Genomic DNA, 62,549 nt, shown 5'->3' with positions numbered 1-62,549 from the left:
TAAACACGTTCTAACTTGATTGTTGGAGGCGAAGCTCCCACCAACCGGAGTTTCCGTTGTTTTGCAGGTACAGGCGCACAAATCCAGTCCTGGAATTGTAACTCTCCCACAGGACATAAAAAAAAAACCCCGAAACATTTTGGCGTCGTCTGTGGGGAGAGTACTTTCGAGATGGCATCACATTCTGTACCAATTCTAAGTGAGAAGCGTCCCATGGACGACCCCCAGGTCTACTCGGACCAGGATACTGACAACAAAACTGAGGTCGAGACTCGCACGGCCCCTGACGGGTCCCTCAGAGCTCGACGCACCCGTCCCACCGAAAGGAGGGAACAGGAGGACTGCTCGGGTGGATCCAGTAAACCAGCCGGCCCGCCGCTTGATCATCAACAGGGGGCCAAGGGATCTGCCCCCATCACCAGAAACGAACTCATGACCTTCATGAATAGTTTCAAATGGGAGATCTAGGTACTTATCAACAAAAGGGCGACTGTTCCACCAAAGGAACAGTCGCCCAGAAGACCCTCCCAATCTTGGAGGACGAAGCCTGTAAAGGATCGGGAGGCGACTCCTTACCTTAGACCTAGGGAGAGGGAGGCTCCAGTGATCGACCTAGCTAAGTACCGCTTCCCCTCACTAGGGAAGAGGAAGCCCATCCGTCATGTTCAGCCGGACGGGTCCAAGAAAACATACTCCGATGCTCGAATGGTGCTCGAGCAGAAGATGAATGACCGACTGTCAGAGTCGGCCTCCACATCTGATTTTCAAGACAGTCCACATAATACTTCCATGAGGTATTCAAAATCGAACTATGAGAGCCAGACGGGCGGCACCTCCTCTCGTTCTGGTTCCCAGAAGCATCATGCGGTGCCGTATGTGCCTCCCCAGCCATACATTCCGCAATCTCAATATTTCATGCAGCCTACTCCCTTTGGAGGACAGGCGGCAAGGAATGTCCAACCCTTGGACTGGCAGCTTCGGCTGCTCAAGCTGGGAGAACAACCATCCGCTTTTTCCAAGGAAATAACAGAGGTCGCCCAGCCGATCAAAGTAAAGAATGTGTTGGTAGGGGCCTATGATGGCACTACCAACCCAGAAGACCACTTGATGGCATACACCAACCTTATGTACCTCCAAGGGTTGGATGATGCCACATGGTGTAGGTGTTTCCCGACCACATTGAAGGGCATTGCCCAGCAGTGGTTTGGCAACTTGCCGACCGGGTGTATTAATATATAATTTCAAGACCCTAGCCTACTTGTTCACGTCAAATTTTTCAATGAACATCCTTGCTAAAAAGACCACCCTTGACTTAGGGGCCATACAGCCGGGAGAGAAGAAGGGATTGCGCTCCTACATCAGGAGGTTCAATCTAATGAGAATTCAGATACAGGGACTACTTGATGAAGTAGCTTACACGGACTTTTTCAAAGGTCTGAAGGACGGGTTGAACTTCAAATTCGACCTCGTCAGAAAGAGGATGACCACCCTCCAAGAAGCAATGATGGAGGCGGACGCCTGCGACCGACCTCTGCAATATTGGAAAACAGTCGGACCACAAGAAGTCCGACAGAAAAGATAGCCGGCCAAAGCAGTCGGCCAAAAAGGAAGAAAGAAAAAGAAAAGAAGTCTGGGTGGCTGACTCCTCTGAACAGCCATCCCAGAAGAAGAAGAAGGAATTCAAACCATACTCCCCCAAGTATGGGTTTAACAATGATATATATGCCATCCTCATGTAAATCAAGGACCGAATCTGAATTGAGAAGCCGGCTGCCATGAAGAGTTCTGTCAACAATCGGAACAAAAATAAATATTGCTATTACCATGAGGACATTGGTCATGACACCAATGAGTGCATCAGCCTCAAGCGTTTTTTGGACCGCCTGGCAGACAAAAGGGACCTCAATTCCTATGTCAGGAAATCAAAGGGTACCCAACAACCCAAACAGAATTAGGCGGACAAGAAGAGGTCGACACCTGCTGATAGCTCGGACACTGACGAAGCGCCAGTCTATACTATAGCAGGCGGCTTCGCAGGAGGGGGCCCTACTATCCGAGGCAACAAGGAAAACATCAGGCGTTTAGATGTTAACTCCGTCGACCAGGGACGGATCTCCAAGAATTCATTTCCTGAGGTTGTCATTACTGAGGAAGACTTGGGAGGAATCAGGGGGCCGCATGACGACCCCATAGTAACATGATACTGGGAGCTCATCTGATCTCATCAGTAACAAGTGCTTGACAAAGCTCAAGTACAGGCCCGAGAGCATGCACCCGGTCTCCCATACCTTAGTAGGATTTAGAGGAGGGGTCGTGCACCCAGTTGGACGGGTGGATCTGCCTATCCGCCTGGGCGAGAAAGGGGAGGGCCGTCACATGGTGGTCCGGTTCTTGGTGGTCAACAAACTGTCGGCCTACAACATGATCTTAGGGCGGCCCACCCAAAATAATTCGAAAGCTGTCATCATTCCCTCTCTCATGCTTCTCAAGTTTGAGAGAGATGATGGAACAGTCGGCTCCCTAAGGGGAGACCAGAAGATGGCCAGGGAGTGTTATATCTCTGACATCAAACCCACTGTGGCGGCAGCTGGCCCCAGTGGAGAGATTACGGACCTTGAGAAAATCAAGGAAGCCGCGCTTGCCCCAATAGCAGCCGGCAAGAAAAGAAAGGCCACCCATCTGGAGGCCGAAAGAAAAGAAAAACAATAGCAATCACTAGCCGAGGAGCGGTCAGATGAATTCCGCCCTCAGCCGACTGGTGAACATGTAGACATCGTCATGGATGACTCTCGCCCTAAGCGAACTGTTATGGTCGGGACGATTGCTTTTGCTGAACTTAGTGCTGACCTGCACTAACTGTTAAGGGAATTCAAGGATATATTTGCATTTGAAGTTCACGAGATGCCAGGCATCAGCCCTGATCTGGCTGTACATAAGCTCGCTGTGGATCCCAAAAAGAAGCCGATCAGACAAAAGAAGAGGAACCACGACGAAGAACGAAGCCAGGCGGCAGCCGCCGAGGTTAAGAAACTATTGGACGCAGGATTCATTCGGCAGTGTTACTTCCCAGACTGGGTTACGAATGTTGTACTTGTAAAAACGTTGAATGGGACCTGGCGCATGTGTGTAGACTACACAGACTTGAACAATGCATGTCCCAAGGACAGTTACCCGCTCCCAAAGATCGACAATCTGGTCGACTCTACAGCTGGCCATGCCTTGATGAGCTTCATCAGATACCCCTGTGGAAAAAAGATCAAGAGAAGACAGCCTTCGTCACAGATCAAGGGTTGTTTTGCTATACGGTCATGCCGTTCGGACTAAAGAATGCGCCTGCAACCTTCCAAAGAATGATAAATACGGTCTTCTTCAATCAGATTGGAAGGAATGTGGAGGCGTACATAGATGATATGATTGTTAAATCTAAACTCCAGACGGACCACCTAGCTGACCTCCGAGAAACATTCACCATACTCAGGCGGCACCAGGTCATGCTCAATCCCAAAAAATGTGTTTTTGGTGTTGAGTCTGGGAAGTTCCTCGGATTTTTAATCAATCAAAGGGGGATAGAGGCTAACCCCGAGAAGGTATAGGCGGTCATAGACATGTAGTCGCCCCGCACTGTCCAAGAAGTTCAAAAGCTCACGGGTTTCCTGGCGACATTGGGGAGATTCCTCAGTCGGTCAGGCGACAAGTGTCTCTACTTTTTCCAAGCTATCAAGAAGAAGACCATGTTTTAATGGGGGCCGGATGCAGAGGCGGCCTTCCAGAGATTAAAACAACACTTGCACTCCTTGCCAAGGCTGGTCAGCCCTCTGCCCAAGGAGGTGCTATACATGTATTTAGCGGTCTCTGACCATGCTCTTAATGCCGTCCTTCTTGCTGAAAGGGACGACTGCCAGCTCCCGGTCTACTTCATCAACCATGTCCTGAAGAACGCCGAGTTACGGTACCCTATGGTTGAGAAATTTGGCCTTGCCCTCTTCATGGCAGTTAAAAAATTGAAGCCTTACTTTCTGGCACATCCGGTTGTGGTCCACACCGACCAGCCAATCAAGCGGCCACTGACAACAATGGAGTCGTCAGGCCGGATGATCAAATGGGCCGTCGAGATCCAAAGTCTAGAGATCACTTTTGAGCCAAGGAAAGCAGTGAAGGGGCAAGCATTCGCTGATTTCATAGTGGAATTAACCAGGCCGACTGATCTTGAGAACTTTGAGCAAGTCTGAAAAGTCTATGTGGATGGGAGCTCCACAATAAACGGTTGTGGTGCAGGCGTCATATGTCAGTCTCCAGAAGGGGACAGGTACGAGTATGCACTACGGTTTAAGTTCCAAGCCTCGAACAATGAGGCGGAATATGATGCCCTATTGGCTGGCATCCGCATGTGTAAGGTAGCCGGGGCAAGGAAGATAACCGCTTGTTCTGACTTGCAACTGATCGTAAGCCAATACCATGGTAACTATGAAGCCACACATCCGGCCATGATCAAATACCTATAGGCAGTAAAGCAGGATGCCGGGACACTTGAAGAGTTTCACCTAAATCAAGTGCCCAGGTGTGAGAATAACCAGGCGGACGCCCTCTCTAAATTGGCATCATCAGCCTCCTGTGACACACCTAGGACGGTTTTCTGGGAAGTGATGGATAAAAGAAGCATCAAGGAGGACCCTATTGGGATCCAAGACAGAAGCTCAACCTGGATAGATGAAATCCGGGCATACTTAACAGACGACACCCTGCCGGATACTCACTCAGAGGCGGTCCTACTGAAAAAACGGGCGTCCAACTTTGAAATGCATAAAGGGGAACTCTTTAAGAAAGGCTATCTCCAACCTCTCTTCAAATGTGTCACCCCAGAAAACGGGCGAGAGGTCTCAGAAGACTTACACTCGGGATTCTGTGCCTCTCATATAGGCGGCAGGTCCCTGGCTCGGAGAGCTAGGCGGCAGGGTTACTTCTAGCCTACACTACAAGCGGACGCCATGGGAATAGTGAAAAAATGTGACAAGTGTTAGAGGTTTGGCAAGCTAATCCATCGTCGGGCCACTGATCTGACGGCCATACATAGCCCCCTACCATTTTCCAAGTGGGGCATGGATGTCCTGGGTCCGTATACACCTGCAACAGGTGGACGGAGATATATATTTGGTAGCGGTCGACTACTTTACCAAATGGGTAGAGGCCGAAGCTGTCAAAGGTATCAAGACCAAGGATGTTATCTCATTCATCTGGAGGAATGTCATAACACGGTTTGGGGTGCCTATGTCTATGGTCTTTGATAATGGTCCTCAGTTCGAGACGCCTGTTCTCAAGAATTGGTAGGGGGATCAAGGAATTTTATACAACTTTGCATCAGTTGGTCGACCCCAAGCAAACGGCCAGGTAGAAGCATTCAACAAGATTATCTCTGACAGTATCAAGAAAAAGATTGAAAAAGCAGGCGGCCTATGGGCAGACGAACTACCACATGTTCTCTGGGCCATAAGGACGACTGAAAAAGGGGTGACTGGGGAAACCCCATTCTTCTTGACCTATGGGGCAGAAGCTGTTCTACCCATTGAGCATTATGAGCCGACTCTTTGTGTCATGATGTATGATGAGGAGGCCAATTGGGAATCCATGCGCCTAGCATTGGACTCACTCCCCGAGCGTAGGGGCAACGCAGCCTTACGCCATGAGATCTACCGTTTGAGAATGACCAAAATTTATAACAAGAGAATACACAGGCGTCCACTGAAAGTGGGGGACTTTTTACTACGAAAAATGAAGCAGTCGGTAGGGCTAATGAGTTGGGAAAACTAACTCCCAACTAGGAAGGACCCTACCGGATCTATGAAGAGGTCAGAGACGGCACCTATCGCCTGGAAACACCAGACGACCGGCTTTTACCTAGAACATGGAATGTAGATAATTTGAAGAAGTATTACTTCTGAATAATGTGATTGAACAAGAGTTATTAATAAAACTTGCAATTATTTCAATATTTTATGCTGTAAACAGAGGGGCACGCCGTCTGTACAAATTTTAGGCGGCTACTCTCCATTGTTTATCAATAGAGGGGCATGCCGCCAGTGCAATTACAGGCGGCTACTCTCAAAAAAAGATGGCCGCTCATGTGCCTAAACAGACGGCTACCTTTCCTTTACTCAAGTACGGTAACTTAGCACTAATGTTCACCATGAACTAAACTAGGCAAATGGCCGGATGATAAACCTAGGCGCCAGGCCGACTGATCCTATCTTAAAATTAAACTAATACGACCTGTCCCAACATCATAGCAGGCGTCCGGCGACATCTCTCCGGATGAGATTCGTCGCAGAGAGAAACTCCCTTTTGGGTGGAATAATGCTCTATAAACCAGAAGCAAACGGACCTGAACGACTGTCCCCAAGGACAATCCCGTAGCCGTTTACACTTGAGACAAAGATAACTCTACTACTAACCGAACCAATGGTAGTCAGTTCACATCTGAGTCAGAAGACCGCTTGTCATTACTTGGGATAAATGCAGACGGTACCTTTTGAGTTAATAGCCAACAAAACATGGCGAATCAAGGGGGCCAGCCAGCCTACGCCACCTGGTACCTCTAATACTCAAATCAGTCTAGTTTGGAGCCTAAAAGGTACAAGAAGTCCGCCTGTTTTTTAGCAAACAGAGGTACTTGGCCACTATTCCAACTAGGTCCATTAATACAGGCACAGTAGTACAGACCAGGCGCCTCGTCCACATGAACAAGCGGCCTGTCTCCACCAAACATCAACGCCCTGTAAACTGCCGAAACATTTTGGCATATTTTGGGTTAATAGCCAAGCAAAACTTGGCGAATAAAGGAAGTCAAGCGGCCTTCGCTGCTTGACCCTCCTACTACTCAAACAAAAGAGGTGGTGACTGGATAACCAGTCGCCCTCCCTAGAATGGAACCCAAAGTATGAAAGGACTGCCTGTTCGTGAAAACAGGCGACCTTCCACTACTATTCCATCAAGACCTATTAAAGGAACATCTGTAGCCGTTACAGGCGGATCCCATCAAAACAAAAATAGGCGCCCAACCACCAAGGTAGTGCCCTTATAAGAACAACGCCGGGCCTACTGAAATAGGACGACTGTTCCTCAACTAGGCGGCTACCCACAATGGCCCAAGTCAAACGCTGACTACCATTGTGCAACCTGAACTAAAGCTTGAGGAACCCTACTAAGATTTTAGCACTTAGCCCCTCTACTACGCCTACTACGACCATTGCTCAAAACCCTCAAGACAACCGCTTGTGCCAAAGCGCGACCAATAGGCGGCCTAGGTAATATTCCTGAAATAAACCAAGTCTGGAAAGTTTTCTATCCTACACTTTCGCTGGAAGACCGACTAAACTCATGACCGACTGACCGATTATGAAATAATCAATCGGTCAGGGGCAACAATAACAGTCGGTTGCGACACCCACTAAGATGTCTTCCATACTTAGCCACATTCAAATGGCAAAATTTGATGCAAAAAGAAAGACAACTAGCAAGAGCAGTCGGTATGGTAAACAAGCGGCTATTAAAGACATTCTATACTTGGCAAAAAAGATTTGGCAAACTGAAATAACAAAATAAAGATTGTTAGCCAAGACGACAAAACAATCGCCACATTCATTTATAAACAGCCGGCCACGGAGGCTGACAAAATATTCATCAACCCCGACCCCTTGGTCGGGTAAAAAGATACAAGAATAAACGACACATAGGCCGGAGAAGAGTTGAAAAAATAAAAAGCTTAAACATTGGAGAGAGGGGTTTCATTAACAGCGGCCGCCTGATTGGCTTCAACATTGGGCGCCTGCTCCTCTAGCACACTCCCTTATTGTGGCTCGTTAGCAGGCGCCTGCTCTTGATTAGCGTCCGCCTCCTCCTTATTGGAATCCGCCTCCTCCTCCTCATCCTCATCCTCACCTTCAGAAGAGGAGCCGACCGCCTCATCCTTTTGTTCCTCCTCATTGAGCGCCTGGTTCATAATATTCTTGTTATATTGCTCAGTATAGGCGGCGAACTAGTTCCCCCAATGCTCATAGTCTGAATCCGGGAAGAGTTCAGCCCAGGTCATCTTCATGATGGCAGTGGAGTCCTCCATCATAGCTTCAGCAAGGGCCATCTTGTCGGTCTCGGCCTAGGCGTTGAGCTGCTGGGTTAGGGCCGCCTCCTGATCATTCAGGCGCTCTTTGAGCTTCTTGACCGTCTTTTGTAGACCTTCGGCCTTATGCCCTATATGCTTCAATGGCTGCAGCTGGGCCTGGAGGTCTTTGATCGTCTTCTCCAGCTCCAAGTTCTTTTTCCTGGCCGCCTCTAATTCAGATTTGACCTGCAAGGTGGCAGTCGCCTGATAATACAGAATGTCAGTAGTCAAAATCTCATTTTGGGCAATCTGAAACATTGCCCGGTCACAATCAGAGGCGGCCATGGCCTTCGCAGCCTTTGCCTCCTTGTTCTTTTCGCTGATAGGTTTGCGGAGACCATGTACACGAAGCAAGGCCTGCGAAACAACAAAACAGGCGTCAAAATCTCCAAAAAATAGGCGGCAGACAATGCCAATTTTGCCCAATATCAAAGAAAATCTATTAAGTGTACCTCAGAGAGTAGACCCATGATAGAGTCCAAGTCAAGGGTTCCGACTCCCCTGACTGATTCCCTCTCATCCAAGGGAATGGCCTTGACCATAGACTTGGCCATCTGGACCAAGTCCGGCTCCCGAGGGACGCCTGCAATAGAAAACATGGAGAATTAATCAGACCAGGGGGGAAGCAACAGGCCGCCTGATCTAAGAAAGTATTAAATTGTCAAAGGAATCCAAGGGAACCGGTTATACCTCTTGGAGGCCGACTGTCCCTGGGGACGTTTGTTTGCTTTGCCCCACTTTGGGGGGTTCGCGCCTGCTTATCAGCAGGTTGCTTCCTGGTAGAACCAGGCGTACTCCCAGCCGTCTGCTTACGGACCTTGGGGTTCGGCTGCTGGGAGGGAGAAGGTTTGGATACCCCACCTTGCGACAAGAAGTCAAAGTTATTATTATGATCAAAGAGGGGAAATCACAAAGAATTTGACAAGTTTTGGAAGCTCACCTTGGACGCCTGCTTTGAGGGAGAGTCGGTGGAGGGCCGCTTCTGGCTAATAATAGCCGTACGCAAGAGGGCAACCGCCTTCTTGGAAGCAGTAATTTTGTCCATGGCTTCACCTACAAACAATGCATCACAGAGTTAGTAAAAATACAAGCTAATAAAAAAATACAAGAACACAAAAAGGGCCGACTATCTCTAGTGATCCGTTCACTAAGGCCACAGGCGGCCAAGAAATACTCGTCATACAACCAACTAAACTTGGGTATGCATTTTAGGGGGATAAGCTCTCGGACCCCCGTAGCAGAGTTGGCCCTGATCTCTACTTTGAAGAGTCCTCGATCAAGGATCTCCTCCTTAGCTTGACGAGGAACAGGAGGCAAGGTAGAGCCGCCTGCGAGGAAAGGTGGATCCCTGTTCCACCTGTTGTACCTCTTGTTTAAGATTTTGTCGAGGCTAGAGACAATAAAGAAGGTGTTCCTCCAGTCCTTCCATTTATTCTCCTTTCCCCTGGTCATCAAGTAGCCCTTATGGCTGGAAATCTGGTACCAGCCGGTACCGCTTGCTTTAGGGGTCTGACTCAGGTAGTTCATGTGGGCGAACGCTTCAAAATTTGGTTCCACCCCATGCATTTCACAGCCGGGCACATAGCCCAGTATGTTCAAAGTTTGGGCCAGCTGCCAGAGCCCTAACTGGTACCCATCTAGGATTTGTTGAACAGACCGATGCAAAGGGAATCTTAGCCCAACTTTAATGGCCGCCTCGTAGCAGCCAAAACAGGCGTCCCCATAGCTGGCTCTAGGGCTGAGCAAAACTATCTGATAATCCGAAATTCCGATCCGCATCCGATCCGAAAATTTAGGATAACCGATCCGAAAACATTATCCGATCCGAAAATTTCGGATATCGGATCGGATATCGAAAATTTTTATTTCGGATATCCGAATACCCAGAAAAAAAAGTCGGATATCGAATCGGGTATCCGATCCGAAATCCGAAAAAAAAAAACTTTTTTTTTTACCATTTTAAAAAAATCCGGATAACCCTTTAACCCTAAGACCTAACTCACCTAAGTCCCTAATCAGTAATCCGCCTCTTTCTCTTTCCTCCTCCCTCCTCCCTCTCTCATCTCAGATTCTCAGATCTCCTTCCTCCCTCCTCCCTCCTCCCTCCTCTCTCATCTCAGACCTCCCATCTCAGATCTCCCTCCTCCCTCCTCTTATCAGATCTCCCTCTTCGTCTTCTGCTCTATTGGTTGCTCGTGAAGATTCGGTAGATCGAAGCTGGCCAAACAGCCAACCGCCCGTACTCAGCAGCGCACTACCCAACCAACGATTGCTCGACACTTCTCTCTGGTTGGTCTTCTTGCACTTTTCGAAACAATTTCTGTTCAAGAATTCGATGATTTGAAACAAATAATTGAGTAATTCAACAGCCAATTTCTTCAATGGTGTTGAAATCAAAAGGAAAACAGCTTTCTTTTGAGATCCTTTCTTTCAATTTTCCAGTCTACTCCGATGATACCATTATCGATCGTTCAAACTCCGATCCTTTGAAATGTTGTAGTAGAGATATCGGAGACCTAATCTTGTTGTAGTAGAGGTATCGGAGATTCAATTTTCGATTTTTGCATTTTTTTATTGAAATGTTGTTTGTATCTTCTGAATTTGCTTGTTTTCAGTACAATTTATGCAAATTGATAATTGTTTTTAGCTTGATTATTGTTGATTAATGGAGATCGGGAGTGATTTTGATTGTAATTGTGGTTTCTATTGAATATTTTGTTTGTATGATTGTTTAGACTAAATTAAGGGTCGAATATTGGATATCCAAGTTATCCGATCCGAAAATTTCGGATATCCGGATATCGGATATCTGAAATTTTCGGATCGGATATCGAATATCAAATATCTGGATTTTCGGATACGGATATCCGATCCGTACTCACCCCTAGTTGCCCCCCTCAGGCCAGACCACTGTATCTTCAGTATTCGGCACTGTTAGAAAATAATCAAGGCCCATTACATGGTCCGCCTTAAATGTCCCTATTCTCTCGGCCATGGATTTAATCCTGCCCTTTGGGACATGGCAATAGTAGGGAGTGTTTAACTCCCTATGAGAAGCAGACGGCTCTGCCCAGTTGTCCCCTTTTTCAACAGCATGAGATGCTTTCGCCTCATGAAGACGAGAATGCCTCTCTTCTGAATCTGGAGAATGCCGGCTAGATGAGCTAGACTCAGAGTTGCTTGAACTCCCAGAAGAGGCCGACTCCTCTTTCTTGGAAAGGGCCGGCTCTTGTTCGGACATATCAACAAGGACAGGACTGGTCGCCTGAACCTCCTCAGATTCTCCCAATATTGAATCACTTGGAGTGCTTGGGGGCACCAGGTGACCGGTCCGAAAGCTCGCTCATTTGAACATAGTACGAGGAGCCGTCTGAATTTGTATATCTGGTCGTCCTCTTTGTTCTGGCCATAGTGTCCTACACAGACACAGAGATAGTCGGACTTGGAGCACAGGGCAAAGTTTGGTCCAGAAAGGGGTAGGCAGCACTCCTATTCCTAGATTCAGCCGTCCCCGGTGACCAACTGATCACTAACTTAGGTCGTGCCGGGTGCTTTTGGGATACCATATTTTCAAAAGAAAAAGCAAAGAAATGAAAAAGTGCAAGAGCAAAACAGACGGTTACCTGAAGTAGGAAGTTTTCTGAGAAAAGAGATGGAAGTCTTAAGCAGCCGGTCACTACAAACAGTCGGTTGATTATCAGTCGTCCAGAAGTCTCAGAGCACAAGTTTAGGGTTCCGAGTTCTCTTGCAAAGTTCACAAATGTGAACAAGACTTTGGTCAAGCGCCCTTATATAGGGTTATCCTAGAATTTTGAAGGGTCACATCCTAAAATTCAAAAATAGGCGGGAAAAAACAGACGGCCTATCACCGGTCGACACCTGTCACAGGTGTCACGTGACGAGCCACGTGACCCCTGTGAGGGGCAAATTTTTAGGGGATTTTTCCCCGCCACGTGGACCATTCAGCACCTACCACGTGTGAGCCACGTGGATCAATCAAGGACTGCCACGTGTCATACTCCAGGAGGTCCAACATGGACCAATCAAGCCACGCCACGTGGCCCATAACCTGCCAACCTGGAAAACGGCCGTCAAAGGCCCGAATCCCAAGGCAAGCCCAATCAGTCCTAGGTTTACCATTTAACCTAGTATTAGGCACGTACTTCGAGGCTATAAATACAGATGATTAGCCTCCATTAAATGGAGATTAACTAATTCAGATATTACCCCACGTGCATACTAATTGCTAGACCTTACTTAGCGTTAATTGCACTCCTTCCAAGGTTGCCCACCGCAACTAGCCTGATCACTCCTCTCTTCGGAGGAACCAGATCACCTTTACTTTTCGCACCTTTTACTCCTAAACACGTTTGAGCCCATCTGTAGGGAATATTTCAACACTTAACTTTGAGCCCCACTATGATCATGCACTTAAGCATGGTGGAGTCTAAAGGGAAAGAAGTTAGAGCAAAAGAGTCTCCAACAAGTTTTAGGAACTTGTAAACCGTTCACGGGTGTGAAGGTTACATCCCATTCACGATCATGGAGATCGCTAACTCCATAGTGGTCCAGAACCATGACTGGATATTCGGGGATGATGGTACGAATCCAACCTAAAAGAGATTGAACCCGCCCTTAATCGGCCTCTACTTAATTCTTATGATATTCATGTACGTTTCCGATCAACATACATACAACAAGTTAGCCCTAAACCTGTTTAATCTACATTGATTGATTATTAATGCAAAAATAAACCTATTATTGGTGATCACTTGAATTAAAATCATATTAAACCTAAACCAAATTATTAATTATCTTATTAGCCGTGATTCAAGTACGAATTCCCTTTAAACCTGTAGAAAAGGGCGTGATCAAGTAATAACAATAAATCATGAATAATCAAGCAACATAATAATTAATATTGACACAACAATCATCATAATAAATATAATCATAATCTCATCAATAGTATAATTAGCAAGATCATAGGCATGATACTAAACGAATTAATAACAAATCCTAGCATGTCACTAAACAATAAAAATCAAAGCTTTGGCCTGAACATGATACTAGAAAGCAACATGATATTAGAAACATTAGAATAACACCCTAAACATGATACTAGCAAGCATAATAACATTAGAAATATTAATTAAGCATCCTAACATGATACTGGGAATCAAAATCAACATCCTAACATGATACTAGAAATCATAAAGACATCCTAACATGATACTAGAAATTAAAATAATATTCTAAGCATGATTTCTATATCAAAGGAATAAGGATAGTAGATCTACTCACTTTGATGCCTCGTATCTCTTTCTATTAAAACAATTCACACGTTAGTAACTTCAAGAAAGAAATAAATCAAACAAATCAAATAAATCAAATAAGAATAATTGAAATAGAGATTTGAGACCAAACCCTCAGAATTACCAACCTTTCAAGTCGAGGTCGAAGGCAACTACGAGAAGGGTTTGGAGTATTAAAGTCTCGCAACGGTCGAATGATGTGATGTGATGTGTTTAGGCTAAGGCTAAGAAAGACAGAGAGAAAATCTTATAGCTTAGAAAGAAAGATTAAGATGATGATTGTTGGTGATCAAGCTTGTTGATGATTGAAAACGGGGTAACATGACCTCTATTTATAAGGAAAAAAGAGAGTCGAAGGATTAGAAAAGAGTCGGAATTCGAATTGGAATAAAACTCCTTTTATCGCGCTGCGATAGAAATATCGCGACACGACAGAGTCCATCGCGGCGCGATAAAAAACAATTTTTGCTGTTTTTGTTTTTATCATAACTTTTGATCCAGAAACTGGAATAATATGTTGTAGGAAAGCTCTGGAAGTCTACTTTCAAACCCAATTAAAATCAGATTAAAATCTTTTGTAGAATAAAAGATATGGCCGAAATAGTAAAACGGTGTCAGTTTTGGATAGAGTTTGGTATTTCATTCATATCTTTTTCGTTATAGCTCGGAATTGGTATTATAATATATCATTGGAAAGATAATTTCAAGGGCTATCCAACCATCTAAGATTAGGATAAAAATTGTGAGGCAAGAAATCATATCTGAACATCTTTAAACTCGAACGAGATTAGGACTTTCAAAAAAAGGAGTTTTATTCAATTTCAAACTCTTTGATCTTTATCTTTCAAAAAGGATAAATTAGAACCTTCTAGAGACCTCTAGAAGATCCTAATAAATCCTAATTGGTTTAGGATTGGGATTAAGGTTAATGGGCCCTCCACATGATCATTGGTCGTAGGTAAGATGGACCTAAGTCCGGTTTGGGCTTGATTTAGTATATTGGTCATAACTTATTCGTTTCAAGTCGGATTTTGGCTTATAATACATCGTTGGAAAGCTCTTTTCAAGCATCATCCAACTTCACAATTATTGGACCCAGATTATGGAACAAAATAAACTGGTTTGGACGTTTTTTTAAAAAGGACACGAAATGAATGACTTTAAGGACACAAAATGAATGATTTTGGGTTTAAAGGCACGAAATAAATGATTTTGGCTTAAAACATTTAAGGAAAGGTTAGAAATGGTCAAGGCTTAAGGGGAATTCATGAGACTCTTCAACTCTTCGCCTAACTCGATAATCAAAGACGTGAAAGGTACTCATCACTGGGTTTGGTTTTTGGGGAGACACAATCAGGACTCTACACCATCGAATTTTTCTTTGCTCCAAACTGTCAAGCTACTGCTAGTCGCACCAATCTTCCCTAAGACATCTTTCTCACTAGCCGATTGCCATGCTTTCCTCATAAGTACCTCACACGAGTCATCAAACAGCCAAGCAGTTTCGAACTTGAAACACTTGGTTCTTTTGCGCCTTTTCCTAGCTTTGGGGGTCAAACAAAGCACAATTGGGGCATGATCAGAACAAAACTTCAAGAGGTGCTCAACTGAAGCTCTTGGATAAAGACGAAGCTAAGAAGGAGAGGCAAGGAAACGGTCCAGCCTTTCTCAGACCCTAGTTCTCACCGTTCTCCCTCGTTCCCAAGTCCACCATTGCCCTTTAAACCCGAGATCATGAAGCTCATATGCATCCATCACCCCACAAAACCCTTCAATCTCCCTCCTCTCTCAGCCTACACCCTCTTCAAACTCATTGCAAGATAAAATTTCATTAAAATCTCCCCCAAAAACAATCAGGTTTGATGCATCTTCACATAAATGATGAATTAACTTCCATGTTTGGTGCTTGTTACCCGACTGCGGCCACCCATAAATGCCCACAAATCTCCACCTCTCATTGTTTTTAACAACATCACCGCATATATGGTTTTGAGAAAAAGACATAAGAGTGAAATCGACATCTTCTTCATTCCAAAATAAACGTAAACCCCCTGCTTTACCCCTACTAGCAACCCCAAAAGCATTAGTGTAACCTACTCTACCTTTAATGCCTTTAACCGCTTCCTTACTAATTTTAGTCACATACAGTGCACTAATAATCATCACTAGAGGAGCCACAAAAGCTAGATTATGCTACTAATAATGCATTATTACTCATAACGGCAAAACATGTCAAATATCCTCAAGGGAGCTGAATTGAACAATAAAAGTTTATCATTTGTAAAATTCTTAGCTAATGACCTTATACACTAATGTGATAAAAGTAATATCCTAGTGCTATTTTAATTACTCGTAATTTCATTCTGAAAGACTTCAAAGATTTATATTAGCACAAACACGCACAAAATCTTCCATATCCAACTAATTTACCATCAACAACACTAAATCAACCGGAATATCATGATATCAACTTCAATTATCCAAAGCTGCACTCCAATAATCCAGCTACTTCCATAGGGAAAAAAACGACAGCAAATTGAATTTCAAAATAAATTTTTAGCCAAAGAATCCCGTACCTAGCAGGCTAGCATCTGTACATAAAACTTCTGAAAGCATTTTCATAATCCAACCTCCAGCAATTGACCTCATCCGCATGATCCCTAAAACTACATTGTGCATAGTTTTTCACAAACTTATAAGCAAAGATGATTACTGATCCTAAATAAGAAATAGAACAAATGAAAAGAAAACAACAGTTAGTTAAGTGATCCTTACTGCACTAATATCGTAGAGTTAGTTAATAAAGACAAAAACAAGAGTTAGTTAAGAGTTAATAAAGACAAAAACAATCTACAAGTTTTCAATATGTTCTTACTGCACTAATAGCTCAATGCATACAAAATTCTAATTGAATGGTAAATTCATGACTCTGATCCAGAAAGGGGAATGAGTTAAACTCACTCGGTCAAGCTGTTCATTGCCTTCAATTTCATTCAAGACTAACAAATTATTCTCCCAGCACCACGCTATGCCCTCTAAAATCTTCTCTTTATCCTTCCAATGGAAGAATTGGAAGGCATACAAATTAGGGCTAATAACCCTAATCACAAGATCATTAGTCGGAGCTCAGACTTTCATCATTCTTCTTTTGAAGGCTTCAACATTATATGGACGAGTTGTGCATAATCGCCCAATTAATAGCAGGTCAATGTTTTCGTTCGAATTTTCGCATTCTATGTCTCCTAAATCAATCAACCCTCCTTCATCGTCATCAAGTCGAAGGGTCGAGCATTTCTGTATCAGGTCGCCGGCCATCACCGGAGCCAAGGCAGTCGTCATGGAGAAAAGTCGCTCGCGGCGGAGAGACGACTTTCTTTCGACGGAGTTTTTTATTTATTTATTTTTTTTAACAAAAGATAAATACTTTTTTTTTTTTTTTGAAAGGAATAAAAGATAAATACTAGTTTAACTAAATGGATAAACTTCAAAGAGAAAATACAAGTTTATTTTCAAGGTAAACAAAAAAAAAAGTGTTTATCTATTGGTATTTAAACGATTTTTTTTGGTTTATCATCAAGATTAACTAATTAATTGGGGCTCCCTCAACCCCAAAAATTACAATATTAAGAGAACGGAGGAATATGGAAGAGTATCTTAAATTGTTACGGTCCACCACCACCGAAGGTCTGAAGCACGTAGACCACTGTTGACTTGTGTAGTGGACGATTATTCATATAATCTAGAACATCTTTATTAATTCTAACAACTTGTCAACTTCCTTCACACACAATTCCTTCAATTCAATCATCTTCTTAATCCGAATCTACACATTAATTCCAAGGTATCGCAACCCCAGTTCAATGATCTTTATATGTTTGATTTTTTTGAGTGTTTCATGATCATTATCTCTTATTTAGGAGTTTTGTTTTCTGGGTGTGTTCTAAGTTTGTGGTATACTGCAATTCATTTAATTTTTCATTGCTTATTTAATTTTTGTATTATCAGTCGCGATTATTTCATTATTAAGATTACTGGGTACTTGTTAATGGTTTTTGTTACTTGAATTTTGATTCTGTTGTGGTTACTATTTGATTCATTTGTTTCTTTTTGATGGTAATTGTAAGAGTACTGAATTGAATTAGATTATTGTTTCTAGTTTATGATAGTAATAAAACCTTGCTTAAGCTATGTTATGAGGCGAAAATTTTGCAAATTTTGGGGGAAATCTTGAAATTCAAGTGATTGAGATCATCCATAGAATGAGGGACAAAGATGAAGAGGGGATATGAAAAACGAGGAAGAGGATTATGGTATTAGATGAGATATGGAAAGTTCACGGCAGAAGGAGACGATTCAGGGTAGACGAGAGAGAGGAGAGTTGCTAGGGGAGGAGACATTAGGGGATAGGGGTGGATGAACTTAGAATAGAGGTTGAAGGGCTTTACCAGTAAAGGGGGGCTGATGGTGTTCAATCTGTTTATGAGGAGACTTTTTTGATTTTATGTAGGCTGTTTAGATGAATAATATTCTGGCAAAACGCGGTATAGTGTAATTTCCAGGAGATATTATATTATTCTTCTATTTATTGATTCTAACTCAGAAGTAGTGCTTCTAAGTAGTAACACTAAGACATGCAGTGTCATCATCCATAAAATTGTTATATTATATCTTGCAAGTTGGAACTTGATCACAGATACTATAAGCTTTCATACACTTAACAATGCATTTATATATGACCTTTGTCATTACTGACTAAATTGAAGGTGGCAGCATATGAACTCATTGCTGACAGAAATGTATACTAACTTAAATATTTGAGAGCCTTTTAGGTAACGAGCATTGTGATTAATTGATTGCCAGTCTAATCTCTATGATTTTTTCAGTTTGTTCACAGCCGATATGGGTGAAAATGCTGCAAATGGATTTGAATCACCTCGGCCGCGGTCTAACCTCTTGAGGGATCAAGTCCAGTTAGTGAAGAGAAAGGACTCCGATCGCTATGAGATTGTCCCAATTGACGCCCATTTAAAATTTGAGAAGGGATTTTTTGTTGTGATCCGTGCTTGTCAGTTGTTAGCCCAGAATAATGAAGGAATAATATTAGTTGGAGTTGCTGGTCCTTCAGGTGCAGGGAAGACTGTGTTTACTGAAAAGATGCTCAACTTTATGCCTAGTATTGCTGTTATATCAATGGACAACTATAATGACTCCAGCCGAATCATTGATGGGAATTTTGATGGTCTGGCCTCAAATCTATCCTCTCTTGATCTGATTTTTGAGCACTCCATGTTGGCTAATAAAATAATTTTCATGTGTATTGTTTTATTCTACTCGAGAGCATGGATTTATTAAAACCATACACACAATGCATATTGCTAATACGTTTAGAGTATTAAACTTGGCTTCTTTTGGAGATTTTCACTGCTTTTGAAATGCTATACTTTCATGCCATGCTTATATATGAGCGTTGAGCATTTTATGGGGAACAAAATGAAATTGTAGGGAACAAAAAGTTTCAGTATGACTCTTGCATATATCATCCGTTTTTTGATGTCTTGTCACAAATTTCAAACCTATAAATCCTATGCATGATTATGTTGGACCTTGGTGCACAAATAGGTCTTGTGGACTTGCATGCTTATTATCAAGATGAAACAATTGAGTTATGAGAGGACCTTTGTGTGTGTGTGTGTGTGTGGGCGTGCGTGCGTGCATGCGTGTGCGTGTGGGCGGGCGTGTGGGTGCGTGCGTCTTTCCTTCAACCCTCCCTTTTTCAGAAGTTGAGGGGGGTGGGTGGGAGAGTATTTTTTTTTTGCTACACTTGTTTCCCTGGCTGTGGGTATTTTGATAAAAAATTTCATTTTAGTAAAACTTGATATTTCTCACTTATACATATGAAATCTGGTGCTAACAATATATCTATCCTGAACCAGATCCACGGTTGACAGATTACGACACACTGCTTCAAAATATACAAGATCTGAGAGCAGGTCAGCCTATTGAGGTCCCAATATATGATTTCAAGTCTAGCTCTCGCACGGGCTACAGGTTGGCATCTTGTTGTTTTCTTCTCTGCTAACATTTCTACTATATAGCCAACTTCCATTTGATTAGATTGAAAGTTGAAAGATGAGGAAGCCTGTCACATATATTTCCCATAGCTGCTGTACTCTACAACAGATATGCATGGTCCTTCTTTGTGTTAACATAAAAGCTCTGCAGCTAAGAAAATGTTCAAATATTGCATACACAGAGTTAATAAAAATAGTAACCATATGTCATGTGCAATTGTTGGGCCAGCTGAGACATATCAGTTTCTTGGCTCACTGAACTGAAATTTTGCAAGGAGCTATTCTGCATCAAACTTTGATAAATCTGTATTGTGTCAATTATGACCTTTTTGGGAGACACAACAATACGCTTCTGCTTTAGGGCATTCCACAGTATTCTCTGCAAACTGCATGAAAAGTCTTGGGAGGTTTAGATGTATGAAACATTTTGTGTAAATATATTTATGGAACATAAATATTTGTACATATGCTTAAATTTCTTCAAAAGACTGATGGAAAAGAATTTTTCTTAAAATTGTAGAAGATAGGAAAGGACACAAAGTTGATCCTTGATGTAGCCTGGCACCAAAAGAGCTATTCGATATCCTGACTTTGCATTCTCTCTAGCCTGGGAATACCTCAATAAAATCTAAGTGCTCCATCACAAGCCTTTTCAGAATAGAGATGGATGTGTAGTTTGATTCTGTAGCACTATGTAAGGTGCTGAGATAGATGTGTCCCCTCATTCTTATCTCAATCATCCATTCCCATGTTTCTATGGTTTGTGAGAGTGAGTTGTGTGCTACCTCTATAATTGTAACTTAGGAGATCACCTTTATCCTGTGGATCAATATGCCAAGCATCTATGATACTGGTGGCATCTTTGCAAACTTAAGAATATCACTGAGAAAGCTGTAGGCATTTTTTCTGTAAGCACTTTGTCACACATCTAGAGGAATTTTCAAAGTTCTGTTGCTGTTCCAGTTTTAATTTTTGCAAAGCTTGTTTGACATCTTCCTTCATCTTATCTTATACCAATAAAAACTTGAAACCTAACAAAGTGAAGAACTGCATGATTCAAATTTTGGCTTCATTCCTCCTCTTACTTTGGCTTATTATTTCTGGGATGTGTATAGTGAAAACTGTCAAATTATAATTCTTGGCAACTTGCACTGAATTTGATTTGTCATGATATATAAATTACTTTTCCTTCTAGGTCTCTTTGCTTAACATTTGGTTATTTTGCAGAACAGTTGAGGTACCCAGCTCTCGTATAGTAATCATCGAGGGTATTTATGCATTAAGTGAGAAGTTGAGGCCTTTCCTGGATCTTCGTGTGTCTATTACTGGCGGAGTACATTTTGACTTAGTGAAACGTGTTTTACGGGACATTCAGCGTGCTGGGCAGGATCCTGAAGAAATAATTCATCAGATCTCTGAAACAGTTTGTTATTGTTCCTTTTGTTTGATATTAAAGTTTTTGTGTAATACTACATGTTTGTTTTGAAACATTTTTATGTACTGTGAAAGTTGATCGTGGTTCACTATGGCAGGTGTATCCTATGTATAAGGCGTTTATTGAGCCTGATCTTCGAACAGCTCATATAAAGATTGTCAACAAATTTAATCCTTTTACTGGCTTTCAGAACCCCACATATATTTTGAAGGTTGACTGCTCGTTGTTCGCTTCTGTTTTGGTCCAGTTACCATGTTGATTATTTTCAGATACATAACACTGATGTTTCATCTTATCTTTAGTACTGAGAGATTTCTCTTGTTGTAGTCAACAAAGATTGTGAAGGATGAGCAAATCAAATCAGTGATGTCAGAGGAACACAAGGAAACTAAGGAGGAAACGTATGATATTTACCTTCTACCACCTGGTGAAGATCCTGAAGCTTGCCAGTCATACCTGAGAATGAGGAACAGGGATGGAAAATACAATCTTATGTTTGAGGTTTTGGGCCTTCTTTTAATCACTTTCTTGTCCCTTGACTGCTGTTAAATTCATTTCAGATGCATTTTCTCTGTATGTCTCCTGAGAGTCCTGACTGTGCTGTGAGTTTAAGCCTTACTATGATAAATCTAACAAAAAATCATAGTAAGTAAAATTGGGCACGTGTGTGTGTGTGGTTATGTGCATGCGTGTGTGTGTGTTTGGTTAGTCTTTAATACTCTTAACCCAAAACCAGTTATCCCGGTTGAGTTGATCTATGCATTCTAAGGTCCAGTTCTGGAATTTTCTGCAGTGATGAAGCTAGTTGCCATAACTTGTAATTTCTATAACAACACAAAGAACCAAAAGTGACCTTTTCCTGGGCCACTTGAGAATTAAATGCGCACCAGAAACACTGGCTGTGTGTGTCTTTGTGTGTGTGTGTGTGTTTTGTTAATCTTTACTACTCTTAACCCAAAACCAGTTATCCCAGTCAAGTTGATCTATGCATTCTAAGGCCCATGTTCTGGAATTTTCTGCTGTGATGAAGCTAGTTTCCATAACTTGTAATTTCTATAACAACACAAAGAAGTAAAGAACCAAAAGTGACCTTTTCCTGGGCCACTTTAGAATTAAATGTGCACCATAAACAATGGCTAGGAGTAGATTCTTAGAAGCAATTAGGATATGATTTGCACAACCTTACATGTGAATATAATTAATGATGATAATAATTACTGGTAGATAACTATGACTATACCTATTTATATCTGTTATGGGAATTTTTGGAGTGTAGGAGGTTTGCATGTGAAGATGAGCCTCTTCTTCAAGTAGTTCTACTTGCTGATTTCAGGAATGGGTTACGGACACTCCCTTCATAATATCGCCAAGAATCAGTTTTGAAGTCAGTGTCCGTCTTCTTGGTGGTTTGATGGCTTTGGGTTACACTATTGCAGCTATCCTGAAAAGAAGAAGCCATGTTTTCTCTGATGATAAGGTTATTGTGAAAATTGATTGGCTAGAACAGCTAAACCGCAAGTACATCCAGGTATTACCATTTTAGCTATCCTTTCATTTGCTACGATTTTAATGCTTATGTATAAGGATATGATATTTAAATCATCCCATTGCTGCATAATAAAGGATTGAGCATGATCATACAAAAATACCTTTAGAATAACGGTGTAATTATGCGTATCGACTATCAAGAGAGATCCAATTACAATGTCTTAGTCCCTTCATCACATACTATCTATTGCCGTCCAACGTTATAAGTTAGAATACCCTAATCAGTTAAATTTTTCTCTCTACTTTAAATAAAACTTGCCCTGTTTTGGTGCCATCTCCTTCTGTTAACTTAAATATAGGATGTCTTGTCCAAAAAAAAAAAAAAAAAAAAAAAAAACCCTTAAATATAGGATGGAGGGAGTGATAATATTTTTGGGAGACATCTCATATTAATATGTGAACTTGTATATAAACTTTCTTGCTAGCTATATCCTCTTTTGCTTCCATTTTTCTGTTGTGTACTTTCAGTTATTAATGGATGACTGGCCTGCTAATCAATTTCATAATTAGAAGTCAAAAACTTTTGATACTACAATGTGATGTTATCTTTAGTTACTTGACCCGAGTGGTAAAATGTCATGAGACAAAGTTCCATGCACATGTGCCTTTAGTTGATTTGGGTGCTTCTAGTTGTGTTTTCAGAACTTTATTTTTTTTGAAGGTTCAAGGAAAAGATCGTTCATATATTAAGATTGTAGCAGAGCAGCTGGGTTTGGATGGTTCATATGTCTCACGTACTTACATTGAACAAATCCAGCTGGAGAAACTTGTAAATGATGTCATGGTATTACTTCTTATAACTGAAGTTTTATTGCTTGAACTTGTATTTCTCTACTTAACACAACCAATCATCTACAGGCTTTGCCAGATGATTTGAAGACAAGGCTCAGCATAGACGATGAAGTAGCTTCCAGTCCTAAAGAGGCACTTTCTCGAGCTTCTGCAGACTGGAAGGTCAAATATCTGAACGAATCTAATAGTCCATCCCATCACAAGTCAAGGTTCTATCACATCTGTCTTTTCATTTTCTTTGTTTTTATTTGTTTTTGGGGCTTATGGGAAACATCTCTTGTTATAATTTGACAGGAATGTTTCACGTTCATTTTCAACACACCGAGAGAAGCATTTGTCCAAAATGACAAGGCTCAATGTGGCTGAAAGAAGTTTTAATGGACATGTCCCCCAGTCACCCGCTGGCGTTGCAAACCAAGTTCGTACAACCTGCTTCTAATAACTTTAATGCACTATATATCATATAGTAATGTCTTTGACTAGTTGTTTGAATTACAGATATATGATGGAGGAATGAAAAAGAAAGCTTACACATTTGTTTGCTTATTTTTTTACTTTACCTTTAGGCTTGTGCTTTAATGAACTTATCATCATTGAGAGTAATCATTAATATCATAAGAACTGTCTGATCGTGTGTTTTCTATGCTTTTACAATTGCTAAAGACTTAAGTTATTAATTAATTCATGAACTTATGGATTGTTTCCAATCAGGGAGCTGTGACTCATCTCTCAGAGCAGATATCCACGCTGAATGAGAGAATGGATGAGCTAAAATCTAGTATTGAAGCACTGAACTCAAATTTTTCCCTTGGGAAGGTATCTGCTAGTCAACAAAACTTGGCTCTACAGTCTGAAGCCTGTAATGGTTCTACACCTCAACTTCTTATGGCTGGTGGATTAAGCAATGGTCCAATGACTGGTGGACCATTACCTCATTCCTCATCTTCTTCCCAATTGGCCAAGGATTCTCAAGTTATTGAAGAGGTATTGTGTTTGATTTTTTAATCCTCTTATAATCTCAGTTTTTTGGTTGAAGTTAACTTGCACTCCTGTTATAAGTCCCTCCGTCTGCTAAAGAGTCACATTGCTAATCCACTTGTAATTAAGGTTTAATGTGGTTTGACCATATACTTTACATTGTTCAAGCCACCAGAATTTAAGAAATTATCCTTTTTAGAGCTTGCTCAAATCTGAAGGCACAGATGTTTATTATTGGTGAATTTCTTCAATGAAGTATCCTGGCAGCCTCTGCACTATGAAATGTTATTTCTGGAAATATTATTGTGAGTTAATAACTCCTATTTATTACTAAGTCACCTACATTCTTCAATTGCTTCTGGATAGGTGCCAATAGTCCTTGCACAACACGTTTGATGTCTTGCTATCTTTGTCAAAAGCAACCCATTCTAAGGCAGGGGATTTTGCAAAGAGCTCAAGAGACGAGGGAGGATATAATTTGGAAAAAAATAGCATAATTAATTATCATTTCAGAAAAGTGACATTTGTAGTGTTAGTAACTATTATATGTTGGGCGAAGGGGTTATAAGATTGTAATTAGAGTAATTGATGTGGATCAAGAGGGAAATTCTTTTGAAGAGCCAATCATATTGGTTTTAAGGCCAATAGGGTTTGAGCTTGGAGTAAAGAATCAAGAATGGTTAACATGCGCAGCCATTGAAGAAGAAGTCAAGGTCCAGTTGGGTTCCGACGACGGCAGCGGCGGCGACGCGCCGATCTGGGTGCCACGCGCCGGCTCCCTAGCTCCGGCCTGAGTCCAGCTACACGGCGGTGGGGCGCGTGTCGATGATGGCAGCGCGTGAGGTGGTGGTTCGGCGGCAGTACGAAAAGAAAGATTTTCCTAACTTAGTTTTTTCTAGAGTTTTTGCTTGCAAGTTTTTACCTTTCACTTGAAAGGGTTTTTCTTGGTTTAAGCAATTAGGAATCTTCTTAATTTCTGTTATTTTAGTTTAAAATAATTTCTAAGTCAATTAGGAATTGTTTTAAGAAGTTTTAGTTTAATTAGAACTAGTCTTATTACTAGTTTCCTAGTTCCATTAGAATTGGTTTTCCTATTCTATCTAGGATACTTGGGGATCAAGGCTAGGGTTTTTTTTCCTAGTTCGAATAGACTTAGGAATAGTTAGTTTAGTCTATAAATAAGGGATTTTTCGTGGCTTTGTATACACAACCAAAACCAGAAAATTCAATACAAGTTTATTGTTTGTTTTGCTTAATTGCTTACAAATTCTTTTGCTAGTTTTCAATTCAAGGAGTTGTTTTGATAATTAGAACGTTCAATTCTTAGTTCTAGGAGTAGTCTAAGTTTTGTTCATCAAAGTACTTAGTTCCAGGAGTGGTCTAGGTAATTTGAGAGGCGTTGAATTCGTTCCAGGAGTGGTCGTTTTCAAAGTCATATCCGGTTCGTTATTCTTAAGTTGTTCGATTTTCTTAGGAAATTCGAAGGGCTTGTGTTACTTGTGTGATTTTAGATTCTTTATTAAGTTAAGGGGTTTAAATCCACATCAAATTGGTATCAGAGCTTGTGTGATACCACATCAAATTGGTATCAGATTTCAGGGGTTTTGATCGTTCAACAATTCGTTCATCAAATCGCACTTGTTCTCGGATAACCAGTTTTTCTGTCAACTTCAGAAGGCTCGTTCTCCTTCGTTACAAGGTCTTTTCAGGTGATTCTTTTTTTGATTTTGGGTGAAATTTTGTCTAATTTCTGCCTGTGAAATTTCGGAATTTTTCGAGTTCGTTTGCTATTAAACTGGACTGTTTTCCGCAACTGTGTCAGTTTTGGTCCGATTTAATACTTACTGCTCGTTGTGTGCGATTTTGTTCCAAGTTGTGTTGCGATTTTTGTGGGATATACCTGTGTGGATAAGGGTTCTTTTATTTCTGTTTTTTTCACATAATTATGGAGGAAGGGATCCGAAAATCTATGGATGAATTTGCAAAGTTACTTCAAGGTCATAAAAAGAAGAAAAAACATGAAGATGATAACGTAGATTTTGGCTTTGGTAACAAACATATGCTTATGGAGCGACTGAATTTACATGAAGAAATTATTTTTCAAGGTCAACAAGATAGTTTGTTTCATACTCGATGCAAAGTTGTTGATAGAACTTGTAGGGTGATCATTGATAGTGGTTCGTGTACCAATGTAGCGTCTACAGAGATGGTTACTAAACTCCAACTTCCTACAAGAGATCATGAAAAACCATATAAGTTGGGTTGGCTAGATAATTCTATGGGTTTTCATGTAGAACAACAAGCTTTGGTGAATTTCTCCATTGGCAATTACAAGGAAGAATTATGGTGCGATGTGATTCCTATGAGTGCTTGTCACGTTCTTTTAGGAAGACCATGGCAATTTGATCGACATGTTAAACATGATGGTGTGGCCAACACATATTCGGTCAAGGTGGGAAACAAGAGGTTCAAACTTATTCCTTTAACTATTATTCCATGCCGCGTTAAAGTTAAAGAGATGGAGGAAGATTGTCAAAAGGATAAGGAAGAGGAACATGTAGGTGCTAAAGAGCTCGAAGAAAAGGTGAGTGAAACAATTGATGTTCCAATTGTGTGTGACGTTGTTCAAGATCAGATTATTCATAATGATCTACCAATGGTGGTGTCGGAAAAGGTTTTTGATACTATTGAGGAGCCATTCGTGAATCAAGATAATAATTTAATGGTTTCTTTAGAAGTGGTGGATTCATTAGGCATGCATAAAGAGAAGAAATTGTTAGTCATACATGAGAAAAATATCATGAAGCCTAAAGTGTTCTTATGGTCAACTTCGAAGACCAAGGACCAAATTGAGAATTGGTTGTTTCTAAAATATTGCCTTGCTCGTGGTGATGTTGTTACATTGCTTAAAATTGCTAGCGTTGAGGTAATAGTTCTTTTGGCTTGTATTCGTCGAATTTGGATGGTTTCATGGAATTGTTCTCCTTACATGGATGATGCGAATTTGAGGACAAATTCTTTTGAAGAGGGGGAGAATGATGTGGATCAAGAGGGAAATTCTTTTGAAGAGCCAATCATATTGGTTTTAAGGCCAATAGGGTTTGAGCTTGGAGTAAAGAATCAAGAATGGTTAACATGCGCAGCCATTGAAGAAGAAGTCAAGGTCCAGTTGGGTTCCGACGACGGCAGCGGCGGCGACGCGCCGATCTGGGTGCCACGCGCCGGCTCCCTAGCTCCGGCCTGAGTCCAGCTACACGGCGGTGGGGCGCGTGTCGATGATGGCAGCGCGTGAGGTGGTGGTTCGGCGGCAGTACGAAAAGAAAGATTTTCCTAACTTAGTTTTTTCTAGAGTTTTTGCTTGCAAGTTTTTACCTTTCACTTGAAAGGGTTTTTCTTGGTTTAAGCAATTAGGAATCTTCTTAATTTCTGTTATTTTAGTTTAAAATAATTTCTAAGTCAATTAGGAATTGTTTTAAGAAGTTTTAGTTTAATTAGAACTAGTCTTATTACTAGTTTCCTAGTTCCATTAGAATTGGTTTTCCTATTCTATCTAGGATACTTGGGGATCAAGGCTAGGGTTTTTTTTCCTAGTTCGAATAGACTTAGGAATAGTTAGTTTAGTCTATAAATAAGGGATTTTTCGTGGCTTTGTATACACAACCAAAACCAGAAAATTCAATACAAGTTTATTGTTTGTTTTGCTTAATTGCTTACAAATTCTTTTGCTAGTTTTCAATTCAAGGAGTTGTTTTGATAATTAGAACGTTCAATTCTTAGTTCTAGGAGTAGTCTAAGTTTTGTTCATCAAAGTACTTAGTTCCAGGAGTGGTCTAGGTAATTTGAGAGGCGTTGAATTCGTTCCAGGAGTGGTCGTTTTCAAAGTCATATCCGGTTCGTTATTCTTAAGTTGTTCGATTTTCTTAGGAAATTCGAAGGGCTTGTGTTACTTGTGTGATTTTAGATTCTTTATTAAGTTAAGGGGTTTAAATCCACATCAAATTGGTATCAGAGCTTGTGTGATACCACATCAAATTGGTATCAGATTTCAGGGGTTTTGATCGTTCAACAATTCGTTCATCAAATCGCACTTGTTCTCGGATAACCAGTTTTTCTGTCAACTTCAGAAGGCTCGTTCTCCTTCGTTACAAGGTCTTTTCAGGTGATTCTTTTTTTGATTTTGGGTGAAATTTTGTCTAATTTCTGCCTGTGAAATTTCGGAATTTTTCGAGTTCGTTTGCTATTAAACTGGACTGTTTTCCGCAACTGTGTCAGTTTTGGTCCGATTTAATACTTACTGCTCGTTGTGTGCGATTTTGTTCCAAGTTGTGTTGCGATTTTTGTGGGATATACCTGTGTGGATAAGGGTTCTTTTATTTCTGTTTTTTTCACATAATTATGGAGGAAGGGATCCGAAAATCTATGGATGAATTTGCAAAGTTACTTCAAGGTCATAAAAAGAAGAAAAAACATGAAGATGATAACGTAGATTTTGGCTTTGGTAACAAACATATGCTTATGGAGCGACTGAATTTACATGAAGAAATTATTTTTCAAGGTCAACAAGATAGTTTGTTTCATACTCGATGCAAAGTTGTTGATAGAACTTGTAGGGTGATCATTGATAGTGGTTCGTGTACCAATGTAGCGTCTACAGAGATGGTTACTAAACTCCAACTTCCTACAAGAGATCATGAAAAACCATATAAGTTGGGTTGGCTAGATAATTCTATGGGTTTTCATGTAGAACAACAAGCTTTGGTGAATTTCTCCATTGGCAATTACAAGGAAGAATTATGGTGCGATGTGATTCCTATGAGTGCTTGTCACGTTCTTTTAGGAAGACCATGGCAATTTGATCGACATGTTAAACATGATGGTGTGGCCAACACATATTCGGTCAAGGTGGGAAACAAGAGGTTCAAACTTATTCCTTTAACTATTATTCCATGCCGCGTTAAAGTTAAAGAGATGGAGGAAGATTGTCAAAAGGATAAGGAAGAGGAACATGTAGGTGCTAAAGAGCTCGAAGAAAAGGTGAGTGAAACAATTGATGTTCCAATTGTGTGTGACGTTGTTCAAGATCAGATTATTCATAATGATCTACCAATGGTGGTGTCGGAAAAGGTTTTTGATACTATTGAGGAGCCATTCGTGAATCAAGATAATAATTTAATGGTTTCTTTAGAAGTGGTGGATTCATTAGGCATGCATAAAGAGAAGAAATTGTTAGTCATACATGAGAAAAATATCATGAAGCCTAAAGTGTTCTTATGGTCAACTTCGAAGACCAAGGACCAAATTGAGAATTGGTTGTTTCTAAAATATTGCCTTGCTCGTGGTGATGTTGTTACATTGCTTAAAATTGCTAGCGTTGAGGTAATAGTTCTTTTGGCTTGTATTCGTCGAATTTGGATGGTTTCATGGAATTGTTCTCCTTACATGGATGATGCGAATTTGAGGACAAATTCTTTTGAAGAGGGGGAGAATGATGTGGATCAAGAGGGAAATTCTTTTGAAGAGCCAATCATATTGGTTTTAAGGCCAATAGGGTTTGAGCTTGGAGTAAAGAATCAAGAATGGTTAACATGCGCAGCCATTGAAGAAGAAGTCAAGGTCCAGTTGGGTTCCGACGACGGCAGCGGCGGCGACGCGCCGATCTGGGTGCCACGCGCCGGCTCCCTAGCTCCGGCCTGAGTCCAGCTACACGGCGGTGGGGCGCGTGTCGATGATGGCAGCGCGTGAGGTGGTGGTTCGGCGGCAGTACGAAAAGAAAGATTTTCCTAACTTAGTTTTTTCTAGAGTTTTTGCTTGCAAGTTTTTACCTTTCACTTGAAAGGGTTTTTCTTGGTTTAAGCAATTAGGAATCTTCTTAATTTCTGTTATTTTAGTTTAAAATAATTTCTAAGTCAATTAGGAATTGTTTTAAGAAGTTTTAGTTTAATTAGAACTAGTCTTATTACTAGTTTCCTAGTTCCATTAGAATTGGTTTTCCTATTCTATCTAGGATACTTGGGGATCAAGGCTAGGGTTTTTTTTCCTAGTTCGAATAGACTTAGGAATAGTTAGTTTAGTCTATAAATAAGGGATTTTTCGTGGCTTTGTATACACAACCAAAACCAGAAAATTCAATACAAGTTTATTGTTTGTTTTGCTTAATTGCTTACAAATTCTTTTGCTAGTTTTCAATTCAAGGAGTTGTTTTGATAATTAGAACGTTCAATTCTTAGTTCTAGGAGTAGTCTAAGTTTTGTTCATCAAAGTACTTAGTTCCAGGAGTGGTCTAGGTAATTTGAGAGGCGTTGAATTCGTTCCAGGAGTGGTCGTTTTCAAAGTCATATCCGGTTCGTTATTCTTAAGTTGTTCGATTTTCTTAGGAAATTCGAAGGGCTTGTGTTACTTGTGTGATTTTAGATTCTTTATTAAGTTAAGGGGTTTAAATCCACATCAGTAATTGAGTGGAGAGAAAGTGCCAGGTTTTCTGGTTCTCATGCCTCAGCTATATATATATCTTTAGAGCATGTCATGAGAACACATTGAACATATTAGATTTTTCTTAACTTCAGAACCGATGCAAAATTTTTGGGTAGAAATAAACCATTATCACTAATAACATTGTGGGATAGTGGACAATTTGGACAATCAGTTTTTGACTGACTGAAAATAGAATACCAGATTTTCACATTGTAATGGAGTTTAGTAATGGCTTCCATTGTGATTCACCTGGAAATATCTACATCATATTATGACTTGGTAGTTTAATTTGTCTCCAGTCCTCTGCCATAAGATGTACCCAGAATCTTATATCTGTCAATTTTGCAATTGGCAATTTTTAATGCTTCGTCTACCCTAAAAATAGAAGTTGGGGGGGAATAAACAATTAGTTTCTTTTCCCACTGTAGTTTTGCTAGCAAAAATCACTTCACCTGATGGAATATGCAAAGAATTGCACTGTGTGCCGTGTGTGGTGCTATAGTTTTGCCATTAATGCAATCTTCTTTTTTAATGCTTTCTTTTTAACAGGTGATGCTTGTTTCAAGAGGGCAACGCCAAATTATGCATCAGTTAGATACACTGAGCAGCCTTCTTCACGAGTATTTTGGAGAGAAATCCCACCATGACAGAACAGGCAGCGCATTTGATTCTGTATCAATTGCCATCCCTGTTGTCGTGGCTGTAGCTCTTGGAAGTTTAGGAGTTCTTTTGTTTAAAAGCCTTCCCTCTCTAAAGTAGTTTCCTTTGTTCTCCTATCGTGCAATTTCAAATTTATTAGCTCAAAAAACGGCTGGATAAAGCTACTGATATATGATGAAACTACTGTTTAGTTTCTGAGAGTTTGGTCTGTAATTACACAAATATAACTTTTGTACAGGTATAGAGGATCCTGCTGTGATGCCTGTAACGCCCACAGTTTATGTAAATAGAATCAATTACTTGCAATAATTATAAACACAAAGCATGAGGATCATGGTGGTTATGTAACTTATTATGCGAAGTCAATTGTATATTTTACACCCAGGACTACCATGCTCACTGGCTCCAACCCCCCATTTCAAAAAACATAACAAGATAACAGTCATTATGTTCTGGCGATCTGAACTATATTGCTCCGCTTCAGATTTTCTTCAGCTTATATATATATGCGATGTGTAATGAGATTTTAGGAAATGTTGTTTTCCATTATTTGATATCATGTATTCCTGTGACTACGCTCACAATCTTCCCATGTTTTCGGTAGTCTTGTATTGATCCTAGGAAGATAGTGGCTAATTTATTTTTTGTTTCTCTTACATTACTTTTTGTTTGCGATAAAAGATAAATCGCTCTTGATGGTTTGATTACACAGAACCTGTGAACACTCTAAGGCTCATCAGCTCATGATCTTTCAATTAATAGCTCTGATACGAAGTTGTAAGTAGCATAAAGAACTTATTGAAGCCTCAAGCTTTTGTCTTTTTTATTTTCCTTTTCAAATAAAGGTGAGATGGAGCGTAACCAGAGATCAACTTTCACGAAATTTAACTGTACAAACTAGTGAACTAAAATGGTATTTCCAAAAAAAAAAAAAAAAAAAAAAAAAAAACTGAACAAACTACCAAATGACAGAGATTACAAGCAGACAAAAAATAACAAACACTATCTACCTAGGATCAATACAAGAATACCAGAATATATAAATTGTTAATTTTCTTTCATTCGTTATATATGTAGATAAAATTCATTATCTCAAAAAGATAATATTTTTTATTTAATCAATTTAAACTTTGAAATCTCATTCGTCATTTTTGCTTATGTGGCATTTAAATTATTTTATTCTAATTTTTTTTTACAAATCTCTTATTTAATTGGTTATAACTAAAATTCATAATCCTAAGTGGCGCGTTAAGAAAATTTAATCCTACGTGGCTCTGTAAAAACTCGGGAAAAAACTCCCCTTTATATATACTAGTTTTGTGCCCGGACGATGCCCAGATGATGCCCAGATGGTTGATAAAATTTTAGGATAAACTTTTTGGTTTGAATGTATGGTCATATAACCCTTTTTGATAATTTAGGATATTTAGACATACGATATCATATCGCTTATTTATATATTATAGTGTAATTTTTGTAGTTTTGTTTGTAAATAGATATCTATGTTATTATTGACTTGAAATTATTTTTATCAAACTTAAATGATTTTTACTGATTAAAATTTATTTTTACTGATTCTTAATTATTATTTTAAAATAAATTACATATATAATAAATAGATCTTATTTTAAAGAAATTTTTAAAACGAATTTTGTGATTGAAATAGAACCCAGTTATAAGATATTTATTAAATGTAATGATTAATTTTATATATATCAAATATTAGAATTTTATCGATAATAAAACTCTATACAACAATTTTATCTTAAAAAATCTATCCAAATATCATTTACTTAGCATCATATGTGTCACAATAAACCTATTTATCTAATACGTGGCATGGAGAGACACTTGGGCGAAAAACTGAAATGCCAAGTGTCGATGTCTCGTGGCCTGGCTGCGAGACCGGCTTTAATTATTAGTGACTAGTTTTGTGCCCGTGCGATGTCCGGTTTGTTTATTTAATTTTTAAATAAAACTTTTTATCTAAAATATATATGTTATTTGAATTTTTTACTCATGGATTAATAATCACTTGACAATCTAAAAAAAATTAGAAGTAATAATGTACAACCAAAAAGAACGGTTGTCTAAAGCTGTGATCACTTTTATTTTCTCTGAACACCTAAGGAAAGGCTAGTTGCATGTTAAGACTTAAGAGAACGATTATATATAATAACAGTTCTCTTTGAATTTTTTTTTCCCCCTTTTGTACCTCTCTGGATTCGTCATTTATATAGAAATATTGGTATTTTATTGAAAAGCTGAATATATAAAGGGAAATTTTTTCCCGAGTTTTTAGAGAGTCACGTAAAATAAAATTTTCTTAACGCGCCATGTAGGATTATAATTTTTAGTTATAGCCAATCACATAATAGATTTGTTATTTTTTTTTAAAAATACATAATCCAAATACCACATAAGCAAAACTGACGAATGAGATTTTAAAGTTTAATTCAATTAAATATAAAAGATTATTTTGTATGATTATGAATTTTATTAAAATATAAACTCACAATTTATTTTAAAATAAAAATATCAAATGATAACTACATACAACGAATAAAATAACAAATTTAATCACATACATACAAAAAAATTATTTGTTTTAAGAAATACAAATAAACTGTACATCGCACGGGCTTCATCTAGTAACATTCTAAACCAAAAGTTTTATTGAAAATAAAACTCTAAATAAACTTTTTTAATCCTACTAAATCTATATTTTATTGAAAATAAAACACTAAAATAACCATTTATCTTACTAAATCTATCCAACTTTTTTTATCCTATTCACAAAAAAATATATTCAAATAAATCCTAAATGTCAAAATAATATTTATTTGTCGCCAATGTGGCGCGACACTTGCGAAAAGTTGGAACACCAAGTGTCGATGTCTCGTGGTATGGCTAAAAGTTTAGCTTTATATATTAGTTACTAGTTTTGTGCCCAGTCGATGCCCAAATTGTACTATTGATAAAATTTTAGGTTAAATGTTTTGGCTTGAATGTTAAATACGATTATATAATCCCTTTTGATAAGCAATATATTTAAACATACGATATCATATTGCTTATTTATATAATAGTGTACTTTTTGTAGTTTTGTTTGTAAATAGATATCTATGATATTATTAACTTGAAATTATTTTTATCGAACTTAAATTATTTTTGTATAACTTATATTTCTTTATTTTTGACATTGACTAAATTATTTTTACTGATTAATGTAAATAGATATCTATGATATTATTAACTTGAAATTAAATTTTTTGAACTTAAATTATATTTATAGAACCTTTTTTTTTTTTGGACATTGACTAAAATTATATTACTAATTAAAGCTTATTTTTAGCCTATGCTCTATTATTTTATAAATAAATTAATATATTATAAATGGATCCTATTTTAAAGAACTTTTTAAAACGAATTTTATGATGGAAATAGAACCGAGTTATAAGATATTTATTAAAATTTATGATTAATTTTGTATGTAAGATGTATTAGAAGTATATCGATAATAAAACTCTATACAACACTTTTATTGTAAAAAATCTATCCAAAATTCGCTTACTTAGCATCATATATGTCACAATAATACCTGTCTGTCGTCTACGTGGCTCGACACTTGGTGAAAAACTGAAATGTCAAATGTCGTTGTCTCGTGGCCTGGCTGCGAAACCGGCTTTATTTATTAGTGATATGATATGATATGATATAATATTAGATTTGAACATAGTCACATCCCTACCAACAAAATAGTGTGATTACATTTTTGGAACTCTGCAAAATAGTGTGATTACATTTTTGGAACTATGCAAATTAGTAAACTCTTATGAATAATGCTTGGACGATTATACCCTCTAAAATATTTATTTACTTATTTGCCCTCATTAATGTTAATTGCCTCTTTTTTGAAACTCTGCAAAATAGTGTGATTACATTTATACTCCTAAAAATATTTGTTTATATATTTTCTCTCATTTATCATACCAACAACTAAAGTTATGACATAAGGTTAATCAAAAGAGCTTTCCGAATATGCGCGTTAGCCACCCTAATTAATATCAAAGGAATGAAAATAACAAAAGGCAACAACATAATCTTAATTCTCGTTGACTTGTTGAGTCAACTCGATACAAGGAAGTGTGTGGTGCATGTGCACTCATTTATGGGATTGTTATTTACAGTAAAATGAGCGCGTTCTAATCATTTAGAGCTCGAGTACTACTTATGTTCATCACTTTATTAGCAATTAAAATTCCCTATTAATTTTTTTGCTCGACAAGTTTTCATCAAAAGTTTTATACTTCCTTATTTATTATGATTGTACTCATAGTACTATAATAGTACTGTATCATACACACTTGCTTACAAAAAAAATGATACAAGTAATAGTTATTCAATGTAATTCGTAAGTTGCATGCAACCATAATACCATATATATGACATAAATCGTATGTCATGATCGTCATCGCATAAGCATAAAAAACGAATAATCCCAACAAACTTGTAACAAAAAACTAATACTAAATTAAAGCCTAACAGAATACAAATTGTCAATTCAATTGGTCATATAACCATATGCAGGAACCAAAACGTAAGCTTAAAGCATAATTTTTTATGTATAACATGTGCAATTGTGCATTGACTTTAAACAACGTAACACCAAAATAAAAATTAACCTGAGTTATCGCAATTCTCTTTTTCTTGTCATCTACGTTTTAAGTCAACTGTTCATGCATCACCCAGTTTCTTGATTCATCCCTCCTTCCCCGCTTTAAGTACGGACTATTATAATTAATATTGTTATTATTCTCGTTTATTTAGTATGTATCCATGGACACATATTAAAACATACTTCACATTTCGTATGTAACACTTTATTTTTCCATTGTCAAAATATCAAAATAACCCTTATTATAATAATAAGAGTGTAAATTAAAAAGAAAAGGGTGGAGCTTGAAGAATTATAATTATAGAGTGCATACTAACTTTTTATTTTTTTTTCCCTCTCGTGATAAATAGCAATTGAATCTTCTTTTTTTAAGATTAATATTTTTGTTAATATAGATCTGTTTATTATATATTATTATTGTATGCGCATGGACACACATTCGAAAAATAATCCTATTCTTTATATCGTTTTTGAGCTTGTTATGAGGTTCCCTTATCAATTGTACTTGGCTGGTCACATGGAATTACTATACGTCTATACCTTATCATTTTTGACAAGTCTTTTGCATTGATATCTGCAGTGGTTACATATTTACGTAAATGTTGTTTCTCAACATTTAATATGTCATGTAACACCTTTTCACTTTTCTGCTAATCAAAGGAATCAAACTTGTTACTCCATCTTAATTATAGTAGCTTACTTTAATGATTTTTAATTAGCTTGTGGCAGTTAAATCTATAGACAATTTCTTGTGATCTTTACTTGCTTTTGTTGTAACAAGTAACTAATTAACATAAAATACTAGATAATTTTTAACTAAATCATCTTTTCCATCATTCAACTCCATATATAACGTTAAACATTTTTACAGTAATACCTAGAATACAAACTACATACAAAAGTCAATATTATTGCATAATGATAACCGTAATGTTGAAACTTTTTGTACTCTTATTAATATTTTTCCCTACATTCATAATAGGTTTATCAGCGTACAATGTGAAGAGCCTAGGAGCGAAATCCGATGGGAAAACGGATGCAACCAAGGCTTTTGTTAAGGCATGGAATGAAGCTTGTAATTCGTTAGGAAAATCGAAAATCCTAGTGCCTAAAGGAAGGTACTTAATCCAAAATGCCATTAAATTCGATGGAAGGAAGTGTAGAAGTACCACTATTGATATCGATATTAAGGGCAGTATTGTCGCGCCATCTGATTATCGAGCTCTTAAGGACTCGGCGATTTGGCTATCATTTGAGTCAGTGAATGGAGTTACTATAACTGGAGGGAAGTTTGATGGAAAAGGTGCTGATTTGTGGAATTGCAAGATGTCCGGAAAGGGTGGTTGCCCAGGAGGTGCTACGGTAAGCTAGCTACATGAATTACTCTTTCATTGCTATGGTCAATGTCTAGCAAGTTTAAATAATTGTTTTCATTATATATTACATGAAGACAATACTTTCAAGGGCTATTGAGTTATTTGTTAGAAATATTTCTTAGATTAACTCGATATGTTTCGTAATGTTTTTAACATTTACAATATGTACATAAATTAAGACAAAGGAGTGATCGAGTGTGTAGAAATGTATGTGAATGTGGGAAAAAAATAGATAAAAAGAGAAAATGTGCGAAAATGCAAAATAGTGGGTGAGTGAGTGAAAAGTTGTAAATTTTGTGGTGTAAGAGGGGTAAGGTGGTAGAGGGTTCATAATTTGCTAAAACTAGAATAAAGTCAAATTGTTAAAAGCATTTTAAATAAATGAGAAAGGAACATATTTAAATATTATGAATCAGATGAAATACATAGTTAAAAGCATTGTGATGACTTGACATTTTTTTTCTCCAAAACAAAAGGTTTATTATACTGTGGTTTTTTTTTTTTTTTTTTTTTTTTTGTGCAGATTTTGGCGTTCTCAAACTCCAATAATATTGTTATAAGAGGGTTGACGTCATTAAACAGTCAATTATTCCACATTGCGTTTATTGGTTGCAATAATGTGAAAGTACAAAGTGTGAAAGTGCTTGCTCCTAATAACAGCCCTAACACAGACGGCATTCACGTACAAAGCTCAAATGGTGTAACTATATTGAACTCCAAGATTAGCACCGGTGACGATTGTGTTTCGGTGGGCAGCGGCACATCAGCTCTTTGGATTGAGAATGTCTTGTGTGGTCCTGGTCACGGAATCAGGTAATTTACAAGGATTCAAACCCATTTTATGTTTATGAATATTACATCATACGTCTATTACATACATGTTGCGACATAAGTGTTGTCCAGTTTAGATAAGTTCGAATAAGTGCTAATATGTATTTGACGTGCTTTTTTCATGCAGCATTGGGAGCTTAGCAAAAGAAATGAATGAGGCGGGCGTACAAAATGTGACCGTTAAAAATGTTACATTTGTTGGCACCCAAAATGGTGTAAGGATCAAGTCTTGGGGGAGGCCTAGCAATGGATTTGTGAAGAATGTTGTATTCCAACAGTGTAACATGATTAATGTACAAAATCCTATATTAATTGACCAAAATTACTGCCCCAGTAAAGTAGGATGTCCAGGAAAGGTGAGCCATATACCCTTAATTTCTTAGCTTTGCTTTAACAAATCTTGTTATAATATACCTCCATTGTATTAGGAGTTTCTAACAACATATTTTTCCTCCATCCGCTCACTTTTAGTCGCAACAGGGTGATAAAAAAAGAAAATAAAAAAAAACTCAAGCAATTTTAGTTAACTAGTTGCATTTAAAAATGATCGAATAGATGAAGACATGAAACACTATTTTAATTTTGATATCCGGTAATTAAAGTTTATCACCTTATATAAAAAAAAAAAATTAGTGATTTATGGTTACATTTTTTTTATGTCCTTAGGTGAAGGTAAAAACATATATATTAAGGGCATTTTATGATTCATGTCTTGCATATACTTTGTATTCATTTGTTTTTGACATATTTTGTTTATACGACAGGTTTCCGGGGTGAAAATTAGTGATATCATATATCAAGATATTCACGGATCATCAGCAACAGAAATCGCCGTAAAATTTGATTGTAGCTCAGAACATCCTTGTAAAAACATAATATTAGATAATGTAAAGCTCACCTACAAAGACCAACCATCAGTTTCATCATGTACTTATGCCGATGGATCTACAAAAGGTATGATAGTGCCAACGGGTTGTTTGTAGCTACAAGTGTGCACATGATGTACCTATAGTATGCATGTTTTGCACAAGTGTGCTATATTTGTATGTATAATATAAGCACATTGTTTACTTTATATGTAAGTTAATCTACATTAATGTAATTATGCCAAACCCGTTTATAGGAGTTTGGATGCTAATCTACATTTTGAAGAACTTGTACTTTGTTTAAGGAGATTTTGCATGCCATTCATACATAGTAACCCTCCCTTTCCAAAATTGTTTTATGGTAGACATAGTGTAAGCGTAGAAGTCAAAATGATACTCTCTTTGTTTCCTTAAATTGTTTACACCAATTTTTGGCACAATAATCTTCAATGCATAATACATAAAATATACTCGTATTTAGATACTTCCTTTGATATGTTCTTTTTAACAATTGTGACGTTAGTTAATTAGGAGTTTCACGCACGCTTGCTAATACATATTTTATACTGTCTAATTACGTATAATGTAATATCATTTAGTAAAAATTATAAAATTTGATATTCTGGAAGTATTTATTGAGACAAATCTCTTAAGATCTCACATGACTGTATTTTTCTAACTTATAAATTACAAAAGTGAAATACGTGTTAAATGGTGTAAATTTCAAACGTTATTAACTTAATATTAAAAAGGAATGGAAGAAGTAAATATTTTATATAAAAAGTCAATATTTAAAAGGTATAAACCAAAGTGTCTCAAACAAGATCCCACGGGACAATTTGTTTGACTTTCAAACTTATCAATGAAGTACTTCATATTAAGTTGCATTTGTATTGGTCATTGGAATATTCCATTATAAAGTTTCAAAATATTATCAACTAACAGAAATAAAGGGAGTGCATCTATTAAAAATTGAGGACTGTGGTAGCTTGAGTACTCAACCATTGAGAAGAGAAGACCTCTAAAATATGATCAAGAAAAGGGCAGAAAAGAAAGTGATCCCACTACAATTGCAATTACCAAATTGCGTATGCCATTCTCTCATGTTTTGATTTGCACACTAGCCAGAGAACTTCTTGGTTCTTTTAGATTAACTCGTGTTGACTTTTAACACTATTCACATTTTTTATTATTTACTCGCTCGTTTTTGTTTTTATAATTATAAGAAAAGAGATACAGTCATGTGAGATATTATTAAATCATTGTCTCAATGTAATTTTTAAAGTATCAACCTACACCCCCCCTCCCCTTTTTTATTTTTATTTTATTTTACTTATTAACGATTAGAGATTTTAATTATTGTATTTATGTGTTGGCAAACATGAATGAAGAACGAAACATGTCAAATAAAAGAGAACGGAAGATGTAACTCTTATGTCTAACGAGATTGGAATAGGAGCTAGCTAGACAAGAAGTCTCTATGCCAAGGAGAGCACCTGTATGTGAGTCCAAATTTTGTCTATACTTCCAATTTTATGGTGCATCAAGCGTGATACATGAACCATAATATAATAATACTATATCCAATATCAACATATTAAAATATATAAATCAAATAACCTTATTTATTCAATATATCATCACAAAATTAAAATACAAGTATATGGTTAATAATTATCATTTTAAGCACAATAGTTTGATGGTGCTGAATATGATGAAAAAGTACTTTTAATTACGTATTAATACAAGATGACATAATATCAACCCCTAAAAACAGCTATTAGGCTCAATAGAACCGAGTGTGCTTCCAACAGTATTAATACAAGATGACCCAGCTGGTTTGTCTCTATAGGTGAGAACCACGTCTTCGACTTTGATATTCGTGCAATGATATTCTGAGCTACAATCAAATTTCACAGCAATTGGTGTACCGGAAGTTCCATGAATATCTTGATACGTTACATCACTGATTCTTACTCCTGAAACCTAATCAATTATTTAGGCAATACAAAAGTTAATATAGTAGAAGATATGAATGGCTAGTTTTTCATGATCAATCGAATAAGGAAAAAAAAAATTGTTGTTTTCTTACTTGTCCAGGGCAACCTTTCTCCTTTGGACAATAGTTTTGATTGATAATGATTGGATTTTGAGCATTAACCATTGTAAGACATTGAAAGAGAACATTTCTTACAAATCCATTGCTTGGCCTTCCCCATGATTTAATCCTCACTCCGTTTTCAGTGCCGACAAAAGTACAACTCTTGACTGTCACATTCACTACTCCGGGCTCATTTAGCTCCTTTCCTAAACTCCCGATGCTGAAATTTAATGTAACATATGTTAAAGCTTTATGCGCAATTTAATTAAGGACATTATTGCATTTGAAATGTAAAGAAGACTTGTTTTTGCCAACAATCACTACAAAATAACTCATCTTAAATAAAAAAAAAAAAAAAATGAAAATATATATTCTAGGTTGAGTTTGATCGATCTCAATACATACCTTATTCCATGTCCAGGACCACAATCGATATTTTCAATCCACAAATTACTAGTCCCGGCTCCAATGGACACACAATCATCTCCTGTGCCTATTTTTGAGTTCATGATTGTCACTCCAGTCGATTGTTGAACATGAATTCCGTCGGTGTTAGGACTTGCACCAGAAGCCGAGACCTTCACACCTTCAACTTTTACTTCCTTACAACCATCAAAATCAATATGATACAATTGGCTATTCAATGACGTTAATCCATTCACCACGATGTTCATCGAATTTGAAAATCGAATTGTCTGCACAAATATAGAAATAATTAGATCATAAGCTAGGTATAATCCAACCTTGTCAACTCTAACAATAAGTCAATAATATAACATTCGTGATACATTAGTAACAACAACAACAACAATAAGATTATAACATCATTTTAATAAGTAATATAGACAAATAAAAATTTATTGAAATTTTATATATACTAGTTAGCTAGTATTGACCACAGATTCATTAATACTAATTCATCATTCAAACTATTAAATTAACAATTTTTGGAATAGCTAGTTAAGAATGATGACATAGGTCCTCAACCAACTTTTAAGTAACTGCTATATGCATGCTACATAGATAAGGATAGAAAGAAGAGAAATTCTTATATACAATCGAGTGTAAAGTGCATTCAAGGATTTTTTTTTTTATTTGCTCATTTTGATTATTATTGTTCATTTAATCATCAAGTGAGAATGAAAAAAAAAAACCTTGGTACACCTTGCACTCAGGTGCATATAAATATTAATTTTCATAGGAAAAAAATAAAACGGTTCACTTACTGTAGCTCCCGGGGGACAAGTCTTCCCGAACCTCTTACAAGCCCACAAGCCAGCGCCCTGTCCATCAAAGACCCCGCCAGAGATAGAAACTCCGGTGACATCATCAAAGGAAAACCAAGTACCGGCATTTCCGAGCACTTGAAAGTCAGCCGGAGCCACTAACGTACCACTAATGACAAAGCTTATAGCTTTGTTCTTGCAATTCCTCCCATTAAATACTAAAGCTGAGTTGACCAAGTACCTTCCTTGTGGTACAAGAATTTTTGAAGGGTTAAGTGACTCGCATGCAATGTTCCATGCAGACGTAAATGCACTTGATGAGTCTGTTAACCCGTCTGATTTTGCACCTAGGCTCACCAAATTAATATCATTAGCTTCTACGAGTTGTTGATTTACGACTAAGAATAATGTAAAGAGAACAACTCTAAGTATATGTGTTAAGAATGACGTTACTTTAACTTTGGTTTTCATTTTCTTTTTCTTAACTAGTAGCAGAAAAAGATAGAAATGTTGTAAGTGATAAAGTGAAGGAATTTAGTGTTGAGGATGGAAGATATTAAGGAAAGGTGGAGGGTATTTATAGGATTTAATTTTTATGACAGTTCATAAATGTATACTTAATTTGTACGTTACAATAATGTTACATGCAAATATATAACAATAAAGTGGAATTATTATATCAAAAATACAAGACATGTAATTCCGATAACCCTCTTATTTTCCCCATGACCCATACTATGATTGGTCTATATATGCTAACTAGTTTCCTAATTTGTGGCAGATAAATGCCTGGTTATTGGTTGCTATGTTTTTAATTATTGCTGCATATGTTTTACTTGTATACTTCCTTCTATCATTTTTGTTTATCTATTTATTAGAATTCATTTTAAAAAAAATTTAAAAGTGATTTCTGTGTTATAAACTTGTAACAAAGATTGCAAATAAATTTAATTGAATCAACATATTAAGATTAGATCATTATCTGGGAAATTATCCCGTATATATTTAGTAATAATAGCTAAAAAACGAGATATATTATATTATACTACATACAACTGTAAATTTGGGAACTTAGCTTTGTCCAATGTATGATCTTAATTGTTAATTATTAGCTAGGTCACAATACTTAAGCCCTGTTCACTTCACCTTATTTTTGCTGAACTGAAATTATTTTTACAAATTTTCTATTATATCTCTTTTTTAAGTTTACTGATTTTTATTGAATTGAAATTGTTTTTACTGAACTGAAATTATATATATATATATATATATATATATATATATATATTTGTTATAATTACTAAGTTGACACCATGTTAAGTAGCAAATTAAGTAGCTCATTATTATCATTCATTGAGAGTAAACTTTTATTATATTTCTTTCTGTTGCAACCGTACACTATGTTTTGAGTGAAAAGCACGAAAGAGATGAGAATTTAAACCAAAACCAAAACCAACCAAAAGCTATTCAAGTTGATCAAATAGTACATATGATGAGCCAATAAAAACAAATGAGGTTTGAGATGCAACAAAAAAATATGATGACAATTAAACACTATACAAAACGAAAAAAAGGGTGGAGATTTTGGGGGCAACAAAGCCCTATCCTAAGGCTTGCGGCTTCCATAAATATATTTTAGCATTTCATCCTTTTGTTTTTTAAGGAAAAATTCAAGTTCATCTTTGAAATGAACATGGAAATATATCTTCTCTCATACTATATTGTTTTATTGTTATTTTTAAAATAATAAAAGTGAAATAGTAAAGTGACACAAAAATAAATGTATAAAGTTGTGAGAGGAGATGTTAATCTCAGAGATTAATTGTACCTCCCTCATTTTTAAAAAAAGCGAAAGTGTACGTTGTAAGGTATGCATCAGACTGTCTTTTTTCATATTATTGACTTTCTTTTTCCACCACTTTTTTTGCACAAGCTATGTAGTTACACAAAAATCTCACGCGCCTTCTTCAATTCGCATCACAAGGAGCATATGTTCCTTAATTTGCTCAGTCGTGCTTAGAGCACGGTTCAATAACTACCATGTTGAGCAATGTGCGTACGTATTTGCATGAATGGATAAGGAAACATGATCTTACATATCTAGAACTATTAGGCAGCTAAAAATGATGCATTCAACAACTTAAATCTATATTTTAGAGGGTTTTAACCATTAAAATGAGGGTATTTTCATTTTTACCACCTTCAAATAATGACTTTGTCGAATTTACCACCTCCAAAAAAAAAAAGATTTACTTTACCACCTCATAAAAAAATAAAACATCAGTTTTACCACCAATCACCTCCAACTAACGGATTCCGTCCATAAATCCGTTAGTGGGGCCTACCTTGCACACGTGTCGCCATATTATTGGGTAAGTTTTAAAAAAAAATTAAAAAAATCCCCATTAATCAACCGGTGTTGCTGCCACCGTCAGGACCCCCACCGCCGACCAGCCACGACCAGCCCCCACCACCTAACCGCTACGACCAGCCCCCACCACCTAACCGCGACCAGCCCCACCACCGCACCGCACAGCCACAACCACCTTTCCACCAATTTTTCTTTATTTTTTTGCTCTGTTTTCTCGAAAACCACAACAATGGCGTCTCTTCCAATGGAGTTAATCACCTCCATTCTTTTCGATTACCCACTAAATCACTACTTCGCTTCAAATGCGTTTCCAAGGCTTGGCATTCCTTAATCAATCAACAACACCCATTTAATCAGACTTCATCTCGCTCATTCTCTCTCCTCTGACCGTCGTCTTCTTATCCTCAACCATGGAAGTCACCTGGAATCGACTCCATTGAAGTGGGGTTCTGAGCTTGATGCTAAAAACGATTGACAAGGTTTGATTTACCCAATTCTTTTTCTGGTTTTGAGGTTTCGATTTGTGGGTATTGTAATGGATTAATTGCTTTGGTTTGTAGAAATGTTGATGATAATCGATTTGTATCCTTGTTGTTGGTGATTTGGCTTCTTAGTTTTTGGCAGCCACCAAATCCCGACCACCCATAAATCCCCTTCTAATTCCGACCACTCTAAAAACCCTAGCCACCACCAAATTTCGCACTCCTAAAACCCTAACCACCACCTAATTCCGACCACCTCCCTAACCCACACACCAAATTCCGGCCCCTCCTTAGTCACACACGAAATTCCGACCAACCGAGGTAGTTGATTTCGTTGCTGGTTGGTTTACACGGAAGATCGGGGAAGATGAAGAAGAAACGTCAAAAAGGTGGGCCCTACTAACGGATTCGTGGACGGAATCCGTTAGTTGGTGGTAAAATCGATTTTTTGGAAATTTTGTTGGTGGTAAAGTAAATCTTTTTTTTTTGGAGGTGGTAAATTCAATTAAGTGGTTATTTGAAGGTGGTAAAAATGAAAATACCCTTAAAATGACGTTGTTTTTTTTTTTTTTTTTTTTTTTTTTTTTTTTTTGCTAATAATGACGTCTATTGAGATATTTTTCTTCTTTAAAAAATAATCAAATATTGGTGAAATAATAGAGTTTTTATTTATGATAATATGAAAATGTTACAGTAGCCTTTTCAAAAGTGACTACCATAAGTCTTATTATGTGGCATAATTTTATTAATATACTTTGTCATGTAATCTTTGACTTTTCAAAATATATTTTAATTAAAATTCATTTTTGTAATTTCTAAAATTATTATTATTTTTGAAAATTATATTTTATAATTTCTGAAATTCTTTTTCTAATTTCTTAATTAATTTCAGAAAATTAAAATTATAATTAAAATCAATCGACATCTACCACCATCTACCACCACCATCCCGAGCAATGTCCTACGTCCCCTTCGCCCCTTTTTCTCGCTCCAACAAATTCGGCCGAATCACTGATTGGACTCGCAACCTCAACAACCCTCCTTCGCCGCCACACTTGTCAGCTTGCCGCCAATGAAGACTCCTCCTTCCGCCTTGTCGATGGTAAACCCCTACCTCGCTCGAAATTCGGCCCTAAATGGCGTTTCCACCACCACCATAACAACCCATATTGCCATCTGCCCATCTCCCTCAACGCCGCGACGAAGAAGTCGAAGCTTGTAAATGTGAGGCTGAGAAGGAGCGTGCTCTACTGCTCTCCGCTATCGGCTTTACCGTAACAACCATCATATTGGTGGTGGACAACATCAACGCCACGAAGCCGCCGTGTTCAAATCATCGGTTGAAATTCAGAGCAACGAAGAACAATTTTTTTAATTTTAATTTTTTTATATTGATTTTCTGAAATTAATTAGGAAATTAAAAAAAAATCAGAAACTATAAAATATAATTTTTGAAAAAAAAAGAAATTATAAAAAATGAATTCTAATTAAAATATGCTTTGAAAAGTCAAAGATTACATGACAAATTACATCCAATCATGTTATGCCAAATAATAAGGCTTGTGGTTGTCACTTTTCAAAAGGCTACTGTAAAATCATCCATGATAATAGGGCTGATGAGCCATTAAGATTAAGTCTATTGCTATATTTATTTATTTTTTTAATAAAAAAGGTGGAAAAGGGCTTAAATCAAATTCAACTAATCACCAATATTAGATTTAATAATAATTAAAAAAAAAATGGCTTAGAAAAATAATATATATATATATATATATATATATGTATGTATGTATATGTGAGTCGCAAGCCTTAGAAAAGGGCTTTATCACCCCCAAAACCTCCAACCCTTCTTCCTTTTTTTTTGGTATTATTATTATGTCACCATTCTTATTGTATGTTGCATCTCAAATTCCTTTTGTTTCAATTTGCTCAAATGGGCGATTTGATCAACTTCTTTTGTGTTATTTACTCAATATTTATCGTCATATTGCAACCGAGAGAAGTACAATTTACTCTAAATTAATGATAATGATATGGTAGTGTGCTTAATTAGATCACCTGACAATTAACGAAAAAGTTTAGTTTTTTTAGCTTGGTTCATTCAAAGTCTTAAAGGACCACAAGGTTAAGCTAATAGTTGAAGCTTATAATTGGTTTATATACTCTATTATGCCCTCTCACATGAAAGCCCATTGGGCTTAAAATGTGGATGTGGCATGGGACCCTTCATATGCAGCGCGAAATATTCCATCTAAATATGGGGGTGGATGAGATTAGATCCCGTGACCTTTGTATAACGTTAGCTCCGACACCATGTTAGAGAACTATCAATCTCAACAAAAAGGTTAAGCTGATGGTTGAAAATTAAGATTGATTTATATACTCTATCACAAAGTTTAGCTCTTATAAGTTCAATATGAGACTATATTAAATGTGTTAGAAATCTTAGAATATACCTTAAATCTGCAATGGCACTATAACCCGACATAGCTAATACATCATTAGTGAACCATATAGATCTATGTGTTCTTGTTGCATTTTGTTAATAGTTTTCTTGTATCTGTTACAATGGTGAAATTTTATAATGGTCGATTAACCTATGACTACCATAATGTTTAATTATTATACGTTTCATGATTCTTACTTTTCTTCAAGTGGTTATGTGTATTTCTATATTTTTGGTATAAATTAATATCATCAACATTTTTTTATTCATCCAATTTTCAATTTCATTTATTTATGTAATTTTAATTTCAGTTTGATAACTCTCGATTTTTTTTTTTTTTTTTTTTTTGGTGTTCCACCTGGTTTACCCTTTAGGCTAATCCGGATTCGGGAATCAGTTCTGGGTGGTTAGGTTCCAGTCCCCTCCTAATTGTTGTTACGGAGGAACGAACACGGGTTCGCCCTACCAAGTGCAGTCCCAATCACCATTGCACCAACAACCAATTGGTGAATTTTTTTTTTTAAATTTTATGTTGGATAAAAATTCTCAAAAAATATATTTACATTATAAATATTAATGTCCATATTATAATGGGCACTATAAAAACATCTATGAATGAAGTATTATTATCGATAGATATTTGAATAGGTATCTTTTAATCTACAAAGCACTATGGCCTTGCAAGATACTCTATCTGTTCCTATTTGTTTGCCCCATTGCTAATATTTGGGTCAAACTTTGATAACTTTGACCATTAATTCTTTTTAATGTATAAGATATTATATAGTCAAGTGGGGTTTTGTTGGATTCATCTTGTTGCATATTTTTTATTTTATTAAAATCTAGTTTTTATAATTTTTACACTTATAAAAATAAAGATATATGCATTTAAAAGCGCTTCTTGGAGACCGTGATATGTCAAATGGGACAAAAAATAAGGGACGAAGGGATTATTATCTTGGACAAAGCTAAGCTCTCAAACACACACTTGCATAAATGTAACCGGCCATCATAAAGATATTTTTGTAAAGTTTCTCCAAGATAAATACTCTTACATACCATGCTTTGTTGATTCAATCAAAATTGTAATCTTCAATTTATTACTTTGAACATGTTTACAGTACAAAATGTAAAAATCATTTTTGAAAAATAACTAGCTAGGTCAAAAACCTGAGATATAGCTCGATGCCTTAACTTATGGACCCATACATACCAATCCCAATAAAGTGGCAATAAATTTAATTTCTAATTTATAATCTGTTTGTTCCTTTTGAAATCTTTAGTTAGTTTGAGCCGAGGACAAAATTTCGATTATGAAGAATGGTTAACATATACAAGTATCTAGGAATAAATATAATCATGTGTGATCTTGTTAAATTATCTCAATATGATACATGTTATTGAGAGATAAATATATTAAAGACTGATAAACTAAGTATAATTATATATGGAGTATAAATTAAAGATAAAGGTGCTTTTTGACAAGGAAAATATGGAGGTACTTTGTAAGATAAATATTGGAGATAAGTGTAAATCACTAGGACATTCAACTATTCAAGGAAAATGTCATTAGATTGTTACGAGGTTAAGTTTTTAAAAATTACAAAAAATATTGAAGGTTCTTTTACAATTTTTTTCATAAATTAATTTAATACAAATAATGAAAGACAATTCAGTAGAACATATATGTATAACCACTAACTTTTATATGGAGGCACCATGAGACTACTGGTTATTAGTGTTATAGGGGGTACTCTATCACGGTTATAAGAGTTATTTTGTTATTTAAGGGTCGTTATAAAATATATAATAAGGGATAATTTTGTTAGTATATATAGTAGGAGACTTGGGGGTACTCTGTTAGTGTTATAGGGGTTACTCTGCCAGTGTTATAGAGGTTACTCCGTTTTTTTATAAGCAGCTATATGGTATGACCTAGGGATGGCAGTGGGGCGGGGATGGACGAAGGTTTGGCGGGTGATGGGTATAAAAATTGTACCCGCCATGGATGGTAGGGTAGGTATAGATTTTAGAGTAAACCCGCCCCATCCCCACCCTGCCCCATCACCCGCCTTATACTACTTTTTGTAAAGGTTGAAACGAGCTTAGAATCTAGACTATAATAATATAATAAACATAAAATATTTTATTAATAACATTAACGTCGTATATAAATTTTGCCAAGTGGATGTAAAAAGAGGTTTATTAGAAATGATAATTCTTCATATTATTGTCATATAATGTCATTATGGTAGCAGGTATGAGGCGGGTATGGGGTGGGTTTGAGGTGGGTATGGATATTCAAATTGGTGGTGGGGCGGGGATGAATAACTTATATACCCGGCAGGGTGGGTATGGATGTGAAAATTGTACCCGTCATGGGTGGTGGGGCGGGGATGGGTATAAGATTTTTAGGCGGGTATGGTTGTGGAGGTACCAACCTCCGCATCCGACCTGCCCCATTGTCATCCCTAGTATGACCAGCTGCACAGAAAACAAGCTATAATATAACATATACTGTACAACGTTAAATTAAATACATATTAAAGCATCCAATAACCATGCAAATACAACAAATACAGAAAACAGTTAAACCAATCATAGAATAGGGAACCATGCGAGGGTTCATTGGAAGGGGGTATAATGTGTCGTCCAATTTGTAATTTTTATTTGATAATAATAATTCCACTGTATTATATTTGCATGTTACGTACAAATGAAGTATAAATTTATGACCTATTGTACAAATTAAAACCTATAAATACCCTCTACCTTTCCTAAATATCTTTCATCCTCAACAACCTAACCTCCTTCTCTTTTCCACATACAACATTTCTATATATCTTTTTCTAGTTAAGAAAAAGAAAATGGAAACCAAAGTAACATCATCCTTAACACATGTACTTATTCTTGTTCTCTTTACCTTAATATTCGTTGTAAATCAACAACTCGTAGCAGCAACCAACATTAACTTGGTGAACCTAGGTGCAAAATCAGACGGGTTAACAGACTCATCAAGAGCATTTACGTCTGCATGGAACATTGCATGTGAGTCAAGAAACCCTTCCACAATTTTTGTACCACAAGGAAGGTACTTGGTTAACAAAGCCTTAGTATTTAATGGGAGGAATTGCAAGAACAAGGCTATAAGCTTTGTCATTAGAGGCACCTTGGTGGCCCCGGCTGACTTTCGAGTGCTCGGAAATGCCGGTACTTGGTTCTCTTTTGATGATGTTACCGGAGTTTCTATCTTTGGCGGGGTGTTTGATGGACAAGGTGCTGGCTTGTGGGCTTGTAAGAGGTCCGGAAAGACTTGTCCCCCCGGAGCTACCGTAAGTAAAATTTATTCTTCAACCTTAATAATTATCTATGTCATACATGATCAATTATTTACAATCAAAATAAAAATACATTAATAAATTGAAAATTATTTTGTTAATTTAAATAGTGATCTGAGCATTTATAAACTATGTACACATGTTAACCACTATATTAAGATGATGTTAACATGTTATTAATTTAACTTACTGTTGTTGTAACTAATGTATCACAAGGATGTTATATTCTTAATGTTGGACAATAATTTATCATCTAATTACTTCTATATTTGTGCAGACAATTCGATTTTCAAATTCAATGAACATCGTGGTGAATGGATTAACTTCATTGAATAGCCAATTGTATCATATTGATTTTGATGGTTGTAAGGAAGTAAAAGCTGAAGGTGTGCAAGTCTCGGCCTCTGGTGCAAGCCCTAACACCGACGGAATTCATGTTCAACACTCGACTGGAGTGACAATCATGAACACAAAAATAGGCACAGGAGATGATTGTGTATCAATTGGAGCTGGGACTAGTAACTTGTGGATTGAAAATATTGCTTGTGGCCCTGGTCATGGAATTAGGTATTTATTAAGAGCCATTTCTAACTATAGTGTTTTTGCTCATACTATCCTATCATCTTATAGTGATTTTTTTTTTTTGTCCAAAATAAGTTTACAATACATTCTAAAAGCAAAAGTGTGCTAATAAAATTAAATTACGCGTAAAGTTTTAACATATGTTACATTGAATATCAGCATCGGGAGTTTAGGAAAGGAGCTAAATGAGCCTGGAGTAGTAAATGTGACGGTCAAGAGTTGTACTTTTGTTGGCACCAAAAATGGAGTAAGGATAAAATCATGGGGAAGGCCAAGCAATGGATTTGTGAGACATGTTCTCTTTCAACATCTTAAAATGGTGAATGCTCAAAATCCAATCATTATTAACCAAAACTATTGTCCAAATGAGAGGGGTTGCCCTGGAAAGATAAGAAAACAACATCAATATTTTTTTTCTAATCATTAAAAACTAATTAAATTAATCATTCATATCCTCTAATAATAATACTAATTGTTACATTGCATACTTGTAATTGATCAGGTTTCAGGAGTGAGAATCAGCGACGTAACATATCAAGATATTCATGGGACATCCGAAACACGTATTGGTGTAAAATTTGATTGTAGTTCAAAATACCATTGCGCGGATATCAAAGTCAAAGACGTGCATCTCACCTATAGAAACAAACCAGCTGGGTCATCTTGTAATAATACTGTTGGAACTATCCTTGGTTCAATTCTGCCTAATAGCTGTTTTTAAGTGCGGATTGATATATGCAGTCAAAATTATATATCAGTTAATACATAATTTGTTTTTCATATCCAGCACAATCAATAGCTTTTATTAATCATATATCTTTGTAATGACATTAATTGAATAAAAGATTATATGATTTGTATCTTTAGATGAGAGTACGTATTGTTATGGTTCATGTTTGTTGTATCTTTGTTTCTGTATATATACTTAAGTTTACGCCTCTTAATCGAATATTGACAAAAGTAATAAAGTATACAATAATCAAAATAAACAACTACACTACAAAAAAAAAAAAAAAAAAAAAAAAAAAAGGTATACCATATAACTTACAACCATATGTAGTTCTGCATGCACAAAGAATTATTTATATTCTATATATATCCAAAATAGGATCTTAGAAACTTTGTGTACAACAAACTTCTTTATATTCTATATATATCTTTATTTTAGGGGGTTAACACTTTAACTATTAAGGTGACGTAATATTGTTAAATTATTTTATATTGATGCCTCAAGCGTCGGCAAAAGGCTTAATTTCACCCAAAAACTCCAACCATTTTTTCCATATTCAAGGTTTTATATATGTCATCAGTCTCTTATTGCATCTCAACTCTCTTCTGTTGATTTGTTCAATAAGATACAATTCTTATTTTTGTAAAATCAAGTAAGTACTCCCTCCGACTAGGGGTGTCAACGGGGCGGGGCGGGGCGGATTTTGGCATTCCCATCCCCATCCCCGCCTCACATTTTCATCCCCATCCCCATCCCCATCCCCATGTCGGGTCTGAAAATAATCCCCGTCCCCGCCCCGGCGGGTCCAACTCTAAAACCACCCCCGCCCCATCCCCGTCCCCGCCCCATACCCGCCAAACCCCCACCCCATACCCGCCAAACCCCCGCCCCATCCCCGCCAATTCCCCGCCCCATACCCGCCAACTTAGTATTGAGAAAAGCAACTGTCTTTCAAGTTTCAAGTGTCAACTGAAACCCTGCAGACTTCATAGTAGACTAATGAAAAAGTAGCAGTGCATACAAATCCCATTAACTCAAATCCAACAAAAACCACTGCAAGATCAACCATTTTCATAAAGTGCAACACCTTAGGCATACATACTACATTACTACATATTAAAAAACTTAAAATTAGTAGTACATAAGAGAAAAAAAAAAAACACTAACTCCAAATTGTCCAAAGTCCAAATATTAAAAATAACTACAAGTCTACAAATATTCAAATACATAACAAGAAATTCATTAGGCCTTGAATTATTCGGTGCAAAGTCCACTTGTTCGAGTTGTTCCAGAATCGATATCACATGTTTCAAATCCTTCCTCTAATTCTCCCACTAATTTAGCATATTCATCATCCTTAAATTCTCCACAATCTGCAAATACAATGTGAATTAATTAAAATAAATAAATAAATAATATTATTAATTAAATAAAATTTTATTTTAGCTATTTACTTTTAGAAGCAGCCCATATCCAATTTTGAGTACACATCAAAGCTTCTACAGCTTCCGGTAAAAGCCGACTACGATAAGGATTAAGAACCCGACCACTTGTGCTAAATGCGGACTCTGATGCAACAGTAGAAACAGGAATGCTCAATATATCTCGTGCTATTTGCTGAAGAATGGGATATGTGCCTCCATTTGTCTTCCACCAGTTAAGAATATCAAAATCTTGGACTAGAGGCACATTAGCAGCATCTAAATACTTATCCAAATCTGATATATCATGACTTGAGTCCTTATCTTGTTGTAAAAATTCAGCAAATTCTTGCATAAAGGTCTCTTCATTGGATTTGCTACTACTACCCAAATCAAAAGCTTGTTGGTTGCTACTACCTTGAGTTTTACCCATCTTAGACCCATATTCATCAACCAATCTTCGTAGAAGATCACTAATTCTACTAACCTCAATTTCAAAGTCATGCTCATCAAAAATTTTTGCAAAATAAAAGCGAATAAGAGCCATTTTGTATCTAGGATCTAGTATTGTTGCCACTCCCATTAAGCCATTCACACTAGCCCAATACTTGTTATATTTTTGTAACATAATGTCGGCCATTTTCCTTACATAATCATGAGGAGATAAAAGCCAACCAGAAATAGCAATTCTCAAAGCACAAATTTTAGGAAAATAAAGATTGGCCGTAGGGTAATTTGTTCCTGAAAAATTAAGGGTAGTTTTACTAAACACTTCCAAATGTTCACATATTTTCTCAACTTTTTCCCAATCTTCAGGGGTCGGTGGATTCTTATATAAATTATTACGAGCACTTAAAACAACAAACACTTCTTTATAACTAGTAGCAATAGAAAGCATTTCATAAGTAGAATTCCACCGGGTTTTGCAATCAAGTGCTAACTTTCTACTACACTCAGGAGTTATTTGCTTAGCCACTTGTTCAAACCTTTGTACTCTCTTATCAGAAGCAGTCCAAAACACAACACTATCCCTAATTCTTTGAACACCATTTGATACCACAGCACTTAAACCATCTTGAACAATCAAATTTAATATGTGAGCACAACAACGCATATGAAAAAAATCACCTCGCAATAAAAGTGAGCCATATGGAAACACTCCTTTCAAAATTTCCATCATTGCATCATTAGTTGAACAATTATCCACGGTTATAGAAGACAACCTAAGATCAAGATTCCATGATTGAATGCTTTCTTTCAAAGCATCAGCAAGAACCTCAGTAGTATGAGGGGCGGGGACATATAAAAACCTACCAAAACCAATGAAAATAACATATATTATTTGTCTATTCAATACTATTGTGGATATATGGGCTCATTATTATCATCCATCATCACAACTTATAATTCTTATGATTTTAAAATTCACACAAAAAACTATAGCAATACAAAGACAACCAAAAAAAATAAACAAGTTATAAGTAACCAGAAAACAATACCTTATGATCCGACTTTGCAACTTCCATGTATTATCAATAAAATGTGAGGTGACCGCCATATAACCTTTTCTCTGGTTGTCAGCTGTCCACATGTCAGTAGTTAAGGCAATCTTACCCTTTGCTTTCCTCAACAAGGTTGCAACATTCTCCTTCTCAAGCTCATATCTTTTCATAATATCTTTTCTAGTTGTGTTGCGAGACGGCACTTTAAATCCAGGTTGGAGTGTCTTGCTATATTTTCTAAAACCAATATGCTCAACCATGCTAATTGGATACTCATGCAAAATAATCATCTCTGCCAAGTCTCTTCTTCCATCTTCTTGGTGGAATTCGTAAGGAGCCAATGTCATCGTGTCATTCTTATCATTCAAGTTTTTTTTTGTACCAAACATTCTTGTTTGTCGAAGATCTTGACATACTCTCTTTGGACATATTTTTATATGATCTTTCAAATGAGTAGTTCCTGCTTTTGACCCACCAGCAAGTAGCTTGGAGCAATGGTTGCACTCAGCTTTTATCACATCCCCAACTCTCTTTCTCTTAAAATCAGACCACACTGCCGAAGTATGCCTACTAGTAATTGGTAGGAGAGAAGGATCGGAATTAGTCTCTAGAGGACTTTCATCATCATCTATTGCAATTGGAGTATTACTAGCGGAAGTGGGAACACTAGCGTTATTCTCATTTTTAGATGTCATTCTCCCCTGTAAAAATTAAATAAAGACAATTAATGCACTAGACATATTGACTACAGTATTGAACACATTTGACATCTCAGAAACAGCAATAATAAATTAATAATAGCAAATTAGCAATGCACAGCAGCAAAGGCAGATCATGCTTCTAGCACAGCTATCGGAAGATATCATGTTGAAAGGCCTATCAATGCATAATGTCATACTGTAACTACTATGTTAATATATTGTTGCTGCTGCATAACCAGTTAACCACCTATCACACTAAGTCACTAACCACTACATACAGGCTACAACACAAATTTATAGCCACTGAGCCACATAGATACAAACACAAACGCTCACACACACCATGCATCATTCATAGGCTAATAGCCAGTCATTTTCAATTCAAATTTAGTAAAAAATCAGTATATATATTTTGAACTACAATACAATCAAAATTCATCCCCACTTAATTATATACAAAGTGTGTTAAGTTAGTGTGTACTACAGAGATTGATCTTAGACTTAGTAAATGAATTAAATAAAAAAAAAAAGTAACTAAATCTATAATGATCGAATAAGTGGTCAAATGACATAATCCGAATTTAGTTATCACACATAAGCTAAAATAATAAACATAAACTTATAAGTCTGAAATTAATGAGAAAAACTAATTACAATCTATACATATTTCGACTTTATTATATCTATTTTGTGAAATTAAATATAAAAAAACAAGTAATGAAAATTCTAGATTAAAACCCTAATAAACTAAAAAATTTGGAGGTCATCATATTCATACATTATCATACAAAAAATAACAGTAATCAACTACATTGCATTAGATTGAAAGTATCATACAAATATAACACGAAACCCTAGCTCAATCAAATGAAATATTGAAAACCGCAATCGAACAAATCATAAATAAAAGACGAATCACATACTTTCAATCGAAAACCCAATTAAGAAATTCTTAATTGAACATATTGAATTAAGAAAATTCAAAGATAATAATGCGAAAACGTTTACCTAAATTGAATGAGTTGCAGCCTTGCAAGATCGAGGTTGAAGAAGAAGGATCGAAGAGATTTGATTGCAGACGAGGACCACGAGGTTGAAGAAGAAGGATCGAAGAGAGGGGTTTGAGGCTTGAGGAAGAGATTCAGCGCTTGAGACAGTGAGGCAGTGAGACTGTGAGAGGAGAGAGTGAGGCAGTGAGGCTAGGGTTTTTGTTTTGAGAATGAGTGAATGACTGAATGAGGGTGGGTATTGGGTAAGTGGGTTACTGGGTTAGATTTCATTAGGTGTAGTAATTTTTTTTTTTTTAATCGTATTATGCTATGGCTAGTCGGGTCTTATGCGGGTATGGGGTGGGTATAAAGCGGGTATGGGTCGGGTATGGAGTGGGTCAGGCGGGGCGGGGCGGGTACGGGGTGGGTCAGGCGGGGCAGGGCGGGGCGGGTATGGGGCGGGTCTGGGCGGGGCGGGTATTACATAACAACCATCCCCGCCCCATCACCCATGGCGGGTATGGATTTTAGACCCATCCCCGCCCCGCGACCCGCCAAAGCTAGACCCATCCCCGCCCCATCGGGGCGGGGATGGGGCGGGTCTCCTACTAGACCCGCCCCAGTGACATCCCTACCTCCGACCTCAAATTTATTTTAAGTAAAATCTACAACACTTATAAATATCACTTTTCACCACTATACCATTTCCCGGCTAAGTCGATAGTGTGCATATCTTTTTTCAATTAGTAGAATTCATTTGAGACGGTGTGGTTTTAGACATAAACTAGGTTAGGTCCCGTGCCATGCACGGTACGTTATTTTAATTACTTTTGAACAAAATTGTTTAATATCTTGAACAAAATTGAAGTAACATGGAATATTTGATCAAGATTAAAAAATATTCTACCAAAAATACATCTTCTTGAAAAATATTATATATTTCCTTATTATTCCGTGATTAATTGAGTATCAACATAAAAATGGTAAATATTATTGCTAATAGTTGACAAAAATAAACTTGGTTTTTTTTTAAAAAAATAACTTCCTTAAATAAAATTTAGTAATTAATTATTTAAAAAATATACTAAGAACACACCAGAAATCGACACGTGTCATTGCTGGTGTGTCTTTTAGTATATAGTTATTGATTATTGATTGACCTTCGGACATAGATTCAACAACAACTCTCATTTCATCATATATATATATATTGAAATAATCCAACTTGATACGACAAAAAAAGTACGATTGTATAGTTTTAATCCAATTGGTAATCTTATGATCTTAAATTAAATCAACCTATCCCGAAATCTGTGACTATTATAACAAGGAAATCACAATAACATAACCCAATTAAACTTGAATCATATCAAATATGGCACATCACACATGTTGAAGATGATATAATCATATAAAGGATATAATATAATTATGATTCACATAATTATATAAAGTATACTACATTATATTGCTGATTATGTCAGCTGAGTATACTTAAGATGTTACAGTTGTTTACAAAGTTGACATGTTAAAATCTCTTAATATACTTTGTTTGTCACCTCTAAGAACTCATCGTGGATGACATATGCATCTTGAGAAGAAAATAGTTAATTGATAGTCAAGATCCACACACAACATACATGGTCATCTATTCCCTCCATTCCTTGGCTTTTTTGTTTGTCTAATTTGAAATCTTGAATTTGATCCGATAAAGTTATAATGCAGATTATTTGATATAAATAAGAAAAACATACTTTGGATTTGTTAAATTTGACTTGATATGTAGTTTCAAAATATCAACTTTTTAAAAATTATATTAATTACTTGTACAAAATTTTTTGTATAAACCCGATTTATAATAATTTTAATGTACATCGAGCAGTGTTTGGGTAACTTTTAGCGAATTTAGGGCAACTTTAAGCCTTTTTTGGGTACTTTAAAATGTGTGCGATTTTAATATAACTAAGCAACAGGATATTTAATTACTTATTATTTAGTTTTCAATCATTGTGATTTGATTTTAAGTCATCTATAACTTTAAATATTTGTAACTTTTATATATTAGGGTAATTTTTATTTATTTTAAGGTAACTTTTGATCATATTAGTAGGAATACTTGCTTTACAGGATCCCGATTTTTGTAAAAGTTTGTCTTACTTGTAATGCATATAGCAGTTAAAGAGATATGTTGATGTTTATATATGTCCATATGTGTACATTAAAATTGTGTTAAAAATCAAAAGAGACAAAAAAAAGGAATAGAAGGATCATTAAAGAAAAACTCAACACTAGTGTTTTATTATACTTGTATAGTCATCTTACAATGCAACTTGAAGATTCTTATTACAAATAATACAAAATTACACAAAAAAATTTGAATAATCTTTAAGGCTTTCAACCTTATGTATAAATTTTATTAATTTGTATAAGTAAATAAAAGCTTTACTTATAAATATTCATCAAATGGATATTTTTTGAGTTAATTACCTCTTGCAAACTACACCACGTCCATTCATCCCACTAGCACAATTCATGCTAGCAAGATCCATGGTCTCTAATGAAGTCTCTTCTTGACTACCAACGAACCTCGAAGCCAAACAATCCGTGGCAAAAATGCTACTGCTTGCAAACTCTCTTTCGCCTCCCATAACCGGCATGGATGCTCTCATATTCACTCGGCTCACGTAATCATCCCTATAAGTTTTTCCTAGAACACCATCAACCTTTCCGGTCAAAGAGTAAAACTTAAACCCGAGATCAAGATGAGCAAATCGATCCTCGTTAGTAATACCGTAGTTGTGTACCCTAGACTCTTCATCAGTAATAGGTACAACCTTAGCCGTGATCTTGAGTTTACCTTGGATTTCGACTACAATATCATTGGTTTCGCTTGCCCTAGTTATGGTAACTTGTGGCATAGAGGTGGATGACCATTGAGACCCTAGAGTTTCTTCTAGGAATATTGGCTCTCCATCGAAGGCTAATGAAAGGCGGTCATTGGCATCGTCCCATGTAGAGGTTTTCCTAGCACCTAAGAAGAGACGGTGGTTGTCGAACAAGATTCCAATGGATTGAACCCAAGTAAAATCGCGACCCATGTTTTCATTTCTTTTTCCTATGAAGTGTGCGTTGATGTGGAGGTTGGGGTCGCTCACAAGGCAAAATTGTTGATCCTTCTTGCCGTGGAAGTAGAAGGTGATACCATCTCCTCCTATGAATCGAGGGTCTTGACATACTGCTCCTGGATAATCACAATCTACAACACAGAAAAACAAAGAATTATTGGCCATTCTAATATAATTTTAACTTCAATTCTCAATTGATACTAATTAAGGACAATTATAATGTATGTAACATATAGATATGAGTCTTAATCTAAATCTTTGTGTTAATTGTGCCAATATATATTTACCAAATTACTACAAGCACTACTATCTTCATTTTACTAAAAATAAATAGTCACATTTTTTTTTTTACGGTTTTTAATAATGCACATTAACTTTGATGATCTATAATATATATTATTAATTATGCATCAGTGAAAATTAAAACATTATGATATTTTAATTTACACAATATGATACAAATCAAAAAAGGACCTCATGTGATAAAAATTCGTTACTTTGTAGGAGTGACAATATTCAGTCAAAGATTAAAACGTTATCGCAAAAGGCTAGGTACCATTTTAGTAAAATGTATATAGAAAGTAAGACTTACTGCAAACAGGCTTGCAAGTGACACAGTCAACTTGACATGAAGTAGGGCAGTTAGCTGGGCAGACGTGTACTTGATTATAACATTGTCCATAGTTTTTGTTTCTGCACTTAGCTCTCTTTCTAGAGTCAACATTAGAAGTAGGAGGAGAAGAAGGTGTTGAAGGAGTAGTTGGAGTATTAGGGGTAGAAGGAGATGGTTTTGTTGGAGTTGATGGCTTAGGAGATGGTGTTGAAGGTGTTGGGTAATAGTTTGATGGGGTTGATGATGAATTGTGAGAGGATGACGAATGATGAGAGTTTTGTGGTGATCCTCCTGATGAAGAGGATCCTTCGGCGGCAGATGAGGCAGCAGAGGAAGCTGATGATGATGCAGCAGCGGCAGCTGCTGCAGCAGCAGCCGCTGCAGCCGAAGATGCAGATGATGATGAGGAGGAGGATGAAGACGAAGACGAAGAAGAAGATGATGATCCTGAAGATGATTTATGTTCATCACTTGATGGAGTAGAAGAACAAATAGGCTTGCAAGAAGCACAATCAACTTCACAACTATCAGGACAAAATTTAGGGCAAACATGCTCTAGGTTATAGCACATCTTGTACTCTTTTTTGTTACATGATGCTCTTGAAGGATTTTTAGCGATTCCTGGAGGAGTACTTGCTGCCTCTACCGCGATGGCCAACACCAAAACTAAGCACCCAAGATAAAACATCTTGGATGGAGCCATTGCTATATAGTATGGGAGGATTCAATTTGTTGAGTTATATCCAAATACTAAACAAAACAAGTGCTTTTATAGATGTGTAGGGCAGTGAATGTTGTATAAATTAATAGTTATCGGGTTAAATATAACATAGAGTATTATTTTATGCTAAGTCAAAAGCTTTACACATGCATCTAACTAGCAATACGCATTAAAAAAGGTTTATTATGATTTAGCTTGTATGTATCTAAAGTGCAAGCAATTAAATAATTTAAAGGGACTTTGATTGTTAACTATCCTGCCATAATATGTTTTTATTATTTTTTTTAAAAATATATTTCAATTGGAATCACTTTCAATTGAAGGAACAAATAAGCTATTTCTTTAATTTGACATGTATCAAAGCTTACTTTACGAGATTAACAATCTAACCGAAATGATGCTTATTTATGATTTAATGATTGAATTAAGTTGGTTATCATTCAAAGAATTTGAGAAAAAAGTATACGTACTTTCGTAACGTATTTAAAAGTGTATATTGAGTGTAGTCGTCTGTATCTTCATACTTGAGAAAAATCAATAATGATACCAAATTCATATATTTATCTCTTGACTTTGTACTTATACTACCTCCATTATTTCTTAATACACACATCATTTGTTTTCACATACATGCAAACGAATTCAATTGAGCAATTGAAAAGAAATTGACAACGAACATTGCCCTTGTAATTTTTTTCTATATATAAGGTAAGAAAAATAATCATTAGGAGAATAAGAGGTCCTCCTCGCAGGGGAAATTCCTAAGTAATGCCCTTTTAATTAGAAGAGAGAAAATATATTGTAAAGTAAAACACTGAATTGATTCCCATTTATAAATAGTGGGCAATGCAGTAATCTCAACGATAGAAAAAAAAACATGGTGAAACACGTACTCCAATAAAGGAATATCCGTTTCTATTTGCTTGACCCATAACCTTGGACACAATAATATTTAAGGAAATGAGAGAAAAATTGTAGTTTTGTGTCTCTTGTTGCACATGGTTTACCTTATTACCCCCAAAGTTGCC

General features: G+C 36.8%; 6 protein-coding genes across 7 annotated transcripts; 3 read left to right on the top strand and 3 right to left on the bottom strand.

Moving 5' to 3' along the window:
• Positions 1–17,068: 17,068 nt before the first annotated feature.
• LOC110718277 (uridine-cytidine kinase C-like) lies at positions 17,069–31,809 on the top strand. Of its 2 annotated transcripts, none has more exons than XM_021897116.1 (12): positions 17,069–17,308; positions 18,351–18,706; positions 19,401–19,515; positions 20,766–20,961; positions 21,071–21,184; positions 21,301–21,474; positions 22,307–22,501; positions 23,183–23,305; positions 23,380–23,522; positions 23,608–23,731; positions 24,025–24,297; positions 24,658–24,926. In XM_021897116.1, the coding sequence occupies exons 2-12, from the start codon at positions 18,367–18,369 to the stop codon at positions 24,685–24,687; spliced, it is 1,827 nt and encodes a 608-aa protein (XP_021752808.1). In that variant the 5' UTR covers positions 17,069–17,308; positions 18,351–18,366; the 3' UTR covers positions 24,688–24,926. The 2 variants fall into 2 exon arrangements, with proteins under 2 accessions (XP_021752808.1, XP_021752807.1); XM_021897115.1 differs by lacking the exon at positions 24,658–24,926 and adding an exon at positions 31,312–31,809 and having other exon boundaries at positions 17,070–17,308.
• Positions 31,810–37,001: 5,192 nt separating this feature from the next.
• LOC110718279 (polygalacturonase-like) lies at positions 37,002–39,505 on the top strand. Its single transcript, XM_021897117.1, has 4 exons — positions 37,002–37,462; positions 38,000–38,289; positions 38,435–38,663; positions 39,072–39,505. The coding sequence occupies exons 1-4, from the start codon at positions 37,019–37,021 to the stop codon at positions 39,288–39,290; spliced, it is 1,182 nt and encodes a 393-aa protein (XP_021752809.1). The 5' UTR covers positions 37,002–37,018; the 3' UTR covers positions 39,291–39,505.
• Positions 39,506–40,940: 1,435 nt separating this feature from the next.
• LOC110718010 (polygalacturonase-like) lies at positions 40,941–42,971 on the bottom strand. Its single transcript, XM_021896812.1, has 4 exons — positions 42,501–42,971; positions 41,680–41,969; positions 41,266–41,494; positions 40,941–41,159 (listed from the first exon to the last, which is right to left on the bottom strand). Exons 1-4 carry the CDS (start codon positions 42,969–42,971, stop codon positions 40,941–40,943), a joined length of 1,209 nt encoding a protein of 402 aa, XP_021752504.1.
• A 7,695-nt stretch (positions 42,972–50,666) lies between these two features.
• LOC110718009 (polygalacturonase-like) lies at positions 50,667–52,440 on the top strand. The gene is made up of 4 exons (XM_021896811.1): positions 50,667–51,131; positions 51,415–51,704; positions 51,879–52,103; positions 52,218–52,440. Exons 1-4 carry the CDS (start codon positions 50,667–50,669, stop codon positions 52,438–52,440), a joined length of 1,203 nt encoding a protein of 400 aa, XP_021752503.1.
• Positions 52,441–53,478: 1,038 nt separating this feature from the next.
• Positions 53,479–57,489, bottom strand: LOC110717649 (zinc finger BED domain-containing protein RICESLEEPER 3-like). The gene is made up of 3 exons (XM_021896402.1): positions 55,370–57,489; positions 54,999–55,180; positions 53,479–53,822 (listed from the first exon to the last, which is right to left on the bottom strand). Exons 1-3 carry the CDS (start codon positions 56,065–56,067, stop codon positions 53,704–53,706), a joined length of 999 nt encoding a protein of 332 aa, XP_021752094.1. The 5' UTR covers positions 56,068–57,489; the 3' UTR covers positions 53,479–53,703.
• Positions 57,490–59,361: 1,872 nt separating this feature from the next.
• LOC110717740 lies at positions 59,362–61,523 on the bottom strand. Its single transcript, XM_021896504.1, has 2 exons — positions 60,780–61,523; positions 59,362–60,318 (listed from the first exon to the last, which is right to left on the bottom strand). Exons 1-2 carry the CDS (start codon positions 61,501–61,503, stop codon positions 59,546–59,548), a joined length of 1,497 nt encoding a protein of 498 aa, XP_021752196.1. The 5' UTR covers positions 61,504–61,523; the 3' UTR covers positions 59,362–59,545.
• Positions 61,524–62,549: the final 1,026 nt, after the last annotated feature.

Source organism: Chenopodium quinoa, unplaced genomic scaffold, assembly GCF_001683475.1.
Source record: "Chenopodium quinoa cultivar QQ74 unplaced genomic scaffold, ASM168347v1, whole genome shotgun sequence".
In the NCBI taxonomy this organism is placed as follows: Eukaryota; Viridiplantae; Streptophyta; class Magnoliopsida; order Caryophyllales; family Amaranthaceae; genus Chenopodium; species Chenopodium quinoa.
Note: the sequence above shows the minus strand (reverse complement) of the source record. Positions and strands in the feature narration are given on the sequence as shown.

Excerpts from the sequence above, each read along its gene's own strand:
- LOC110718279 (XM_021897117.1), top strand. The coding sequence starts at position 37,019 with ATGATAACCGTAATGTTGAAACTTTTTGTACTCTTATTAATATTTTTC. Across the intron at positions 37,463-37,999 it reads GTTGCCCAGGAGGTGCTACG|ATTTTGGCGTTCTCAAACTC; the intron begins GTAAGCTAGCTA and ends TTTTTTGTGCAG. Across the intron at positions 38,664-39,071 it reads AAGTAGGATGTCCAGGAAAG|GTTTCCGGGGTGAAAATTAG; the intron begins GTGAGCCATATA and ends TTTATACGACAG.
- LOC110717740 (XM_021896504.1), bottom strand. The coding sequence starts at position 61,503 with ATGGCTCCATCCAAGATGTTTTATCTTGGGTGCTTAGTTTTGGTGTTG. Across the intron at positions 60,319-60,779 it reads CACTTGCAAGCCTGTTTGCA|ATTGTGATTATCCAGGAGCA; the intron begins GTAAGTCTTACT and ends TCTGTGTTGTAG.
- LOC110718277 (XM_021897115.1), top strand. The coding sequence starts at position 18,367 with ATGGGTGAAAATGCTGCAAATGGATTTGAATCACCTCGGCCGCGGTCT. Across the intron at positions 21,185-21,300 it reads ACCCCACATATATTTTGAAG|TCAACAAAGATTGTGAAGGA; the intron begins GTTGACTGCTCG and ends CTCTTGTTGTAG. Across the intron at positions 24,298-31,311 it reads ATTCTCAAGTTATTGAAGAG|GTGATGCTTGTTTCAAGAGG; the intron begins GTATTGTGTTTG and ends TCTTTTTAACAG.
- LOC110717649 (XM_021896402.1), bottom strand. The coding sequence starts at position 56,067 with ATGACATCTAAAAATGAGAATAACGCTAGTGTTCCCACTTCCGCTAGT. Across the intron at positions 55,181-55,369 it reads TTGCAAAGTCGGATCATAAG|GTTTTTATATGTCCCCGCCC; the intron begins GTATTGTTTTCT and ends TGGTTTTGGTAG. Across the intron at positions 53,823-54,998 it reads TGGCTCACTTTTATTGCGAG|ATTGTGGAGAATTTAAGGAT; the intron begins GTGATTTTTTTC and ends TTGTATTTGCAG.
- LOC110718009 (XM_021896811.1), top strand. The coding sequence starts at position 50,667 with ATGGAAACCAAAGTAACATCATCCTTAACACATGTACTTATTCTTGTT. Across the intron at positions 51,705-51,878 it reads GGCCCTGGTCATGGAATTAG|CATCGGGAGTTTAGGAAAGG; the intron begins GTATTTATTAAG and ends ATTGAATATCAG. Across the intron at positions 52,104-52,217 it reads AATGAGAGGGGTTGCCCTGG|TCAGGTTTCAGGAGTGAGAA; the intron begins AAAGATAAGAAA and ends ACTTGTAATTGA.
- LOC110718010 (XM_021896812.1), bottom strand. The coding sequence starts at position 42,971 with ATGAAAACCAAAGTTAAAGTAACGTCATTCTTAACACATATACTTAGA. Across the intron at positions 41,970-42,500 it reads CTTGTCCCCCGGGAGCTACA|ACAATTCGATTTTCAAATTC; the intron begins GTAAGTGAACCG and ends ATATTTGTGCAG. Across the intron at positions 41,160-41,265 it reads AGAAAGGTTGCCCTGGACAA|GTTTCAGGAGTAAGAATCAG; the intron begins GTAAGAAAACAA and ends ATAATTGATTAG.